The 72,089-nt window shown below is 34.8% G+C and overlaps 1 protein-coding gene across 1 annotated transcript; it reads left to right on the top strand.

Moving 5' to 3' along the window:
* Nucleotides 1-22,691: 22,691 nt before the first annotated feature.
* Nucleotides 22,692-47,013, top strand: LOC149547026 (pyruvate kinase, cytosolic isozyme). The gene is made up of 3 exons (XM_089791476.1): nucleotides 22,692-23,249; nucleotides 43,514-43,975; nucleotides 45,941-47,013. The coding sequence occupies exons 1-3, from the start codon at nucleotides 22,995-22,997 to the stop codon at nucleotides 46,751-46,753; spliced, it is 1,530 nt and encodes a 509-aa protein (XP_089647602.1). The 5' UTR covers nucleotides 22,692-22,994; the 3' UTR covers nucleotides 46,754-47,013.
* Nucleotides 47,014-72,089: the final 25,076 nt, after the last annotated feature.

The following is a 72,089-nucleotide window of genomic DNA, read 5'->3' as shown; positions in this document are numbered from 1 at the left end:
AGATCATATCCTTGTGATGTGACAAGTTGCATTGTTACCAACTCTAACAATTCCTCCATCATTATTTCCAAACTTAACAAACTTGTTCATGTCACCAATCATGTGATGTGAACATCCATTGTCTATAACCCAATGAAATTTCTTTTCAACTTGTGAAACTAAGGACTTTTCTTCTCTAAATTCTTTTTTAGGAATTTTTCCTTTTATAGCCTCAAATCCTAATTCATCATCACTTTCACTCTAAACTCTTTCCTCATATTCATTATCTTCATTTTCATACAAACAATCTCTAGGTCTTCTAGGCTTGAAATTTCTCTTATACTTTTTCTCTCTTTTAGGATACTTAGAAGCATAATGACCAAATTCATTGTAAGTCCAACATTTAAAAAAATTATTACCATTTGGTTCTCTTCTAACAAGCAGGGCTATTCCTTCTTCAATTTTCCTATCTTCTTCAGATATGGATCTATCACTGCTAGCATAGACTTTGTTGGTGCTTGCACTTTTTTTAAAACAAAAATGAACACTCAATGTACTAAAAGTTGTTTCCACTCTGGTCGATTCTCTAGATTACCTCAAACTTGATTCTGCTACTTCCAATCTTCCAAGAAAAGTTTTCCTAGTAAACTTCTAAGTGCAGGTTATCAGAAGTTCAATCATCTATGCTACTTGTTTGAATGGTGGTGTTAAGGTTTTCAAAATCTTTCATACAATCTCATCTTCCTCTTTAGATCCTTTACAAGACTTAATTCCTACAACAATCTTAGATATTCTACCAACATAGCTTCTCAAAGATTCATCTTCCATCATTTTAGCATCTTGAAACAAACATATCCAATTCTCTAATCTTATTCTTTTTGCATGTTTATCTCCTTCAAAATTAGATTCTAAAGCTTTCCAAATCTTATGAGATATCTCTAGTAATTTTACCTAATTGTATTCATTTTCAAGAAGAGTTGACAATAATGCTTCTTTGTCTCGTATATTGCAAATAAATAGATCTCTTTCAACTTCATTGCATTCCTCAAGCTTGTATTCTTCCACAATATCTTTTTCATTATTTGTCAAAAGCCAATATTCTAGATCCATACATGGAAAATGAGTCTTCATCTTCTCCTTCAAGCTGTCATAATTAGCTCCATCAAATTTAGGATTTTCTTTTCTGAAATGACTCACCATTGATCTCCCAAAGTTGTTAGGCTTTTTCTTCAAGGATTCGAGGCTCTAATATCAATTGTTAGAAAGCAAAGTCCACCAATATAACTTGGGGGGGAGAGGGTGGGGGGGTGCAGGGGGTGAATTAGTTACCCAACTATTGAAATGCTCATCAACCTTATTAACCTTTAAGCATGTGAACAATATAATTAGCAACCATAACAAGATACTTATACACAATAGCACCATATATGTTAACTGGGAAAACCCTTGATCAGAGCAAAAACCTTGGTGGGGATGGTGCCCACAAAATGATGTACTAATATAAATGTTTCTTGTTAGAGGATGGACCCTATTAGGATTCAATAAATACATTCAGTACATATCAGTCCTTGTTAGGAGACTTTGAATCGCTATTAGGAGATTATGATCCTATTAGGAGTTGTGGAAGGTAGATGGACCCACTGTCCAACAACTTCAGGGGTAAGATCGTTGAACTCATTATCCAACTAATCTCCATATTATTCCTTTTAGAATAGTACAATGAATTGTACTTGTACTTCCTTTATCCTGATAACTAGACTTCCTCTTCTAATGTTGATACCTAATCACCAACTTTGCATCCAATAATCCCTTGGATTGCTTACTCGCATTTACCAAATACTCTACTCTTGTTCACACAATTTACACTACATACCCTCTTCTAAACAAGGAGACTATCATTCCTTTATACCATGTCCTCAAAATAATTCCTTGGGTTAGCCTTGAGGCTTTCCCAATTAATTATAATAGGACCACATTAAGATATTACAAAATGTTACATTTATTCACAATTACAAATCAATGTTAGCTCACAGTCTTTACAACTTCTCACACGTGTAACTTCATACCTTGCACACTCTCTAATGTCATCATCATGTTGTCCAACATTACTATCTAATTGTACATATCACAATTCTATCTTTGTTAGGAGATACAATCCAAACATCAAAAACTACTTCTTAGGTACTCTGTCTATATATTGTTCTTTGTAAATCAAACATATCTTATGCATGTCTTTGACTCTTTGTATGTGCACTTAGTCAATTCATCAGGACACAGTATAGAATATGTCCTTAACCACACTTGACCTGATGAACAATAATCTATCTGTACGATCTTGTTCTCTTTATGCTACGCTACAAGTCTTCACAAAAACACTGCTATGTTGACATCAATGACAAATATAGTCATGAATGCAACATGTCAATCATACTAGTAATCTCCCATGACCTCTAGCAATGATTAGGATACTCCCCCAAAGGAATACCATCAACATTCATGCTCACAGGATTTATAAGAGCTATTGATTATGTTGAGTGGATATCAAATATTGTACTAGCTCCAAAACATGACAAGTCCACTCATGTCTATACTAATTTTTGAGCTCTCAATAAGGCATGCCCTAGTGATGACTTTCCACTTCCTAATATAGACATGATAGTAGATATGGCAATGAGTTATGAAATGTAATCTCTCATGGATGGATTCTCGGGATATAACCAAATTAAGATAGCTCTCAAAGATTAAGAGAAAATTGCTTTTACTTGTGTGTGGGGAATCTTATGCTAGAACATCGTGCCATTTCGATTAAAGAATTCTGGAACCACCTGCCAGAGAGTTATGACTACCATATTCCATGACATGATGCATAAAAAAATGGAATATTATGTGGATGACATCTTTGTAAAATCTAAAAAGAAAAATACACATCTAGTAGACTTGGCTCTGATCTTAGATTACATGGAACAATTTCAACCTAGGTTGAACCCTAATGAATTTTCTTTTCATGTCACCTTTGGAAAGTTAATTGGGTATATTATTTCAGCTAAAGGAATTGAGATTGACCCTAAGAAAGTATAAGCCATAATGGATATGCCACCTCCCAAAACATAAGTCAAATGAGGAGTCTTCAAGGATGTCTTCAATCTATTAGGAGATTCATATCTCAACTTGTTGATAGAGCACAACCTTTTAATAAGAATCTACATAAAGGAGATACTTGTGTTTGGAATGAGGAATGTGAAAAGATTTTCAATGAAAAAAAAGCATACTTGGCTAAACCTCCAATTCTAATGTTATAATCTTTGCATGTCAAAAATTAAGACACTACATGCTTGTGCACACTATATGTCTCGTAGCAAAAATTGACCCATTAAAATATCTATTTGAGTAAGGCTACCCTTACTGGATGCCTTGCAAAATGGATGATGAGTCTCTCTGAATTTGACATTGAGTATGTCAAACGTAAGGCCATTAAAGGAAAAGTTATTGTAGATCAACTAGTTGATTTTCCTCTTCAAGATAATGTTCCTATGCAAATTGATTTCCCTAACTCTTCTATCATGTACATGACTTCACACACCCAAAAAATGTTCTTTGATGGTTCTCATACACGAAATGGTGCTAGTGTTGGAGTTATTTTTTGTTACTCCCCAAGGATGTACTATACCCAAATCATACAAATTATTGTTTCCACGTACCAATAATATAGCTGAGTATGAAGCTTTTACTAATGGGATAAAACTGGCAATCGAATGGAGGATAACTAAGTTACATGTGTTTGGGGATTTTTTTCCTCATTATCAATCAAACAAATGATTATTATCAAACAAAAGACAACAAATTGGTCTCTTACAAGAAGATGATTGATGATTTCAAGAATTACTTTACTTTTGTCATATTCAAGCAGATCCCTAGAACTAAAAATAAAGTGGTTGATGCTATGGCTACCTTAGCTTCCATCTTACATCTAGAGGAACATGAATTGAGGTATGAATTATGGGTGGAAGAACTACATTACCCTACCTATGAATCACCTATGAATCATGTCATTTTTACTATCATTGGTCATGATTCCTCCTACTATTCCAACATTTACTCTTATATACAAGATCAAATTATCCTTGATGGCCTAAATCATAATGAGAAAATGCATTTTATCTACAATTCTTCTCGATATACCCTCATCTCTAGTGACTTGTATAGGAGGGGTCTAGATGGAACACTTATTAGATGCTTGTAAAGAGAGGAATCTGAATGTGCATTGGTTGAAGTCCATGAGGTTGTGTGTGGGTCTCACTCAAATAGTCCTGCACTAGCTTGAAAACTACTTAGGGTTGGTTACTACTAGCCTACCATGAAAATGTATGCTACTCAATATGATAGATCTTGTAAAAAGTGTTAGATACATGGGGATTGGATTCATGTCTTTGGAAGAGATCTTGTACCTTCTATTTCACACTGGCCCTTTCAGCAATGGGATTTTTATTTGATAGCTCAGATAGATCCTAACTCTTTAGGAGGCCATATGTTCATTACAATTGCCACATAATAATTAACTAAGTAGGTTGAGGTTGTACCTCTTTTAGCTACTACATAGAAACAAGTACCATTGTTTATCCTCAACTAAATTATATATATGTATGATGTGCTTTCCTCCATAGTTACTAATAATGGAGGACAATTCAAGAATAAGAATCTCAAGCAATTGTGCAAGAAATTATAGATTAAATAGAATTGGTCCTCTATCTATTATCCTCAAGGGAATGGTCAAGTAGAAGCCTTTAACAAAACCATTCTTAAAATCTTGCATAGGACTGTTAGTAAATCTGGATGAGATTGGTGTTTACAGATTGATCTAGCTTTATGGGCTTATAAAACTACCATAGGTACACCTATAAGAGCCATTCCTTTGTCTCTTATCTATATGGTCAATTTTATTTACCTATTAAGGTTGAGATTCCATCACTCTATGTCAACCTTGTAGGTCTTATCACTAATGAAGATTATAGTATATCTCACATGCAATAATTAGAAATACTAGCTAACCGAGAAAAAATAGCTCTTGATCACATGAGGGTTTATCAAAAGAGGATGTCTAAGAGTAATAATAAGAAAGCCCACCATAAATATTTTGAATTTAGTGGCTTGGTCCTAATAGAAAATCCCAAAAATCAACAAAATAGAACACAAAAAGAAAATTTTGAGTTGAATTGGTTGGGTCCTTACATTGTCATTGTTGCTTTTGGACATGGTGCATGTTAGCTATCTACTCTAGAGGGGGAACAAATCCCCGAACCTATCAATATACTCCATCTAAAGAAGTTCTATGCTTGATGCTTTCGATATCAAGTCTCTTGTACATATATTAATGTCCTAAAAAACCCAAAAAAATTGATATATGATCCTAAAAAAATCAAAAAAATCAAAAAAATCCTAAAAAATGACAATCTTAGTGAAAACCTAACAATAGGCACTTTGATGTATCACCATAAAAAATTTAATATAAAAAATAAAATAAAAATCATAAAACATCTTGAAAAAAGAAAAATCCTGCCAAGTGCTGAAAAACTAGAAACAAATGCTACTTGAGACCTTTGCACTACTATTTATCAACCTACTTCTTTGAATTCTAAACCTCTGTTGACCTTCATCTTACACTTACATCTGCCAAGGTCTAGAAATGGTCTTTGTCTAGGTCTAGGGGGCACACACTATGTCGTCTTTGGGTCTCTAGGATGCACTAGTGTTTATGGCATCATCCAAACATTATTTCTCAACGCTTTCCTTAACACATAGTGTCTCAAGTTCACACATTGTTAGAAGTTTACGATTCTATGATATTTCTCACTTACAAGCATTAGTCTCAGAGAGTTAGCACTTTCTTTTCTTTTTAACATCACACTTAAACTAAAACAATATAGATATGCTTGGATTTTTCTTTGTATGTTGTTTGCGTTGATTTTTCATTGAGTTTTCCCTCCTTAGTCTCTTTGGGATGTCACTTGACTAGAGGATTGGGAGCATGGGGCATGGTTTCTTTGATTTCTTCATGTGGGTGTAGTTTTAATGCTCCCAAGTGTCTCTTGCTTTGATCCCTTGGACACTTAGGTATTTGACACTACGTCCTTGTCTACTAAATTGAGTCTGCTCATGTGAGACCACACTCATGGTAATCCTAGTGATTATGCCTTGGTACAGGTGTAATCTTGCAATATTAAACTTAGGGAATTTACTAGTGAGTCATCTTGACCTCTATATCTTTGATGCTTATATCAGGTTCCCACATTTTAAGGCTTGATGATAAAAATAAGGACCTGTGTGGTTTACCCTATTAGAAAAAATAGAATAACATATTTAAAACAGAGAAAGAAGGAACTTCTAACTTAATTTTATTGAACAATAGATGCAATTTTATACAATAGCTTAACTCAACAACATTCCTAAATGACTTCTAATTATATTGACAAAAAACTACTTCATGATTGACAACACACACACAAACTTGATAGCTAATTGGAACTTATTGACACCTAACTCAAACACATCTACAACTAGTTACTATTTCAAACTAAAACTCTATGGCTCACAACTGAACTAAACTTATGTTTCTAGCAACTCAAAAAAGGTTTGCCACATGTGCAACAATTGTTTATTTACTATTGTTGGAACATTAACTCCAACACCCCCACTTAATGTCACTTAATGTGAAAACTAAAATAAAACATTATGTAGAAATTATACTTTGAAAATAGTTCATAGACCAATAAGACTTCATCAAGTTGCTCCCAAATGTTGGTACAATCATAAAGCTATCATCTAGCTTTAAAACACCATTGGACACCATTTTCACATGAAATGCCTCATAACACTCGTAAAGGTATGATGCCAAGCTTCCATATTTTTAGATTTTCCTAAACTATTGGACACCAATCCATACATGTGTGTCTCATGACCCTAATGAGGTATAGTTTCTCTGATCCATTTACATCTCAAACTATTGAGCATCCATCTAGCTTCTACTATATTATTTCCTATCTTCAAAGTATTGACCACTTCAAAATAAAACAAGTTCTTCATTTTCAATGATGCCATCATCACTAACAACATCAGGTCATTCAACATGAGAAACTATATTTAATGATTATTAAATTTTACCTTTGAGAAGGTCATTTGCATGAATTTTACAATTGATTGCAGTATGCCCTACCTTTCTATAATAGAAACATTTAGTTTCATTCTTACCATAGATTCTCTTTCCCATATTGTTCTTTGTGTATAATGCATGAATGAGTCGAGTATTTTCTCTTGAATCCCTTGTAACTATACCCTTTTCTTCAACTAAGAGTACTAAAATCACATCTTCTAACATCTATGAAGATATTTTACTGAGAGTAAAAACTACATTGCTATATTTCGAAGGCAAACTATTTAGTAAGATAAATTTAGCATCATCTGTATCAATTACAACACCAACTTTAGCTAGTTGTTTGATTAGACATCTCAAATTACTAATGTGGTAAGACATAGTAATTTCATCTGAGATTTTAAAACTAAATAACTAAAACTTTAAAGAGAACTTTATATTTGTTTCTTTTTTCCCCAAACAACTTAGTTAGTCCATCCCAAATTTATTTAGATGATTTCTCTAAATCAACATGATGTAGTTCTAATGTAAAAGAGCAAGACCAATAATAGACTTAGCTTTCTCATCTATTCTTTCCCAATCAATCTTTTTTTTAGCATCTATAGGTACTATTTTTGTGCCATTAACTAGGTCCAATAGACTTTTATTCACCAGTTACATTTTCATTTTCACTTTCCATGTATGGAAATTTTGGCCATTATATTTTTCTAGAGGGGTATCTATTTTTAGAATTTCTAAAATATAAATATGAAGATACCTTTCAATGTTGTACAACAACAAAATATGTAGTAGCACCAGACTTACATTCTTACAACAACAACTTCTTTTGAGATAGAGATGGGTGTGATACCATATTAAAAACAAAGCTGCAAACCAATATAAAAAATAGAGCTACAAACCATATTGGAAATAGATAAAGAGAAGAAGAACTTGAAGCTTAATTTTATTGAATAATAGTGCAATTTTATACAATATCTTGACTCACCAACATTCCTAAATGACTGTTAATTAGATTGACAAAAAACTACTTCATGATTGACAACACACACATAAACTTTATAGCTAATTGGAACTTATTGACACCTAACTAAAACACATCTACAACTAGTTATTATTTTAAACTAAAACTCTATGACACACCCGAGCTGAACTTATGTTGCCAACAACTTAAATAATGTTTGCTACATGTACAACAATCATTTATTTACTACCATTGGAATATTAACTCCAGAATACCCTTGCAAATTGTAGTTTGCATCTTCATGTTAGTTTGCACTTTAGGGGTTCATTTTAGTTTGCATTCCAAGTTAGGAGAGAGTCTCCTTTGCAATTTTGGATGGATTTTCAATTGCACTCGATCATCTCTATCTTCTTTCTGATTTCTTGATCATATTTTTTCTCTCTCAAATATTTTGATCCTCGTCATTCTTCTTCCTGTCATCACAAAAGGTTAATCATATCATCACATTCGATGTTTTCAAAAGTGTTCATTCTCAAATCATGAAGGCTATTATATAAACATTAGACCATATCATTATGAGCATAACATCTATGAGAGCATCACATAACATGGTAGTGGAAAGATAAAGGAAGCATATATATCAACATCATCACATGAGAAAGTACAATACTAACAGTAAAGATACATAAATGACATGAGCATAAAGTAAAAGAGAAAATTGCACAAAATGACATAAGTTGATCATGATCAATTAATACAAGTACAATATGAGAACAAAATTTAGAAGTGACTAAAAAACTCGAGTATCAAAATGAGGCCCTAAGTACAATCTTGACAAAATATGATCTCATGACTAACTCTTGCCCTCTTGTGTAGGAGGAGGAGGGGAGGAACCTATGTCCTATCAAATGGTTGTACTGCACCCTCTAACCATTATTATCTCTACGAGTAGTCAGGAATCCTTTTGTCCTTGTGGCAATGCTACTATGTAGGTTGCATAGTAGTATGTTGCTCGTGCCTTGTGCCTTTATGCATCCTAGTGTACTCTATCGCACTCCTAGATTAATACATTCTCTATAGACCTCACCTCTTCTCTCGCATCCTATAGCTACTAGTCTCTCACGACTACGGTGATCCTCAACTACTGCACCTCTCTCTTGAGCTCCTTTACCTGTACTACAGCTAAAGAGCTACTCTCCCCTCACTCCTCCTATTGTGAAGGAGCCTTTTTGATGTCTATCTAGGTGGAATCTAAACATTAATCTCTCTTCCTCCTCCATGGCCACCACTATCCCTCTCACCCTATACCTCATGGTTGGGTGATTGTTGGTAGGGGCATTGTCCCTAGTCCAACCTTGTCTACCTCCTCCTCTGCCTCCCCCATCTCCACCATCCCCTCCACCTTTGTCTCCAACATGAGGAACTCTACCCATAACATTTGTTAACCTAGGGTAAGGGTAGTCTCTTAGAAATCTCTTATAATAAGGAGACTGTCCTACATCTGTAATATCTAAGAACAAGTCCTAGTCAACTTGTTGTATCTACCAAACTTCCTCTACACATGGTTCATATTTGAGCATAGGCCCACATCCTAAGGCCTCCTCTGTGGGGTTCCTAACATATGTGGTCACCTCAATGCTATCTCCATACACGACTAGTAACATAAACTTCACCAGTCCTAGATGTCTACCTAGAAGTGGCCTACTAGAAAACATGAAGGTCGTCTCATCCTATGCACCTTCCCACTGCTTGACCTCTCTACAAGGTTGTCATGTCATCGAGGTAATGTCATCTAGTCTCCTCCTCTAGTAAGGGACATCTCCAACATGTGTTTTCTAGATGTACCATAAATACCTAAAGATATAAGGTAGGGGCATTGTCCCTGGTCCAACCTTGTCTGCCTCCTCCTCTGCCTCCCCCATCTCCACCATCCCCTCCACCTTTGTCTCCAACATGAGGAACTCTACCCATAACATTTGTTAACCTAGGTTAAGGGTAGTCTCTTAGAAATCTCTTATAATAAGGAGACTGTCCTACATCTGTAATATCTAAGAGCAAGTCCTAGTCAACATGTTGTATCTACCAAACTTCCTCTACGCATGGTTCATATTTGAGCATAGGCCCACATCCTAAGGCCTCCTCTATATGGTTCCTGACATATGTGGTCACCTCAATGCTATCTCTATACACGACTAATAACAAACCACTTCACCAGTCCTAGAAGTGGCCTACTGTAAAACATGAAGGTCAACTCATCTTGTGCACCCTCCCACCACTCAACCTCTCTACCCATGGGATGATGTGATCCCATGCCCATACCTATACAACCACTAACCCTATAAACCAACTCTTCCCCTCTCTATATACTATTTCATGTAGCTCTCTATATATATTACACGACAAAGAAAGACCTTATGCCATGTGTTGAGGATGAGATAACAAATCTATCACAAGGTGACCCCATCCATACTGAAAGCCCCTCTAGCTCCAATCTACACCAAGTACAAAACAATTAGGGAGCACAAAATGACTACCACTAGGAAGTCATCTCTATAATCTATCATCATCTACTCTAAGAGGATGAAACGATCAAGAATGGTATCATCATGAAACACCCATTGCATGGCTATTATACACTCAACTAGGGTCTGATTAAAATATGCCTACATTACATGCCATTACATCTATCAATATCCATCATAAGTATCTCAACATAAGGACACAAATATAGAGCACAACAACAAAATATAGATACTCACAGGATCTCTACATGGGATGCAAAGAATTTGATTTACATCCTTGAGAGTGATGGTCATCTCTCCCGTCGATAAGTGAAAAGTGTTATGCTCCAAGTGAAATATCTCGAGTAGAGTAATCAAGAGGCCATGGTTTGCACAAATATGGGACAAGTGTAGCAATGTTCCCAAACCCATGATCATAAGCATATGAGTATCATCTGTTGATAAGTCCATTACTAAGTGCAACACTACAAGATAAGGACATTTGATATGCGCATTTGGAAATACTCATTGCAACCACAAAACCAAGGAATACATGTTAGAATACATTAATGAAATCTCAATATGTACCTAAGAACATCAAGGAATCACTCAAGACAGTCAACAAGACTCATTGATCAATCTAAGAAGTAATTATTCAAGTAATTTGAAATGTATGGCATTTCACATACTGATAGGGAATCGTACAATGTTTTACCTAAATCCATACAAAAATTTATGTTCTTGTGATACTTCATACCCTATTATATGATTTAAGGGTACCTCTTAGATGACACTTGACCAAACTGTCATATGACACTTTCAAGGATTGGAAACTTTCTACGATGTTTTACATAACAAACATACACCACTCTAAAAGTTTGTACAAAATCTCAAGGGAAAAACACAAAAGAGAAGATGAAACAAGCTTATCTTTGGATCACTTATCGACACGAGATAACCTCGTGGTCAGTTATGCAACCAACTACAGTTGAAATAGTGTTGATCGATAGGAACCTACATGGCTACTCTCTGAAGGCTCTGAACTCACAAAAGACATGCACAATTGATTTGAAAATGACCTATTGACCCCTCATATAATATTTTAACCTATTTCAAAGTCTTAGATTTATGCAAAAAAATCGTAACCTAATATCAATGTCTTGGATCCATTTTTAAGATCGAAATCAAAATTCAAATTCATCTTGCTAGTCAAAATCACATTTTAATTTTTTCTCTCTCTCTTCAACATAGTTGACTGACCCTTTTGAGGCTAATCTTTTGGAAATTTTGAGACAATCATTATTTCTTCTTCTCCATCATTTCCATGATTTATTTCTCATTATCATTTTATTGTCTTTCTTTTTGCTTTGACCTAATTCTCATGTTTCATCATTTTAGTCAAACTGGGGTACACTCTCAATGTTTTGTGGTCAAACTTGGTTCTGTGATCTTTGCATCACTTATCAATCACCATGAACCTTTGTTTGCTCAATTTGATCAAAACTATATTATTTCTACATCTCCTCTACAACATTTTGATCTTGACTCTGAGGGGGCATGAATATCATATCTTTCAACGTTGTAAATTGATTTTATTATCTACCTTATTTTTACTTCACTTGGGGTAGACTCTTGATCTATTATGATCAAAGAGACATAAAAAATAATTACATGCAAATATAACCAATATCAAAAAATAATAAAGCACAAAGAAGAGAATATAAGATACAAAGAATTTAATGTAGTTCACCCAATCCTTGGGCTATGTCCACCAATAGTGAATCCAATATTCTTATTATCCAATGATTGCAACTTGATTACAATATGTAATCCCTTGAAACTCAATAATGTTGCAAGAAGCTACTATCTCATCAAACATGATAAAATCCCTAACCTTGAGCCATTTTATACAAGCTTTTTGTTGCTTACAAAATTAGGGCTAAAATATGTCATATGATAGAAAAATAGCTCTTGATGCCTTTTACAATAATAAATTCATTTGAGCTATCAGAGGCTACCAGAGGACCTTGCAGGGGTCACTCCCCTTTGATCCCATCTTGGGTGTGCTACCCCCAAACCCCCATATAAAATGTCGGGAGCAAACAACACCGAATGAAGTGGGGAAACATTAACCTCTAATTGTGATTGGGATCCATATAAAAAAATAATATTATATATTCTCTCTTGGACATATCAGTTCTTATTGCATTATATTAGTTATAATATTGTCATATCTATCTATCTATCTCTATTTCAGTGTTCAATTTTCACTTCAAATTGTGCGTTGGAATTATCTTGTTACCTTGCTAACTTGTTTTAACTGCTAGTTTAGTGTTAGTTATCTCACTACACTTTTTTCACTACTAGTTCAAATTTAGATCTCTCAATCATATTGACATCATCATTCTTTGGCTTAATGTGTTCCTAGATTGCTCAAACATTAGTTAAAGAAGGGAAAATATAATCACTCAAAAATGGTCTGGTAAACTATACACCCCATTTTCAATGATTTAAATCTCTATGCTATAGAATATCTTTTTTATTACTATTAGTGAACAACCAAAGACTTGAGTATTTATTATTTAATATTATTTATAGATTCAAGCTTGAGTAGATTTGCACTGAAGACCTTCTAGATGAGAGGCTCACAATTTATTGTCGTGTTGTGGGCTCTTACCTTATGCTAGATTATACCTTATGCTTAATCAATTTTGCATATTTATTCAATCATTATCTTTGATCAAATCATCATTTAACCATTCATTTTCTTATATCCTATGGTTTGACCACCTTATCCTAAGTCTTTATTTAATTAGAAGAACATGGTCCCTTTTAATTAAATGAAATCTCCTTTATTCTATGCGTGCACATGAAAAATGAACTTCCTAATTTAAAAATAAAAGAAAAGACTTTTTGTCTACATATTGAATGCATACTTTCCAAAGTAAGTGAAATCTCTTTTACCTCTTAATCTTCTCCACACATATTTTTTCTCTTAAACATATCCTTTGATTGTGCCTCTTGAGAATGTCGTGCACCAAAGTCAAAATGAGAACTATTCTCCACCATAGATTTTGCCTTTTAATCTCTGACCATCTATTGCTTTTTAAAAGAAGGCTCTCTCCTCACTCTCTTAGATATCATGTTATGATATTTTTATGCTAACATTTCCTTTATTCATAGGCCCTTACTATTCTATGGCCCCGCAAGGACCGGTGCAGTTGGGTTGGGTTATAGTTATCCCTCCCAAGTACATCATAGCTTAGATCACATGGTCTAAATAGGGGATAGTAATCTTGATCTTGTTAGATTATCTTTCACTTTTCTTGTTTTTACATCTCATCATAGCTTAGTATTTTCATTATTATCTTAGTTGACTCTCTCATTTGTATTTGCATTTTCATTTGAAGCTTTTTGGATACTAGCATTCTTGTTTTTACTCCATTGAATCTTCCATCTTGTAGTGCACCTTACAAGGGTCACTTCCTTGGTTTGTTTGAGAGGCACAAGCTTAATATTTCACTAATTCCCTTCCACGTTACGAGAAGGAAATTATAAGTTGTAATTTGGGGCTCCTGAACAATGAGATCCCTTGGATAGAATGGTTTATACAAATGTGTTGAATTTTTATTATATAGACAACATTTTTACAACTTTATTATTTCTTATTGCCTACAACTTCTTAAAACTTCAAATGAGTGCATTTTCACACAAAACAACTTAAGACACTTAAAAAATCCATAAAATCATCAAGTTTTGAAACCTTTGACATAGTTTAATCCAAGGTTTATAAGGGCACCTTATGCCAATTGACCTTATAGTTTTGTTCCTTATTACATCCAATGGATCAAGTGACCCTCAACGTATTTTAGGCGAACAAAAAACCTATTACATTACATTATGTGAGGAGTGCTCATGTACCATACTCCCTTTATTTTTTAAACTCAAGTCCCCACTTGAGGGTAGCTCTTGCAAAGTGGTCCCATGCTTGGCACTGGTTTTCTCATCCATCCAAGTTTCTCCAGTGTCTGATAGGCCTATCCATTCAACTAAACACTCTTTGTATGTATTTTTTCTAGTTTATTCTATGACTTTGGAATCCAAAATCTTTTCTAGTTGCATGGGTTGGCTAGGGGGAAGATCCTAAAGCTATTCTACCTGTTCATCTTCTTCATCCTACAAAGAAATATTATTACCTGCATCACCTTTGAAAAAAGTGAGTTTAGAGTCATTAAAAATAGGAGAAATGACAACTATAGGAGGTAGTGATATTTCATAAGAATTTTCTCTATATTTGTGGAGGATCGTGCGAGGCCTTATTTTCCTCAACTGCAACTTCGTGTGTTTTCCTTTGGGTAGTCTACATTTGTTGAGATATGTCCATACTTTATCTCCCACTTTGAATGTGACTTGTCTTATTTTCCAGATCTTCTTTCTCCTTACAATTCTTTATGGTAGACTACAATGCAACCTTGACCTATTCATGCACCTATTTTATGAGTTTTGCAAGTTTTGCACCTTGAGCATTGACCTTAAATTGGTTGGGTAGACCCCTTAACTCCATGAATCCTCTAGGATGCAACCCATAGTTGGCATGAAAAAGTATTTCTCCAATGCTTCTATTTGTGGTGTCATTATAAGCATACTTTGGTTGGGTATGAAGGCAATACTGATTGTTCATGCCATTGGTGGAGTCTGAACAACCCTTCTTGTAGTAATTGCTTTGTAATTCAAATCTAATTAGGCCTATTAGGTCTCTGGTCATAGTATCAGTTTGGGGGTATCCTTTGGGAGTTAGGAACTAAGCTTTACAATTCTAATATACCTTCTAAATGGGTGTCATAATATGCTAAATATTCATAGGGTTGTTGGGGATAAATTTGAAGTAAGCCCTAAAAATTGTCTTGATAGACTTGATAGCAATTAGGCATGCTCACTAGGACAAGTTGAACAAATTATGGACTATAAATTTGAGGTTTACAATCTTGATTGATCTCGAGTCCTTAGGCCTAAATAAACTTACCCAATCCACTTTCCTAACGCTTGATCAAGTATGGATTTATTTTTCTATGAAGCTTATGTTTAGGGAAATGATCCCTAAAACAAAAATTGTCATCGACTTAAATTGTTGCCCAATCAAATATTTGTCACCCTAATGGTTTCCTAAGACCTTAGGGATGTTCTATTGTCCCTCTACAAATGATTTTAGTACATTTTCTAGTTCTCAAGGTAATCAATTGGAGATAGAAAGGGTTTTGGGTCTTTGGCCCTTTTCTTGTCCTCTCTCTCTCTCTCTCTCTCACACACACACACACACACACACACACACACACACACACACAGAGAGAGAGAGAGAGAGAGAGAGATTTACCTTCATCTACCTTTTATGAACATAACATAAAAGTAAGTACTTTTCAATCACAATAATTATTAGGCATGTAGCGCCTCTCCCATTTGATTTCTGTGAGTCATCCTGATGGATGCAACCTTGTTGATCTCTCCTTGAGATGGGATCATGATTGTGACCATGAGTGGTCTACACCATTGAGGTGATTTGATTTATGTTTCTATATCAGTTGCTTTGATTATTGCTTTTGGCTGATTTATGAGATTATGTTGTGATTTATGGTTCACCGAGGTTTGTGCTAGTGGTTACTAGGATCGATGTGGTATCATGAGGTTGTTCCATGATTACCTTGAGATGTGTGCAGAGATTGCACTGTGTATTATTACCATGTTACACTAGACTAGGCTCCTATAGCAGTGGTTAGTCATGTTTATGATTGAGTTCACTTATGTGTTTTAAGTGCCTTTTTAATGTTGATTAAACAATCATTATTAAATGCTTAAATAATTAGAATGGATTGTCCTTGTTGGGTTCATTGGTTATGTGCTTCAGATATTTACCTTGTTATATTTTGATCCGAGAGATTATTATTACTTATGTTATGTTTTACTTTTGAGATGACCTGAGGGTCAGATGTTATACCTTGATTTTAGTATCATAGATGTTAGACTACTATATTGTTCAGTTAATCATATTGCATGATGATGCCATTTTGAGAGGACAATGTGTTTTATGATGATATTTGGTTATCTGGTATTTGGACATACCTCTGATTATGTTATGTGATGGATTTAATGCTATGGTTATTTACTTCATTCCTGTGTTGTTATGCTTTATGCAAACGTGAGTGATGTAAATAGATTATTTTAATATAATTAAATAAATGGTTAAATTAGGTGATTTAATGCATTTATTACTTCGGCTATGTTATTATATGCAATTGAACTTGATCGTGTTGTTTAGTGTGCATGACTTATATCCCTGGTAGTGGCACATGGAGTTAGTGATTCAACTATTCATATTTTACCAATGGCATCCCTGTATGGTTGACGTATCCTTATTTTAAATGTTTAAGTTAAACCTTTCAGTGATTATTGAATCCAAACTCATTTGCATTATGTGATTAGATCAGTGAGTGTGTCTGTGCATTTAGAGTTTGCATTGTCGCGAAAGTTGTTAAAGAAATTTATGTGTTTTTGGGCTTTTTAATTGATTTATTCTAATTTCTGGCAGCTTTGCCATAGATAAATTCCTATTTATAAGAATAGCCTGTTTTCATTTGGGTCGATTCGGGGTTTAACTAGGTTGGCTAGTTATTTGCCCTAATTGATTATTCACTCGAAAAGTGAATAAATATCCAAAAAAAGAATTTAATTTCTCACTTCTCACTTTTGAATTAGAAAGTTGGAGAGTAAAACCCAAAATCCTCTTAATGAGGATTTACTGTTTTGTTCATTGTGGGAGCTACGGGTGTGGGATTGTTGAGAGGTTGAGCTCGAGGAAACCTTGGATTGCCACGATTTTCAGCTACTTCTGTAGGCTATTTATTTTATGGTTCAGATTCCTGTTTTGCCCTTTTGGCTATGAGGTAGGGCTTTCCTGTTTTATTGTTTCTACTCCATTTATACTTCTGTTTTTGGTAGTCGTTTGATTGGAGGTTGAGAACTAGTGTTCCCTTCCATTTTTGTTTGTTGCTTCTACCCAGTTGGTCGGGTATGAACATTTCCCTATTTTTCGAGATGAGGGTTTGGGGTTTTGCACTATTATGCTGGCCATTTTTGCATACGATGTCCAAACTTGTTTATTTTTTGGATTTTTGAGCTTTTTGTACCCAAAGGCCAAATGGGTTTTAATTTTGAAGTTTTTCTAAAATTTGGAGTTTTTACCTCGTTTTGCGTGCTACCATGTTTTCTCAAGTTTTCTTGGCACAATGTGAGTTGTGGACTTGGATGATCCGTTTGGATATTAGTCATACCACTATTGCACTTTTATGTTGCATTGGGATGCGTGTCACATCCGTACTCCTAATGTCACATTCGGTTGAGTGATTTTATACCTATTATTTTGGTTTCTCTTGGACCTTTGTTATTGTTTCGTGGACACTAAGATTCGTGTAGAATCCATACTCTCGGATCGAGGCGGGTTGAGTGAGTTTATGATGTTTGGTCTTGTTGCATCATTGGGATTCATGTAGAATCCATACTCTCAAATTGAGGTCGATTGAGTGATTTTATGATGTATGGTTTTATTGGCTTTGGGATTCGTGTAGAATCTGTCCTCCCAAATTACTTTCAATTGGGTGTTTTGTTTTGCATTGTGTTCTCATCTAGTCCTTGTTTTTTGATCTTCGTGATGGTGGTGCGCCACACACGAGTACGTGTGCATACATTTGTCGGGTGACTTGTGAGGCCCGATTTTCAGTGGTACTTTCGAAAGTTATGATCATTGGGGTTGAGATGGGAGTATGCATGCCCATGGGCACTTGTCATAGGATAAGCATGGGTAGGGTAGGGTAGCATATGGAAGGGGCTTCTATCCCACAGCCTGGTGATCATTGTGCCCAGAGGGTTGGCAGAGAAAATTTTAATTAAGTGATAACTAAATGAAATGTGTGATTGGTAATAAAATCTTAAGATAATAAAAATGTGGGGTGCTAGAGCCTTTCCGTTGAGGGATGTTGAATCTACACAAGTTCGAGCTTGGGTTTTTTTATGCCAAGTGACTCTCCATGATGTCGACCCCTACTTAGTAGCCTTATGAGTGTCTAACCAGGACCTGTACTACTTGCACTGTCTTAGGTTCTTGGTTACAACCATCATACTATCTGGCGTGAGTGTTAGCCATGGATGTTGTTTTTGTGTGTTTGTGGTTGGATCTTTATCTCCATCAGCATGGTGGGTGTGGACTTATGGGGGCCACGTGGTTGGGAGGCATAGCTACCTTCACCGCTGCTAGGGATCGATGTATAGAGACGATCTTTTGTCCTAGTGCGACCATTGCTAAATGTTTCCACTTGGTACTTCGAGTTTCAGAGTATGCTTTCTTGTGATTTATGGTTTCATTGGAATGCTTGGATATCATGTTTAGATGATGTTAGTTTATTTGATGTTTAATTGTTGTATTGGATTATCTATTGCTTATTGGTTTAGCATGTTAGATTTCCTTATGCTTATATTGTAGCATGTTTATTAGTGACACCCCTATTACAATAGTATTGATGATTTGATCGGTGACTTGGGATGTTATGCACGGGAGATGGCTAGGATCCATGATGGTCTTATGATGCTATTGACGGTTGGGAGGAACCGCGTACTTAGTTCGGTTGTTCAGTCATTATGATGTTACTTCTGTTCACTACGATGTTGCTTTTAGTATGTTCTTTATTGTTATGGTTTAGATCTTAGTTGCCGGATTCGTCCCTTGCTGCCTGGATTCGGGTTCGGGTCCATACGGGTCCGGGTTCGTCCCTGGGTTCGGTTCGGGTCCGGGCAGGGTCCTTAGTTTTGACTGTGGATTCGTCTGGGTCCTTGCTGAAGCGAACCCAGATGAACCCACAGCGAACCCAAGGCTAAAACAACATAAAAGAGTGTGTTTTTTTAATTGTTTTCTTATGCAACTCTCAAAGGAATTTAACAAAAAACATTTCACTCATCTAATCCCTTATGTCAAGGAGGAGGACGATGATATAGCAGCATATGGGACTAGCGGAACCAGTTTGGGTTCCAATGATGAAGATCTAGATATAGTTGCAGTTGGGGATGAAGCCATTGATCCCTCATTTTGTGATGATCCATTTGAACCTTGAAGGGCATTTGATACTATGATTATTGATAAACTACTAAAAACTTGTCATCTATCATCATGTTTCAATCTTTATTACTTGATGAACTAGTCTTTCTTTTGCAATTTAGTAATTCAATGTATTATTTGATGAACTAGTCTATGTTTTGCAATTTAGTAATTCAATGTATAATTTTCTTTACAATCATGAAGATAGATTAATGAGCGAGTATTTAATGCTTTTAGATTCAAGTAAAAACAGGTTTTGAAGGGACTTGAAACCCTTTGGCATTTGGCATTGATCAATGATCAAGCAACAATTGTTCATATTGTGAAATGACTTTTTTTTGCAACTATGCATGTTTCTCTTGTGTGTGTGTGTTTATATATATATATATATATATATATATATATATATATATATATATATACACTCACGAACCCACCCACGAACCCAAATGGGGAAATAAAAAATTGCCCGAATCCACGAACCGAACCCCGAACCCGAACCCGTCCCCGAACCCGAATCGGCAACTTAGGTTTAGATGAATAGATGTTCTTCTTTCTTGATGTTTAAGCACTTGAGTGTTCATTCCTTGATTTACGTAGATCTGGTACTCCCTGATACGGAGGTTTTCATGTTTTTATGCTTTTTATTCTTGTTTTGTTGTCACGCTGATGTGTTTTCTCATGTGGAAAGGCAGTTCCTCGCGTGAGAATGTACTTCTTCGCGCAAGAATGTATTTCCTTGCGTAGGGATACAAATCCTCACGTGGTGTGCAGCGTATCCTTGCGTGAAGCCATGCACTTTCTCGCGCGCAGTGATGCAAGATCTCATGCAAAACTCGAGACTAATGCACTTTCTCGCACTAGAAATAGGGGGCAGTTAGGCTTGGCCGAGAAAGGTTTGAAAGTTGGTTTTGGACACCTTATTGGATTTGACACCTTTCTAATTCAAAATAGTCTTTTTAAGGGGTTTAAAATATATCGTTTAAGTATAAGTTGACATCAACTTATACTTAAGATATATTTTAATATATGCGATGAATCTTTTGAGATAGGTTTCAGACCTCTCCGAGATAAGATAAAGATTCTAGGAAATTTCAAGGCTTTAGAAATTCAGACTTAGCCAAATTTCAGGGCTTCAAGATTTCAGACTTAGCCAAATTTCAGGGTTCTGCATTTATACCCCAGCTTGGTGTTTTGTTGATGAGTGGTCGTTTATTCGAGTCCTTATCATGTGTGTGGTTGTTGTTGGCTTTTGTTTGTGTGTGTCAGTTTGGTAGTGGCATTCAGAGATTTGTTGGTTGTCGAAATTGTGGTGAAGTCTTCCGTTGCAATCTTTGTGATCCCTGTATGATGTTGTCATGTGCATTCATACTTGTAAAAAAAAATTTAAAAAATCTTGGCTTGTATTGAATCCTTGTTCCAAGGATCTTCGGGCGAGGCATTACAAGGCAAACAATTTAAGTGCTTGATAATTTATATCACTAGACACTGTTCATGTCTAAGCTTTACATGTTAAAAGGTTATGTTACTAAAGATTTAAAATGATACTTCAATATTTCTCTCTAATAGAAATGTATGTTCCTTACATTTCATTTCAAAATTCATATTTAGATTGGGTCCCATGGAAGGGAGCTTCCTATAAAATAAAGTGGAACCCGCTTGCTCTATTTTAGGAAATATTTTATCATTAGCAGTCGTACCAATTATGTAGTCTTAGTGTAGTTCAAACTAAAATTTTTAACTCTATAGTTTAAGCAAGCAGGTTGTCTCATGCTAAACTTTATACATAAAATAAAAAAATTAAAATATATTCTAAAACTATTTTTCAACTCTGAAATTAAAATATTTGACAAGTGACTAAAAACATTCCTAAGCTTGTGGGGCAATTTGGTAGTGTCTACCCAACCGATGGAAATGATATAGATATATTTTAAATATTACATAAAAATGGAATGCTTGATTGTTTTATAGTTTTCAAATAATCAATAAATTATAATTAACAACCATTCAGTCGGCTGCATAGTCATTACCTTGCTCCTTTTTCACTTGCTTGCTCAAAAAAAGACTTCTATTTTTGAAAAAAAAAAAATCTAAATAGTCCCATAACCAAATAAATTTTTGTTCATACTCTCTTCTACAAAAATAGAGCTTAAGTCCCTCTCATAGGACTTGCCTTGCCCTCCCCTTTCCACTGCCTTACTTATTGCATACAAAGATTACAAATTAAATACATAAACAACATATATTCTTAATAAAATACATTGCACCTGTCCTCTTAAGACATTGGCTAATCTCCAAACAAAATGCACCAAAGATGAAAAAAAAGTCAAAAATGATCTTTTTTCAGATTCAATAAAACAAAGCAATTTTTTCTCAAATAATTTATTGTTTTCGATCCAAAATATAGGAATCATGAAGATCAAATGTTGAAAATTTCAAAACATTTAATTGTGTTTTAGTTTTTGTGAAATTTAATCAATAATGCAATTTGTAGAGAGTAAGAAAGATAGCGCATTGGTCTGTTATAGCCATTCTCAACCACCCGTAAGCATAAAAGAAAGAGAGGCTGGGTCCCACATCACAGCTTTTAAGATTTTTAGGTGATGATGGCATGCAAATTAAAACAACGGGTTATTCCACAAAAAACTTTGTCCAACAAATTTAGTCACGTGTGGACAGAATATTCACGGAATAAACGGCATAATAAATCGATTTTCCGCGCCCCCGTTTTCAATTCAGAACTTTCCAATTTACCAACAGATGCTCGAAGAAAAACGAAAATATCAAATAATAGTAATTGAAAAATTGTATCTTTAGTCAATTGCACTCCATTATCTTCCGTGCAGATTGCCCTGAAAACGGCGCTACTAAAGAAGTTGTTAAAACAAGCTGCAAGTTTTTTAAGCCCTTTGTTTCAGTCCACTGTTTTACAAGGGTTTATATAAGAGCCCACTGGAAGGGTAGGAAGGTAGGTAGGCGTGTTAGATCGCATTTTTGTCACAAAATCGTGTCTGAGTTAGCTGCAGATCACATCTGTGAAACGAAGGGTAGACCGGCAGCTACAGATCGGTTGTTTCTAGGGCCATAACTGTGAAGAATTCGAGCCCAAAAGCTCTCAAATAGTTTACTGCAAACCAGACCCGCTTCTATTTTTCGCTTCTTCTTATTCCTGTTTCAAATCTGGAAGTCGTATTATTTGAGTCGTAGCCTCAATTTGAAGCTCTTAATTGTAATCTTCTGCCTTTTGGCCGCTATTTTGAGCCCTTTCCTGTAATGGCAAATATTGATATAGAGGGAATTTTGGAGGAGCTTCCCAATGGAAGGATTCCTAAGACGAAGATCGTCTGTACTTTGGGTCCTGCGTCGCGTAGCGTTTCGATGATTGAGAAGTTGTTGAAGGCGGGTATGAATGTGGCTAGATTTAATTTTTCTCATGGGACTCATGATTATCACCAGGAGACGCTCGATCATCTCAGGGAGGCCATGCAGAACACTCAGATCATGTGCGCCGTTATGCTTGATACTAAGGTATGTACCAAAACCTAGGTTGAATTCTGTTTGTTTTTTAGATGCTTGCGTGGTTCAGGTCTACAAGAAAATTTCCTTATTCAATTTTCGTTTGTTTACGCCGGCTTTTGTTTGAACGCCTACAGCAGGGTAATTATATACTTATCAATTTTCCGTCGCAAAAAAAATTAAGGCATCATTTTTCTATACAGATAGTCCGATTTTTCGAAAAGAAAGTTGTTGTAATTTTTTGTTTGAGTTGGCAAATCACTAAAAGGCTGTATTTTGGTTTCTTTAAATAGTTTAGTTTGTTTTAGTTGATTGGGTGGTTTAAGTTTTCAAGCATTCATCTACCTGTGAAATTTTCCCTTTATTAATTTTTGGTTTTTACGCTGTCTGTTGTTTGAACACCTACAGCAGGGAAATTATATAGTCATCCATTTTCCGTCGCAAAAATTTCAAGGCATAATTTTTCTATATAGATAGTCTAATTTTACAAAAAAATGTTTTTGTAATTATTTGTTGGAGAAACAGGTTATATTTCGGTTTCTTAAAATAGATAAGATTTACAAACATTTCCATTTCCGTAGCAGCTTGTTTTTCTCGCTTATTTGAATGTTGTAAAAGCAGTTTAGTGTGATATCTTTTTTAACATTTTTCAAGTACTTGGAAATAGGTTTATAGCTCTCAATTTTCTGTGAAATTTTATCTTTTTACAGTATTTGCCTCATTTCCGGGTTATATTTTGTCTAAGCGGCTGAGGCGTTGGAATTGATGTTTTTTCATTTTGCGTGCCAACAAATTAATACATCAATTTCTTAAGTTAGTTTGTTGTTAGATTTGTTTCTGCAATCATTTGTTTTTAGTTTGTTGTTAGATTTGTTTCTGCAATCATTTGTTCCGGAAGAACATTATATTTTGATTTCCTTAGCATGATTTAGGTTTACAAACATTTGACGTTTTAATGCAAATTAAGTATATATTTTTCTTTAGAATCCCTTGTATGAGCTGCCAAGGAAGTAGACTATAATATTTTGTAATTATTGCATGGTTGGAGTTCTCTGGCACTCAGTTTTCTCTGTATACTTAGTTTTGCAATTGGACTGGAGCGGTCAATGCAGAGAATTTTGCATAATTTTTTTTGTAGATTTGAGTTTCTCAATAATTCAGTATTCTCTGTAGATAATTTTAGAGGAGCGGTTTATTTCAGTGGTTGAAACAGTGGAATTTAGTATATTGTTAGTTTTGCGGGTTAAAAATTTTAAACTGGTAATTTGTTTTGGTAGGTTTTCTCTTTAGTTCTATTTTGTTTAGATGTTTTTTATTTATTTCTAAAGCAATAGTCTGTTTAGAGCCAGGAAAGAGGAGTTTGAATATTGTAATTTTGCATGGTATAACTTTTTAGTCATGTTATTTTCTCTTGCAGATTTGTTCATTTGTTTTGTAGTCTGTTCAAAGTTTTCATAGCTACAACATAGAACCTAACTTCTTGCTTTGTTATGTTATGTTAGAGTTTTCAACTCTTTTTTAAAGAATTTGCAACCTCAAGTTCTCAATTTGCTCTGTAGTTTTGCTTTTTGCTGTTCATTTCTTTTGTAGTGGCTTTTGAAGCTGGGGAATGCTCTGTTTTGTTTTGCATGATTTAAGTTTTTAAACATTTATTTTTCTTTGCCGACTCTCCTTTTGTTTTTTTTTTTTTTTTGGGGGGGGCGGGTTCCTACAGTCTTTAAGCATTCAATTTTTTGTGGGGATTTGCCTTATTTTCATTCATTTCCACAGCAGTTCATTTGGAAGGCATTGGGAAATAGCCATTAAGAATTCAATTTATTGTGGAAATCACCATTTTTATAGCAGCTTGTTTACAAGTCATAGTACAGGGGAAATCACCATTTTCCATTTGTCTGTGTGGATTTGCTTTATTGTTTTCATTTGTTGTTGGAATGGTTTGTTTCAGCACCGAACTACATCGAATGTGCCATGTTGAGATATTGCTATCAGGATTCAACTTTGTAGCTTTCGAGTCAATCTCAATGACACATGTTTCATGAGTAGTGGCTCACAAGAACCCATCTCTCTAGAGAATGAGTTGAACACTTAGCACTCATTGCATCTAGGTAATGCTCATAGGGTTGAAGCCATTGGTTCTTGTGAGAGGTCACCTGTTCTAGTACAATAGCTTAAGTGTGCTTAACCATGGAGTTTCCTTCGAGGTTAAGTCCACTTAGCTTGTATGATTTTGTCATTTTTATGTATGATTAAACCCTTCATTCAGTGAACTATTAAGAATTTTCGATGCTACCTGATTTGCTACTGGACTTGGGAATTTGTTGCTTGATTTGCTCAAAAGTCTGGTCCTTGCCAGATTTGGCCAAAAGTCTGCTGCAGAGATCATAATGCGCAGTAGATTTTCGTAGAGAAACCCTGGCAGAATTTGAAGAATTTTGGGTGAGTTTGGTTTCTGATGGATGAATTCAGATGGAATTTTGTTAAATTTTGAGCAAATTAGGTCCAAATTGCCTTTTTTTTGACTTTTTTGGAAGTTAGGTCTATTTGACCCTTCAATCCTAGAAGTGACCACTAAAAATATGAAAATGGTTGTTTTATATGTATTTTGGCATTTTCTTAGGACTAAAATGCTAATATATACGGTGGAGTATTTCACTATGTTGCTTTAATATTAACATAGTGGTATACGAACTTATTTGCTGCTGCATATATATATTTAAAAATAACATGTGTTCTTGTATGGATGAACCCCTCAAAAAGTTTTGAACGGATTTTGATCCTGAATCTTGAAACTGAATCCAAACTGGCAACTTGAGATTTTCATATTTAATATGTTCAGTTTGTTTTTTAATCATTTTCTTAACAGAGCATGCACAAAAAATTTCTCATGAGTTTCTTTTTGAGTGGGCTTTTCTTTTAATTTTATCCTTGGTTGTTTGTTTGAGTGGTTGATTTGCTTTAGTGTTGTTTTAATTTTTGCTTGGTTAAGCTTATCTTGAAATAAGTATTTTTGTTGAGCTATTAAGCTTATCATGCAATAAACATTTTTTTGAGCCGTTAAGCTTATCATGCAATAAACATTTTTGTTGAGCTGTTATTATCATTGTTTTGTTTGAGTGGCTAATGTAGAGGAGTTTTAACTTTTTTGTTTACTTCTTGGATAAACATCCCAAACATTTCTGTATGTATTGGTATTTGACTTTATTCAGCTTCATCTGGTTTTGTCTTTTGTAACGTTGGATCCTTGCACTTGGAAATAACTTATTCCTGGTAGGTTCTTTCTGAGGCAAGCATTCTTACCAGTTGTCCAGTAACCCCCTGAACTTAGTATTTTTCATTTTTGCATGTGGACACTTTTCATGCAATCAGTTTTGTTGAAGAAATCCAATTTTTGGTTTCTTTTATTTATTTTTCAATCATGCATGGTTGACCGTCTCAAGCAGCAGATGAAATTAGTTGTTTATTCATTGTTTGGGCAGCCAAAATTTTGTGAGTATTCTGGATTTGTGCAAACTTGTTCTTTATTTGGTTTTGTTTTCCTCTGGATAGCAATCGGAGGTGAAATTAGTGCATTTCAATTGTTTTTCTAGGTCTAATATCTTGTGGAGTCTTGTCTGTTTATGCTATTTAAGTGTTTTCATGTGGGAGTCCTGGTTTTTATCTATAGGTTTGAAATTTTAGAGGTTGGGGTTATTATACTTTTAAATTTAAATAATTTGGTTCAATCCTTCCCCTTGTTGTGATAGTTGAAGCAGTTGATACTAAATGGTTGTAAACTAGCAGTAATTGATATGTAAGGGTTGCACTATCTTTGTGGGTGCTACTTTTTAATGGATTTGGGTGCTACTTCTTAATGGATTTGTTATGAAGACATTATAATTGAAAAAATTGACTTTAGGGGCTATCAAGGGTTTCATTCAAATGCAGTTTATTGGAAGAATATTCCTAGTAAGTTGATTTGTGGTTTTTTGCCTTTTATGAAGCAGTCTAGAAAAATTAAACTTTCAAATTAGAATAGTGGACAAACTTGTAGACAATGGGAATAGACACATGGGAGCAAATATGGAATATGCAAGGACAAGCAGAGGGAGAAAAAGTGAATATTTTTGTTTGGAATGTATAAGTTTTGGTCTAGCATTGAAGAGATATTGGAAATGAAGATATTATTTTTAAAGGATAATCTTGTGCTCCTTTAAGGAGTGTTACCTGCCTCTTATGCTGGCCCTAGTTGGCTTCCTTTCCAGTTCAATGAGTTGTTCTTGCATCTCTTCTGTTGAAGCCAATGTTTGAATATATTTATCCATCCAGTTGAGAAAATTTAAAATTAGTTGATTTTGACCACGAACTATAAGAGTGATGTTGTGGAGATAATGGATCTATTAAAATTCCAGTATTATAATGACTTGTCAAACCCACTTCTAGGAAAAGGGAAAATAATAGAAAGAGAAGAGAGATCAACCACCAAGAAAGAAGCAACATAAGATCTGTGTGGGGACAACTGTTTCAGGTTAAAAAATCCCACTCTCAAAATACCTTGATACCCTTGTATTATTCATCTTATAAATGTCTACCAGACAAGTACTTGTTCCAATATGAAGATCAAAGCACCTCTCTTATATTTTTCTTCTTTCTTGTAATGCAACATAGAATATTTTCTTACTTGGAAACATGCCAGATCTCACACAAAACATATGTTTATTACCATATTATATGCAACATTAATTCCAATATGAAGATCAAAGCACCTGTCTTATATTTATCTTCTTTCTTGTAATGAAACATAGAATACTTTCTTACTTGGAAACATGCCAGATCTCACACATTCAAACATATGTTTATATGTTACATTAAAGGAAAAACAATAACAAAGAGTGGATTGTCTCTCATTCATTGTGGGAGTTTAGTAGCATTTTGGCAGAGTAGCCTTGCTCCAACTTAACTTTATTTATCAAATAACTATATCAAAGCTTTAATATATAGTTGAATGCACTTAGGAAACAATACATTGTTTCTCAAAAGTGTTTTCCAAATCCACCAGCTAACTAACTAACATGGAAAGAGACCTCATAACATTGTCTAGGAGTCGCAAATATCTTTATAGAAGCTTCAAGTATTTTCTTAAGAACTTGGTCATCCAACTTTCACCAGAGGATAGACTAATGTTTCTCACGTCTAAAAATAACAATTAAAACAATGCCATAAAGTGTCATATATGTAATATCCCCTTCTTGAAATAGGATTTGATAATAAATAAATAATAATAAAATGTAAAATAATATTATTTTAATTTAATTAAGTTTAATGAAAGGTCAAGAGGTATGTAGTGAAGAGTTGTGACTCCCTCAACTTGAGATATAAAAAGGAGGAGAGTTCATTTGAAAGGAGGTATGAAGGGAGAAAGAGTGCCCAGGAATTAAAGAAGGATTAATGGAAGAAGAAAGGAATTAGAGGAAAAATAAGGAAGTGGCTTTGTAATGCCTTGCCCGAAATCCTTGGAACACAAGGATAAAACATGCACAAAATAATTTTTTTCGTTGGATAAGTTATGTAACAACAACGTAAAGTAACTAAGTGCAACACTAAAACATCTATTCAAGATGATAAAGAGGGGAACATGGCATAACTTGCATGTTCACCTACAAATGTGGAAATCTTACTAACACTTCCAAAGATGCCCAAGTACTAAATGATAACTTAGAATCAAAAAGTTCACATGAATCAGGAGAATACTCAAAGGAGATTTGGATAACAGCTATGGACCCCAAGAGGGGGATACTGAACTATCTATCCCTAATAAGCTATTCTTTTTAAGCCCAAAATAAAAGTTCGTAGCATGATAAAATAGGCATGTCCATTCCCCACTAACCATAATATAATCAAGAATAGTAAGCAATGACCTTGAAACAGTCTTGTATAGGACAAGGACTGAAGGTTACAATCACACATCCATTGGACACAATGTTAAAGTCCAAATGTAGAACCCTGAAATTTGGGTAAGTCTGAAATCTTGAAATCCTGAAATTAGGCTGTGTCTTGAAATCCTGTCAACCTCATAAATTTGGAATCTTTATCTTAACTTCTAGAGAGTTGAAACCCATCTCAAATGAATCCTTGTATATATAAAATATATCTTTGTATAAGTGGCACGTCACTTATACATGTCACTTATACTTATACTTAAATGATATATTTTATACGTAGTATTGGTGCTGACTTAGGTATGAAAGGCAACCTAAGCACCCAAGGAACCAACCCGAATAGTCAAACACATCATTGACCACTTAAACTTGCATCTTAAGCTCAAAATGGGGGGAGACGACAAAAGATGGGCAGAGATGACAATTTGTCTGTGCCGATGCCCAATAAATTGGTAAACTCCAAAATGACTCTATAGTGAGGTCGCAAACGCCAATTTGCAGATATGATAAAACACAGGTGCGGTTTTGCTGAAAGATGCCTAAAATCACGGACTTGAGATGGTGCAAACACCAGATTCCAAGTGGAGATGACAATTTAGCAACGTGAAGGGAAAATGCATAAGGAAAAAGGTCTAAACTATTATCAAGTCAATTTGCCACTAAAATATAACTACCTCCACACCGGGGAGTACATGATACACAAAAATCAAGGCAATAGTCACCTGAGTTTGTCAATACATAAAAGTAAAGCATAAAACACAAGGCTACATCCATATCAATATTTGTAACATCAATTATATAAGTATATCATCAAACAACTCTCTAATCAAAAGAGAGTGAGCATACGATCTCCAAATCCTATAGTTGGAGGAACCATCCCTATTCACCGGTCCCCAACAATATGGTTAGCAATGCCTCCCAACCATATGAATTCTGTAGGTGCAATTCAACATACTCGAGGAGATAGTAACCAAGCCACAAACAAAGGCATACACTCAAGCAGGGAGTGGCTATCACACACACTAAGCAAATACATAATCTTGTAGCACATTACAATGTCCACTACACAACCCAAGCTAGAATGCAATAACACATGGAGAACACTCAACATCAGATCCACTATCCAAATACAATCAACGATGCCAAGGATTACAGTACACCAAGCTTACTACTTAGTACTAACAAGCGCTTAGTATGGAGACATAGGAATGGAGGGTCATCACATAGCTTACAAAGCTTGTGTGGCATTGAACTACCCTTCTCATGTCAAGGACGTTTGGCAGAGCCATATCAACATTTGTAGATGGCAAGGCTATAGTGCACCATATCAATGTCCTTAAATGATAGCAAGGTACTATGCCATATCAATGTCCTCAAATGACAAGGTGAGACATATCATATCTATGTCCTCAAACGACAAGGTAGTTAGTCACATAAATCTCTTTAAACTCTTGTTAGCATTTTAAGATCCTATTCATTTATTTAGTTATCACATGGTAACTATGCCAAGGAATACCTTGAGACCCCTTTGCATCCCTGACTGCCTTGGAGAGCCACTCCACTCCACTACTCTGACATTAAACAAGATCATCTTGTTACAACAATGAGGCACCAAGCAAAAACATAAATAAGAATAAACCAATGTGACAAAAACCATAAAAGACTCATTATTGAAAATCATGAAACATGGTAAACTCAACTTGTCTCAAACACCAAGAGTTTGGGTCACTCGAACCTCAACAAAGGAGCATAGCTCAACTACATGTGTGGGTGCGGTTTCATATACAAAGCATCCACACATCACATGTGAGATCAAACTCTAGCATGGTAGGTGCTAGCACACGAGCAAAGAAACAAGAACAAGGAGGATACCTCAACTCCCAAAACACTCAAGACAAACAGCTGAATAAAAACCCAAGAAAGGGCACAACAACACATAGCTCATTCGGCAACTATGCTACGAGTATGGATTCCCATGGAATCCATAATTTATCTCATATAACACAAGGAAGGCACACAATGCTCAAAAGCAATCAAATATTCAATTTATGGCAAAATTTGGCAAAGGGCAAAAATCAACATTTTAACATTGAAGGAACACTTTTGGATTGAGGCATAAAATATTTGGAATGTCCTCTATTATGCCATTTTGACCCCACAATCCTAATCTTTCATTCATATTTTAATCAATCTAAAACATGACAATAGATAGATTCTAGGTGACATGCAAAACGGTGCGGCAATCAAAAAGCTTAAAAATCGAACTTCAAATAAATTGACAAAATTAAAACCCATTGGTAATCCACCCAACATCACACTTTTCAAATAAAATCTGGAGTTTAGATACTTCACAAAAATTTGCAGCATAACAATGTAGAAACCATCAAACCCCACATGGGTAAACAATAAAAACTCACACCCATCCACCTTAGTGGAGGAAAGTAATGAAATTGTGAGGGAAGACTAGTTCTCAGATCATGAACTAATAGCAATTTACTTCAATTGAAAAGACGAATCGAATCAAAAGATCTAAAGAGCCCTACGTCACATGATTGGTAAAAACCAAGAAAAGGGAGGAAGAAATAAAAGGTCCATCGAATCAGATGAAACCTTCGGGATACAAAGCAATTTCGGCATAAATACAATGTGCCGTTGTCGCTCTGCAAAAATCCAACACCCAAATTTTACCCAACAAGCAAAAGACTGATTTTCACCAAGAGGGTTTTGGCGCGAAATCACCAATAGTGGATCAATTTCGGCACAAATCCAACAAGCCTCTCCACGCACAAATCCACCACCCGGATTTTACCCAACAAGCAAAAGATCGATTCTCTCTAAGAGGTTTTCGGAGCAAAATCAACAAATTCTTATAACATAAAAATGAGAAGTGAGAATAAAACTCACTTTTTGACATTATGATCACTTTTTTGAAAGTGAACTTCAAAATAAATTATTTAAATAATAAAATAATCTATTGAGCTTTTCCCAAATCAAATAAATCAATTCCAAGTAATTGGAATCCAACTACAACAAATTAGTTGGTAATTAAAATAAAACCATTAAAATCCTCAAAATACGTTAAATCATCATTTAAAAAAAATCCTTCTATGACAACTACAAGAACTCTAATGCATAAACATTCACTGGTCTATCACAAATGCAATATGAATATGGATTTACCAATCATGCACCAGAGGTATAATATAGAATAATTAGATGCGTTGCCTCCATACAAGGATGACATTGGCTTAGTATGCACGGCCAAAGCTACTATCTCTTGGTGTCCATTGTTGGGGATATAGGTGCACCAACAATTTTGGCAATTTAGGATGAATGTATCTGGTACCTGTTTAGTAAACATGTAAACATCCAATGTAGATGCTCAATATATAAATAGGTGAAGCACAAGCATGCAAAAGTCACATGAAGGAGAACAAGACATTGTGTAGATCCTACAAGCAAATAACTACAGCTTTGTTCCCTCTTTGTACTATCACCCACGGGCAATCCACGCATAGCAAGGGTGTATTACAATATAACAACATATAATAATATGATAAAGCATTTTAATTGAATCATTTAATTAATCATTTTACCATTGTCTTAAGCATATATCATTAGAATAAATGACTAAAATAGTAAATACCCAACAACATATATTAAATCAACATATATTGAAATCCCATTAAAGCATTTTGATATAACATCCATCATTTTGAATGCAAAATGCGCTATATAACATTACAAATCATCATTATAAAGATATGATCAAAATACCACCGATCAAATGCAATAATCAAATGCATCATAAAGTGCAACCACTGATCACATCATAAGGGTACTCGTTGAATAACATCATGATATCATCCAAAAATTAGGTAATCACTAGTACATACTTTAGCGAAAGCAGAAGAGCACATCACAAATCTCATAAGCCAAAAACCAATCAAAACCACAATAGTCATCTCGGAAAGGACACACGAGTCAAATATAAAGGGTGCACCTCACAAGGTCACATACAGCATAGCATAGGGATAATCACCACATCTCAAATCAGCTCAACTGATCACACAATAAGCCCGAATCATCAAAATCACATCCATTAGGATGACATACAAAACGCACAAGGGAGAGGCACTACATACTCTTTCAAAGGGCAGAAATGATGAAGGGTTGTGACTCTTTGAAAGGGTCATAATCATGAAAACTTGTGACCCTTGGGGGGTAGAAATGTTGAAGTGTTGTTACTCTTTTGAAGGGTGGTATTATGAAAGGTCGTGACTCTTGAAAATTAACAATGAAGAAGGATTGTGACAACTTCCAAAAGTTGGTAATATTGAAAGGTTGTGACCATTACAAAGGGTTGTGACCTTGTCATGCCCTAAATTTTACATAACACAACCACAATTTTTTTATTTTTTTGAAAGGTGCACTAAAGAATAACATATATAGACCTACACTGTGTTTGGAATATTCCATCGAACCATGGAGTGTCCAGGTTATGCATTTCATGTGTTCTTGAGAATGTTAAAATGGTACAATTTCAATCATTGGGTTAGATATAATTAATTTTAGTTGACGTGGAGGAATTTGTTTTCAAACGATTTTTTGGACTTCAAATTTCAAGGAAAGGCAATAAGTCTCCCTAATACTCATTGAACAACTAAGGTATAGCATAAGAGTTAGACGATGTTACCCTTAGGGCCCGTTTGGTTGCTGGAATAGGAATAGAAAAGTTGGAATATGTTTTCCATTTTCTGTTTGGTTTGTCACTTGGAAGATGGAATAGGAATACGTATTCCCATTTTGCCTCTAAAATGAGCTTATACCCATTCCAAAAAATACTTGTTATTGGAATAGCCATTCCTATTCCCAATATTACATGCCTATTCTCCATTCCTATGCTCGTGACCAAATGGGCCCTTAATGATTTTACGTCCTGTCCTAGTAATGGGACATTGCGCATAAGGATGTGGAGTATGGTCTTAGTTCAAGAACCTAACAAATCAAGGGTGTGCAGACATACCGATTTGTGCTAATTATTCTTCTTATAATTCTTTACTCAATATATATATATACACACACACACACACACAAACACATTTTCCTTTGTGTCTTACGAAGTGATCTTAATTTATTCCATTTTATTTCGTCATTATACTAAGTATTAGTAATATTATTATTTTTGATATTATGCTTATATTTTTAATCTATTTATAAGTAGAGGTGTATAGTTTTAATGAATTCTTGCATAATACCTTCCGGTATGGCTCTAATTTATCAGGCTAACCATATACCATTATTTGACTATGGCGATGTATGAATATGTTTATTGATTATATTAATTTTAAGCTCCGCAAAGATCTTATAATTAGTTAGCAACCATTTAGTGATGGTTAACATCAAGATTGGATTATTTCCAATACAATGATAATTTCGTTAAGTTTATTTAATAACTACAGGTCATACCCTTATAAATTAATGAAACTAAGTAAATAAGGGGATTATATGGTCCAACCAAATTTTACAAATCTACTATCTCATATATTTAAGTTCTTATCTACCACTACACTATTCCACCACCTTACCTTACCTCTCTCAATGATTAGATAAAATAGCAAACGAAAACCACCATAAATAATTATGAGATAGCAACTTAAGTCATACTTTGTAGCTTATGTCTCCATGATAACTCGACCCTTCTTCCTAATACTTTACATAAACATGTTAATTAGTCATGTCGATTCCATAATAAATTTTCTCTAAATAACTAACCTTTATCTTAACATTCTATTTCTTTGTGTCTTGATTAATAAAATTCCATTTTAATTAGGTTCTTACATCCCCTCAATTATGCTTTAAATCTCATCGGTATCCTATAAATTTGATCGTTGAGTCTAATCAATATTTAAGGGGCATTTGACTTAGTTACTTGTTATTTATTAGTTTATTATTGTTAAACTTAAAACAGTTGTATTTGATAATTAAATATTTTCTAGTCTATACATAAACTATGTCATTCCTACGTATGATATACTAGGTGTTAAGTGAACTTAATATGCACACTTATAGATAAGAGACATACAACTATGTGTTAAAGAAAATTAACTACTAGACTTATTTATTAATTAATATTAATGACCCACACTGATCCATCAACTAATTTTATTAATGATACTCTATGCTAATCTCCCTCTCCACTAACCAACTTCCCACTCACATAATACAACACTTTACCCATGACAAATACTTACTACCAAATAACATCTCATATTCCTAGTTATGTTGAAATAACTTGCTAACATTTTTCCTAGCTTCCCTTTTTATAACACCCACCTTACCACCTATCCTGCTATCTTTTCTCCATACATTTAATGATAGGACAAATACTCTCTAATTATTGGGTTAACAACTCAAAACATAAATTATTATCTACATACCCACTTTACCTTTAACATGAAATTCTCACATGTTTATATCCAACCTAGGTCTACCCTTTCACTCCCTTTACTCCTAGGTGAATTCCCATGTTTGGGGTCACGTGCCCCCTTATCCCTCCTTCCAAGGTGACGTGACCTTGGTCCCATCACCTCCTATTGCGCCTGACTGCAAGGATTAAGGCAGCAAGTAAATGTAATAGTTGAGTTTTTTTTTCAAGGTGGGGGCAACTTCTACAAGGAGGGACTAACATATGTCAATGGAACATCATGTTCCAAGTGCCTTTTTAAAGCCTTAAGAAAGGATGTTGACGCCAAGGGGGTGGTGGGGACCTCCTGTCCTCCAAACCCATTTATACTTTCACTTTATGTTTTTTTTTGTGAAGATAGCCGCCTAGGTAAGTGGGGAAGAGGTAGGGTCTAGGGCATGATTAGCCCCTTTTTGTGTCCTCCTTGATTGGTTATAGTGTTCAATTTGATATCTTCATTTATTTTATTTTATTATTCTTATCATTATTATTTTTACTTTGATTTGGTGTGATGGTGACTTGAAGGTCACATGACTCATATGAGTCCCCATTTGCAACTTATAGAATAGGTGTTTGTGATTTTAAAGTATTTCTTCTTAGGATATATATTATTCTATTAATATTTATGTACTAGATTCTAGGGTATATTCTGTTTATTGTTTTATTGCTCTGTATTATGGGGGAGGATTTATCTTCTTCTCCCATACATTGTCCAGAGAGGAAACATATACCTACAATAAGTCTTCTCCTAGAATTGGACTATTTATTTTCTTTTCTCAAGCATATTTGCTTTTATCCTACCATGGAACTTTAATGATTATGTTGATGATGTGATGATGTTATTTGGTCTAAGGGTTTATTAGACTTGAAATCCAATGAACTAAGGGCTCGTTCGGTTGCAAGCATAGGAATAGAAAATTAGAATGCGTATATGGAATAGGAATGGAAAATTAGAATGGGAATGGAAAAGAGTAATCCCATTCTTGTTTGGTTCGTCTAGTATTTGACTGGGAATATGTTACTCTCTTGTTTGGTTGAGAGAAATTGGAATATGTTCATCAGAATCATCATCTGTGCAATTCTCAACAAAGCCGTAATCTTCCTCTTCTTGCTCTAAATAATCTTCTTCATTGTCTTCATCCATTGCAAAACCTTTGCTATCATACACTTCAGAGCCATCATTTGCATCATGCATATCGTCCTTAAAGTCCATCTCTTAACTCTAACAAGCAAATTTAATGAGGCTTATTTCCCCTTGTTCCTAATGAACAAATTTCGTAGAATGAAAACCCTAACAAACAAATTTGCTGTTTTTCTTCTCGCGTATTCTTCTCCGATCGTCACACAAAACTATACCAATGTGAAGCCAAAAATCCTCAGAAAGCAACTCGAAATTAGAAAGTTACAATATGTACATCGCCAATCTAACAAGCGTAAGAAAAAATGATTAGTCTTTATCAATTTGAGACTTATACAAGACGGCTGTGAGGATTTTGAGGCCGATCGGCAACAATTTTTTGTCTTTTTTAATCCTTCGACTAAGGTTTGAAGAGCAAAATGTTACAACCCGATAAAATCTTGCCAAAATGCCCTTATGTCCTTATGCGCTCGCCCACGGACCTGAAAATTTCATAAATTTGGCATAATAGGATTGAGAATAGGAATGGCCTATTCTAATAACAGGTTTTTTTTGGCATAGACTTATGCTCGTTTTAGGAGTCAAATTGGAATACGAAACTCTATTCTCTATTCCAATTTGGTCAACCAAACAGAGAAAACCAAACATATTCTGAAATGTCTATTCCTATTCCAGCAACCAAACGGGCCCAAATATTCTTGTATGTACCATGAACTAATCATTTTATTCTTTTATATGAAAAGCATAACCAATAATTTTACATTGCAATCATTCACATTAAATCAACTATATCAGAAGAAATATTGTCCACAACAACTATCCAATGTACCTATCAAATCATTTATAGATCAACAAAGAAAGAGGATTTTATTTCATAATTTTCTCCCTATTACTTCCAGTCACATAATGTGGAAAACTTACGATAAATAATTCCTTGAAAGTAACTATATACAACTTCTCAACCTTTCTATACACAATTTTCAACAGCATGCAATGATAAAAAAATCTCTTTTACATCACAATGAAATAACAATAGAGGCTTGATATCACAACACTTTTGAAATGACATGGAACATTGGTCTCTCTTTGCACATTTGATTTTCCAACTTGTCAAGGGTGAAACCCTAATATCTTCAAGGAATCCATCTTCACAAAACTTGCATACACACGCAAACTAGGAACCATGGAGGTTCACCTCCCATCATAGGCTTCTATGAAGCCACCCACTGAGCAGGGGAAACAAGATCCAAACGGGATACACACATACAACATATGATAATGCATGGGAAACTTACAAGACAACACATGATATTCCCTTCCAAGATTTACACATTGATTCACCATTGGAATCATAAGAACATTGGGTGAAGGTGGGCTCTTCAAGAGGAGATTTGCCATGCCAGTACAACTCACACACATTGAATTCCTCCATGCCTCTACAAGGCTTACATCACACATGCTTCTCTTCACAATCTCTACTTATCACCCCCAGATTCATATTTCCACTTATCACGCCCCAATCATAATATCAAGGCGATGGCTTCAATGGAGCCCATACTCTATGAAATTCCCCCCCCTTCTCTCCAAGAGAAGTGGCTCCCTACTACATTATTGAGCCCAACTAAGCCCTTCACCCTAGGCTACTCTTCCCTTACCAAAGGGTGAGTGAAGCCCTCACACCTATAACAACACTTGTCATTCAAATCAAAACAAAAGATCAAGTAAGAAAACCAAGATGATTACATGAACACCATACACATTCACAAACATCACAACACAATGCCCAAATCCACAATACAAGATTCACAATACATTGCTTTGAACCCATAACAAATTTCTCCATACTTGCAGATTCATTATGCAATACAAAAAAAGAAGGAAATGAACATGCTTTGAAACACCAACCTTGGTCCAAGCTAAAGGCAAAGATAGTTGTTGTAGAGCTCTCTTAATCTCCCTCCAAAACTTAATTGTCTCTAAACTTAGAGAGTGGGTGAATACCCCACTAGTTTGTCCAAGACTCTCTAACAAGGCCTTCTCACTAACTATTTTAGCAAAGACACTAAGCCACTCCCTCTTACAAACTTTGTCTCCTCTAAATTTGCTATATTTGATTTAGCGGGAACATGGGAGAAAACTCATGTGACAACTCTAAATTCGAATTGATGGAAGAATGCATGGGTAAAGGGCCCCCCTAGGCTGTCTAGGCACTCACATGGTCAAAATTAGGTCCCTAACATGATATACCATCATATGGGTAACTTTTTTTCACTTAAAAGACACTTTGGGACCACTTAATGACCCCTCAAACCCCTAGCCAAGTCTAAATTCGAATTTCCTTGATTGTGACCCATCCTACCCCTTGTCAAGTTGGTTTACTTACTCATTAACAAGGTGATTAGTTTTAGGGTAAATTGCCACCATGATCAAAACCCTAAATGACATGTCAATTACACACAAAGTTCGCAAATGTCAAGTGACACATAAAAAACACATTCCACATCACCATGACATGCCCCTAATGCATCTTTATTATTAACCGTTTCCATATACAAGAAAACTCACATTTACGAAGAAAAATAGTGTAAACGAGGCTATTGAATCTTCCAAAGATTTGCTTTGGTTAAACTGTGTTCACAAAGGTTTGGAACTTGTTCCACCAAGTATTTCCATGGTTCCACTTCTTGCACATTAAACTCGAGCATCAGTAGTCCAAGGAGGTCATATAAAATATGTCATAAATGCATAGAATTTCAAATTTTATGAAATCCCTATCAGCATAATTCAAATTAAATTTCCTTTCCTAATCAGTTCAAATAAATCATTCAAGATGTTAGAATATCAAATCCGCATATCATAAACCATCATAATCAATTTAACATTTATTTGCATATCATAAATCATCATAATCAATTAAACATTTGCCTGTATATCATAAATCATCTTAATCAAATTAACATTTTGCATCGCATTATAATCTAATACTATCCTATCATAAAGTTGCATCCATATGTGTTCAATCATTCCATTCACAATATGAGGTTCATAGTGCATATCATAAATGTAAAACACTACTGAAATATCAAAATCAATAGATAAAGCAATCCACTGTCCATCTAAGTCTTGAATAACTGTCAAAATATCAAAGTCTCCAATATCAAAATGTTAGTATCATGTCTATGCTATGACGGGTCGGGGTGAGGCTTCATAGACCCTTCCAAAAGTAGGTAATATTGAAAGGTTGTGATCATTACTAGGTGTATGAAAAGTGTAGTTTTTCACGCATTGGAATATTTAAAGGGGAGGACTTCATTTGGGGAAGGATATTCAAGGGAGATCAATTAAGCGAATAACTTATTTTCACACATTAAAATATATATAGGGGAGAGGGCTTCATTTGGGAGAGGATTTTCAAGAGAGATCAATTTGGCAAATAGCTTATTTTTCAGAAAGGCAACAATGAATAGTGGTGGCTAAATTCTTATGAAAGCCACCACCTTTAACTGATGAAATGTAAAGGAGATTTCATTTTAAGCATTTGAGGACCCCTCAATCATCATCCTTCATCCATCAATTATTGATCCCTGAAGAAATCATACAGATAATCACATAGCAAGATCAAGCAGACAATATTTAATCAGCACTTTATCTTGGGTTCAAGAATACATATAATTCAGCAATCAAGCATACCTATATCAAATCTACAATCCAACATTCAATAATCGTCATCTACCAATGTCAATCAGACATTCATTATATCATTATGTTTCAATCATCTAATCAACAATTACTTAACCCACCAATGCCTCGAATCATCAAATCTAAGGAATTCATTCATTCAAACAAGGATTCAACAACAATCAGCAGCATATATATATATCAAACAGCAGAAACACGTCAATAGCAAGCAGATACATTAGTGCATACAGCTGAAGGATTTATCAATAACCTCTAATTGTTCTGGTGTGAAAGGATAGATTCACATATGCAATTATAAATATTTATAGATGGAATGCATGATGTATATATTTGATTATATATAAATAATGAATACTTGAGTTTAATGTCTACATATTATTAACATGGAATCTTGCAGTAATTGGTCTTGTTGAGGGGAGAGAGTGCGAGGATGGAGAAATCAAAGGATTCCTACGAGGTATGGTGCCTCGTAAAGATGGTTAGGGACCATGAGGCGACCTCATGATGTTGATTGAGGACTATAGGGTAAGGTCCACATGAGGCCAAGGATGTTAAGGTCCTGCCTTGGGCCAAGTTTTGAGGGTCAAGGACACCCTATCGCAGCTTACTAGCCCCACATTGACCAATTGTTGAAGTCAGACAGTCATATGAAGCAAGCGGTTGACATGAGGGAGGAGAACTGTACGAAGAGCTCAACAGGTGTGGCACCTCATGATGATGTTAAGGACCATTGGCTAAGGATCACATAAGGCCACAAAAGGTAAGGTCCTGCTGTTGGGCCTAGGGTAGAGGATACTTGGGATTCTTCATCATGTCTTCCTATACAACATTTGTTATGGTTGAGCTCCCATGTAATCAGTAAAATTTGTTATGTAGATTCATATGTATATTTCTGAACCTTAGAACTGGATGTATCTCATGAAGTATATCTGCACAAGGTTTCCAAGACAGATCCATCTTATCTTATTTTTGAGAGGATTATATTTCGGAGTGTGTTTTGCAATTTGCTTCAGTTGGATTTGTGAATTTAGGGCGAAGTATAAGAGAAGGGGACATCCAATATTCCCTTTTAACTTCATGTCTAATATCCAATCATGTATTACAATACTTCTATTACTTTTTGCCACTAACAAACAATTCTTTAAGTGCCTGGAAGATCCCTTGGATTCCATATTGCCTCAATTTCTCTCATGGGCATTCCATTCCACCCTTTGCATGATGTTTGAAAATTGACATGAAATAATATTTGAAACAGTATAATCTTAAATTAGATTGCCACTTTGTTGAAATGAAACTCAAGCCTGCAAGCTGTCTATCATGCCTAGTGAACACTTCCAACAGGTTTCTCTGATTTATTTTTGGATTTTATCGATAGTATCATATCATGGTCCCTTTTGGGCTTTTCTTTTTTCCTTTATTCTCTGTCTCTTAGATTTGTTTTGTAGGTGCATCTATTGAAGGCCGACAAGTAGTAATATGTTCATTTCTTTTTCTTCTATCAAGGTATTTTAAAGATTTACTCAGCCCAATTTTCAAGTTATCTTGGTCTCTGATTGTCATTCTTTTGACTCTTTGAAAGCCAAAATTCTATTAGATGATAAACTGGATTCTTGTAAACCTCATGTTTCTGAGCCTTTTCCGGTTTTGTCAATAGCAAATGTCAAGGTCTATGTTATGTTTACTTTATTTGTGCAGTTTACAACTTAGTCTAACTAGGATTTGCAAGGTGATTAACACACCTGATCCTAACACTTGCCACAGGGTTCTTTCATAGTTTTGTATCATAGCAGTCACATTGGTCATCTGGCCATGAGTTGTCTCGGCTGACATCTGAAAGACATTTTGCTTTACTCATATTTATACACAATATAACTTACTATGAAGTAATGTTGTCATCATTCCTGGCTGTGACTTTTAGTTGCTACTCGTTTGTGAAATCCATTAACATATGAGCATTTCTATTCGCAAAATAGTAAAATATTGGACTATAATTTTGTGTTTGACATTTCCATTGCAAACAAACCACAATCTCTAAACAATTAAGCATGAATAAAATTACTTTTTCTTGTAGTCTCTTAAAATTCCTGCAATTTTGTTTCCTGGCAAATGCCTCCAAGAATGTTCTTATGATGTTTGACAACAAAGGGATTTTTTGTAGCTATTTGATCATTGTATAGATAGTAGATAGCTATAATAACTTAATTTCTCTTTCTATTCACATTCCGTTAAAGGAGTAACAGGTATCTTGTTGTTTGAGAACTACAGATCCTCTCTCTGTGTCCCTTGTAGATAGGTAATTTGTCAGTGACTCTTGTTTCCAAGAAGCTGTACAAATTCATGAATAGCCATCCAGAGCTGAATGCCATTTTCTCATCATGCGAGAACTTGTGAAGTGAGACAATGTCTTTGGTTTTAGTTGTAAGTTATGAGAACTAGACCTTTTGAAATGAACTCAATCTCAATTCAGCTGTTTGAAAGGGAGCAGTTAGATGCTGGTTTCAAAAACCCAAAACATCTGGAATGTAGGAACAAGAGAGAAAAATGGTGATGTTTTGAATTCTCTGGAATATTTTGGCATAGCTATCTTGATATGTAACAGCAGAATTGTTCAGTAGAATTCCAAAACTATTGTCTCTTTGAGAAGAACTATAGCTGAAATATTTTGCCTTTGAGTATATAAAGTTTATGGTTTTGCCTTTGAGTATATAAAGTTTATAGCTGAAACATTTAATTATCCATCTGGCGACTATCTTACTGCAGTGATTTTGGCTTGGTGAATAATTGAATGGTTATCTTCAATTTACAATTCTGTCTTTTAAATGTGCATTCATTTTGACATTTTTAAAATAGAAAAGGTCTGCAGGTAGTGATTAGAGGAATTAGTAACAATCAACCCTTTTAAGCGTAGTACAGTTGGTTTAGCAATTTGTCAATGTCATTGCTCTGAAAATTAATTTGAGTTTTTTAAAAAGATTCCTTGGGCAGTTTTGTATAGTTTTCTGGCATTAAAGGCTTTAAACTTTGAAAGTCATGATGAGAAGTTTATTCTTTCTTGCAGGGACCTGAGATTCGAACTGGTTTCTTGAAGGATGCAAAACCAATCAAACTGAAGGAGGGCCAGGAAATCACAATAACAACAGATTATACCATTAAGGGTGATACTAGCACGATTTCCATGAGTTACCAAAAACTTGCTGTAGATTTGAGGCCTGGCAATACAATTCTATGTGCTGATGGAACAATTACGCTAACTGTTTTAACAACTGATAAGGCATCTGGCACTGTGAAATGCCGCTGTGAGAATACTGCTGTCCTTGGTGAACGGAAGAATGTTAATTTGCCTGGAGTTGTTGTGGATCTTCCAACACTTACAGAAAAAGATGTTGAGGACATTCTGCAGTGGGGAATACCTAATAAAATTGACATGATTGCTCTTTCCTTTGTTCGTAAGGGTTCAGATCTTGTAAATGTCAGGAAGGTATTGGGAAAACATGCAAAGACTATCATGCTGATGTCGAAGGTATGATCCTGATTCTTTCTGCTTCTTGGTTCCAGTTTTTAACTTTGAAGATTCAAATGTTTTAAGCAATGTCTGTTTGTTAAATACAAATTTGCTGAGAGCAAGAGCATATGTTTGTGTTTGGGTTGGTAAATTGAGGACTGTAGGATTGTGGGGTTATGTGAATCAGAGTGAGGTGAATTACTTTACCTCTTGGATAAAAACCAAATTTGAAACATTTTTAGAAGTAATTTGATACCTGGCAAAGTGTTTAGGTTGCATCATACCCTTGTATAGGGTACCTAGTGGAGAGCATCATAGCTAAGGACCTTGATTAAGATTCCTGATTTTTGTTTCTGTTTTTTGTTTGCATATCCGCTTGTTTTTATCAAGCTTAATTCAGTACGTAATCAGTTTCAAACTTTGATACAGTACTAATTAACAGTAAACTATATCACCGTTCAAGTTAGAAGTTTATCATTTGCAACATGTCGTCGTTATATGATTTATGATCTTCTTGTTCATGTTTAAAGTCTGCCTTCTCTATTATGCATCTAAACATTTATAATATATTATCATTACAAACATTGGAAATCTGAATATGAAAACAATATGTTACATCTGTAAACTTTATCACTGCTCTTGTTTTGAAAAAACCATTGGCATGACTCATATTATCAGATTTTTTATAAATATTAAATTATATTTAAACAAAGTTTGACATACAAGTACCCCCGTCCCTTTTAAAAATAAATAGTTGTATTCGTACTATATCACCGTTCAAGTTAGAAGTTTATCGTTTGCAACATGTTATATGATTTATGATCTTGTTCATGTTTAAAGTCTGCCTTCTCTGTTATGCATCTAAACATTTATAATATATTATCATTACAAACATTGGAAATCTGAAAATGAAAACAATATGTTACATCTGCGAACTTTATCACTGCTCTTGTTTTGAAAAAACCATTGGCATGACTCATATTATCAGATTTTTAATAAATATTAAATTATATCTAAACAAAGCTTGACATACAAGTACCCCCGTCCCCTTCAAAAAAAAATAGTTGTATTTGTACTAGTACCAGTACCTGATGTACCCAATTACCGCTGTCCCTGTGCAACCTTGGTTTTGTTGTTTGAACTTTGTTCTTTTTATGTTTTCCTTATTTGCTCTTCTATTAACCTCTCTATTATTCATTTTCTGGCAAATATTTTTCTAATATTGTTGTGATTTTTAAATTTTTTTGGTGAATGCCTCTAGTTACACCATATTTCTTTTGACATTGTTGTTATTCCTATTTCATTTGTATTTTTTTCATTCTTTTAGTAGCCTTAAGCCCGTCATTTTTAAAACTATTTTCTTTTATTTGTATAGTGAAGGAAGCTGTTTTGTTTGTCTTGTTACAGTTTCTGCATGCACTGTGGCATATCTTGGTTATCTTTTTTTCATTTACTTTCTCACTGATTTGTCATCTGAATGCCCGATTATGTTTTGCTTACTCATTTTCTTTCCTTATTTTATTTTCCATTATTATTTAGGATAATAACATGTGGTCTAGATCTGTTCTGAGTGATTTAATTCTATTGGGTTCCTATTGTTTGAATCCATGTTTGGTCTGTACACGTGGCTTCATTGTGGTTAGAAATGGGCACGGTGTCAACTTACAGGGAGCTTTCTGAATGGGCATGTTTCTTTGCTTGTGATCTGTGGTAGGTTTTTGTAATTGTGACAAGCTGGTAGAAATTTAAATCTTTAATGCCTGCTAAACTAATCCCCTTACTATCTTTACAGCTAAGAGCCTTTCTGTATAAGTTTGATCCTCACCATGCAGTGGAATCAAAGATTTGATAATTTTTGACTAACCTGGCTAGTGAGTAATGTATTTGTGTATTTATTTTGATTGGAGAGGAGAATGGAAGAGCAGAGTAAATCTGTAATGTTTATCAGGGATTACATATTTGCTTCTTAATTGTTTATTGCAGGTTGAGAATCAGGAAGGTGTAGTCAATTTTGATGAGATTTTGAAGGAGTCAGATGCATTCATGGTTGCCCGTGGAGATCTTGGTATGGAGATCCCAGTGGAAAAAATATTTTTGGCACAGAAGATGATGATCTATAAATGCAACCTTGTTGGAAAGCCTGTAGTTACTGCCACCCAAATGTTGGAATCTATGATTAAGTCTCCTCGTCCAACTCGCGCTGAAGCTACAGATGTGGCCAATGCTGTTCTTGATGGTACCGACTGTGTTATGCTTAGTGGTGAGAGTGCAGCTGGGGCATATCCTGAGTTGGCAGTGAAGATCATGGCCCGCATATGTATAGAAGCTGAATCCTCATTGGACTATGGTTCTATTTTCAAAGAACTAATAAGATCCACTCCTCTACCAATGAGCCCTTTGGAAAGCCTTGCTTCATCTGCTGTGCGGACAGCAAACAAAGCTAGGGCAACCCTTATTGTGGTTCTAACTCGTGGGGGCACGACTGCTAAATTGGTAGCAAAGTACAGGCCACCTGTACCTATTCTGTCTGTTGTGGTTCCTGTCTTGACAACAGATTCTTTTGATTGGACATGCAGTGACGAAACTCCTGCCAGACACAGTCTTATTTACAGAGGATTAGTACCCCTTCTGGCAGAAGGGTCAGCAAAGGCCACTGATTCTGAATCTACTGAAGTGATTCTGGATGCTGCTCTTAAGACTGCAACTGATAAAGGCTTGTGTAAGAAGGGCGATGCAATTGTGGCCTTACATCGTATAGGATCTGCATCCGTCATCAAGATCTGCGAAGTGAAGTGAGTTAAATTCTATGGTGGACTGATGCCGATCAGAACTCTTTATTTGAAGTTAAGATGCTAAGTTGATAACATCCTACAATATATCTTGCTTTTGTTGAGTTGCAGAAAAATATATGTACTGATCAATACTACGCTGATTTTGTTATTGCCTTTTTATTACCAAAATTTTGAAGCTTATGCTAAATGTTGTCGAGAAATAAATGTGGCAGGAATTTTTGGAATCATATAATTTCAATTTCAAATTGTGGCTTATTTCCTTGACGACTAGGAGTCCAGGAAAATGTTTTTCTTCTTTTCTGATTTTTTTCGCTCATTCTAATAATAATTATTAGATAATCAGTAATTGATATGCAATATAGTCATATGGTATTCATATTGATTTCTGATTTGAAAAAGCATGCTTACCTCAGAATTGCTTCTCAACTTTGACAAATATGTTTGCAAAATCAAACTTAATTAGGTGATAGGCTATAATATGTGAGGTTTTCACCCAGAACCTGTCTTACACCCCAAATCCACCTTGTGCCTGGTATAATGGATCAGAAAACAAGCAAAAATGATAGTTTGGTTTGTGATAAACAATTTCTCGATACTGGAAGACATCATACGAAATATATCTTTATTATCCTCAGATATGATTTGATTTATTTGATGATATTTGATTTGATAGTGTTTGATCTTCCTTCTGATTTGATTTGCATTGAACATATTTGATTTGTCTTTAATTTGCTACATAACTTGCATCTTGATCCCTGCATAATATGTATCAAAGATTTTTTCAAAAGATCACAGCTGAACTGCAGAGTCATTTAAACCAACTCTTCATGGCACTCGTGTGCGGGCTGCTCTTGCTGGTCGTACTGCCCTTTCATTTTAACTATTGCATTCAGCCTCCCTTCGTTCTCCTCCCCGCACTGTCACTGCCACCGTGAAGGAGAGAAGGACAAACACGCCATCACCAACCAAAGAGCTCCTCAATTCTGTTAAAGAGGGTAATCAATGTGACTATTTATCTTGTGCTCTTCTCATTGCTTTTTTTGATCAAACTGTTGGAGGGCAAAGATAAAAGAAGAATTCCCAGTTAAAATTGGTCTTCTATTTTCTTTTGATCTTAAGATTTGCTTATATCTTTGCTTTTTTTGATCAAACCTTTGGAGGGCAAAGATAAAAGGAGAATTCCCAGTGAAGATTGTTTTTCTATTTTCTTTTGATCTTAAGATTTTTCAAGGGATCAGATTCCCCAGGTTTTTTGGCTTTTTTATTTGAATGTCATAAATTGCTTAAAGGAATTAGAATTTATTAGCTGATATTATTTTTTTGACTATCCTTTTATTTCCCATTTTATCTTAACATATGTTACATCTGTAAAAGTCATGGAATCTGAATATCGGAGTTAATTTATTATTAGTTCCTACCGTTGGCAGGATACTAATAAATTCCAACTACCTTTTCCATCCCACCAATGGCAGATTAATATTTTTTTGCCTATACAGAAATTTGTAATGTTGACCTATTTTCTATGATTTTAACATATGAAAAAAATCGAATTATCTTTATTGGGATTGGTGGGGAGTAAAAATAATAAGGGGGAAAATTAATTTTCATTACATATTAATATAGAATTTTCAACACTTTGGAAATACATTGGTTTATAAGAATTTTATGAATGCATTAATTACAACCTTATCTTTTCCTTATCTAGTGGATTAACTTTTTAAAAAACAATTATTTTTATCCTCCACCTCACAAATGAATGTCTAATCAATAATAATTATTACTATTTATTTTTATTACCAATTTTTTAATCAAATATGTCTAATCAATAACAATTATTACTATTTATTTTTATTACCAAGTTTTTTAATCAAATATAAAGTTTAGTATTTCAATTTGTAATTTTTTTAAAACTTTGATTTTTTAATAAAAGTACTTGAATTATTGCTATCATTTTACTTTTATAAATTAAAAAAAAATTAAACAACATTTTTTTAAAATTATATTTTATAATAGTGTTTGTAATATGTATAATTGATAAGTGTTACAATTTAAAAATTATATCATTTATTATTATTATTTTTTATTTAAACAATTTATCATTTAGCTTAAATATATTTAAAGCTTAAATATATATTTTAATATTAAATTAATACTTATATTTTACATCAAAAAACATAGTGAAGGAAATAACAAAAAAAAAAAAGATACTTAAATTCTAAAAGATGTATAAATTATTATTAAGTTTTCCTAAACTATGTGCTAAAATTAAATAGTTATATGTTATTTCTTATTTATTATATTATATTTATTCATTAACATTAATTTATATGTATTACATTTATATATTATTTACAAATGTACATATTAAATTATATACATATTATTTCATAATTAAAAATTACTTTATTCTATGAAAACATATGAGCCATCTATCAGATGACAAGTGCAATTCTAGGCAAAAATAAATGCATTCACAATCCTAATTTACAACTATTTAACCTTATTCTCACTCACACCCACCTCTACTACACCTCTACAACGGCAGGAACTACGACGCATTGCGTCTCTTGTTTCTTAAAATGAAAACTGGAAACTTGTGCAACAACCCCCAATTTTTATTTTTCAAATCCCATAACACTCCTTAATTCCATATCGATTTTTTATTTTTACGATCTTTGCATTATTCCTTTTAGATGTCAGGTGCATCCTTGGTGGACTCTTTGTGAGCCTTTAAACTTCACCAGTAGACCAAGGACCCTTTGACCACATAAAAAATTACAATTATAAAATACTCATGAAATTTGCATATTCCATTTAATTTTATTCCTAAAAAAAAATCTATACCAAGTTGTAAAAATTCCTCTAAAATCCAACTGCAGTGAGCAATGATATTTTGAAAGTAAACACTGTTAAAGTCATCTCAATTCCTCTGAAATCCAACTGCAGTGAGCAGTGATATTTTGAAAGTAAACAGTGCTGAAGTTCTTTGTAGTGTCAGAAATTTAATTTATCATTAAAAATATAGGAGGAGAAACCATAATAGGGTGCCTTGTTATCCAACTAGTTGGCCTCACCGTTCTCCCTTATTATCATTACCTCCCTCTAATCATCATTCCCAAGATGGTATGATGTACTTTGGGATATTCGCTCCATAGTAGGCCTTACCCAGTACTTGTAGGCTTTACCCAGTACCTCCGAATGGTGTCACCTAGCCCATTCCACCGCAGGCCTTATCTCATCTTTGGAGAATTATGATTTTATTAAATTTAAGTTTTATTCAGTTATTTATCTCAACATATTTCCTTAGTTTAAGAATAAATATTAATTGCTTTCATTGCTCTCATTCAAATTAATCATAGAAATTAATATTAATAAACTTTTTATTTCAATCTAAACTTAGAAATTAATATTGATCCCCTTTATGTTTCAATTCATTCCTTTAATTTAAAAGTGGATGTATACATTCTTAATGAAAATGTTAAACATACCACTCACCTTTATTTGCAAGCGCTGACGTACCATTGACTCCTTATCTCCTTCATGTGGGAGCTGATGAGGATTCCTTGGGTACGGTTTGGATGCTGATCTTCCACCTTTTTGTTTTTCAATCTCTGACACATGCCTTTTCTCGGTCCTTCCTTATCCCCTTAAATACTGCTAATTGGCTTGCGAAAGGACGCGGCTGAGTAGACATGCTTGGTACATAACTTAATTACTTAGTATAATTTGATTTATTAATATGTTAGTTTTATTGCCTTAGTTACATATATGTTTGATTATATATTGAATTTTGTATATATACTTGTTTTCTAATATAATTAAATGATTTATATATTCGGATCAATATTAAATAAAAAGGTATTGTAAATTATAAGAGTTAAACGATTACATAATTTGGACCAATATTAAATGAAAAGTATTTATAATACAACTATAAGAGTTAGATGATCAAATAAACTTTGTGTCAATATTAAATGATTTTAAACAATTTATAATTATATTTTGGGCCAGTTAAGGGGATATGACAGCTATCCCCTCTCAAGATTGCTTGTCCTCAAGCAATTCTTCTGGTTTGGATGATCCAAAATTTGAGATCCTTCCCATGTTGCATCTTCCATCTGCAATCCTTTCCATTTAATTATGTATTCTTCAATGGTTCTATTCCTTAGTCTTCTCTCCCGTATTTTGAGTATAGTCTTCGGTTCTAGGATTAATCTTCCTTCATCATTTAGCGGTGGTAGTTCCAAGCATGGAGTGATATGTTGCCCCAAAACCTTGTTCAGTCTTGACACATGGAATATGTTATGAATCTGACTATCTGAAGGAAGCTCTAATTCATCGGCTACTTCACCTATCTTTTTCATGATTTTATAGGGTTTGTAGAATCAGGGTTTGAGTTTCTCAGCTCCACTAGCTTTGATGGAAGTTTGTTTATATGGTTGTAGTCTTAAGAAGTCCATATCCCCTATTTCAAATGTTCGCTCTGTTCTCTTTTTATCAGTGTAAATCTTCTGTTTATTTTGTGCTTGATGTAGGTTGTTCTTTCATGATGTCTATATTTTCCTGTATGATGTCTCTGGCGCCATGTACTCGACTCTCTATTCGGATCAAATCTTCGAAAGATGTTGCTTCATATCCGTATAGTGCCCGAAAGGGGGTCATCCCTATTGACATATGATGGGTGGTATTATAACAATACTGCCCTAAATGCAACCATTTGATCCATCCATTTTGCTGCCCTTTAACATAGTTTCTTAGGTATCCTTCTATCCATTTGTTAACAATTTCTGTTTGACCATCAGTTTGTGGATGGTAACTGGTGCTAGGTGTAAGCTCTATCCCAGATAGTTTGAATATTTCTTTCCAAAATAAGTTGAGAAATTTTTGGATCTCAATTCTTGACAATGTTTCGAGGAAGTCCATGTAGTCTGAAGATTTCTTTGAAGAATACTTCTGCTAGTTGAGGGGCTTTGAAGTCTGTTGATATGGCCATGAAGTGTGCATACTTAGTTAGGTGATCCACCACTACATAAATGCTGTCTTTCCCTTGCATCTTTGGTAATCATGTAATAAAATCCATAGAAATACTTTCCCATTTTTGATTAGGTATCGACAATGGTTGGAGAAGTCCTATTGGATGTGTGTTCTTTATTTTTCTAACAAACAAGGCATTCATTAGTATATTTGAGAACTTCCTTTTGAGACCTTTCCATGTGAATCTTTCTCTTATTTTCTTATATGTTTTGAAATATCCTTGGTGTCCTGAAAGTGGGTTATCATGGTAAGTCTTCAAAATCTCTTTTTTAAAAAAAAAATTGGATCCTAGAGGAATAAACATTCTATTTTTGTATAGGATGATATCATCTTGAATTTGATACCTCTCGTCTTGTATTCTTCCTTCTAATATATGGCTAGAAAATTGATCCTTTGCATATTCAGAGATCAATAGTGTGTTCCATTCTATAGTTATTGCTATCATGGCACCCAAATGTGGTTGTCATGATAAGGCATTAGCTACAATATTATTCTTCCTTTTCATGTATTCGATGTCAAAATCATATGCTTGTAGTTTACTTACCCATTTCTGCTATCTATCATTTAAATCTTTTTGGCTCAAAAAGAATTTGAGGCTGTTGTAATCTGTTTTACAATGAATTTTCTGCAAATTAGATACTGTCTAAACTTTTCAAGGGCATGCATGATGGCTAGCATTTCCTTATCATACACTGAATATGTTCGTTCTATGTCTTTCAACTTTCTGCTTTCAAATGCTATGGGATGCTTATGTTGTGCTAATACTGCTCCAATTCCTTCTCCTGAGGCATCACAATATAGTTCAAATGGTGAAGAAAAATCAGGTATCGCAAGAACTCATAACTTCCTTAAGTTTTTCAAAGGTTCTCTATGCTTCTTCATTCCAAGAAAAAGCTCCGTTTTTGGTGAGATTAGTAAGGGAGGCAGTTAGTCTAGAGAACCCCTTCACAAATCTTCTATAGTAGCTACATAATCCCAAAAATCCTCTTAGTTGTGTTAATGTTTTTGGTTTTGGCCAACTTTGAATTGCTTCAATTTTTTCTTCATCCACCCTAACTCCTTGGGCACTAATTTTGTGACCTAAATATAGGATTTCCTCCATTTCGAATTCACATTTTGAGAGTTTAGCATATAATGAAATTTTCTTTAAGATACTTTATCAATATGTTGTAGATGATCTTCCCATGTTTTGCTATAAATCAATATATCATCAAAGAAAACTAATAAAAACTTCCTTAGCTATCCTCTGAAGATATGGTTCATAAATGACTGGAAAGTAGCAGGTGCATTAGTTAGCTCGAAGGGTAGAACAAGGAACTCAAAGTGTCCATAATGGCATCTGAATGTTGTTTTTGGAGTATCCTCTTTTCTCAGTCGAATTTGGATTTTTGAAAAGTAGCAGGATCCATGGAGTTCATCAATAAGCTCATCGATCCTCGAAATTGAATACCTATTCTTAATTGTTTTCTTATTTGGAGCTCGGTAGTCAATGCACATTCTCATTATGCCATCTTTCTTTTTTGAAAGAACAACTGATGAAGCAAATGGGCTAGAGCTTGGTTGAATATGACCCATCTAGTAATTCTTTTATGGTTTTCTCAGTTTCTTCCTTGTACTTGCGTGGATGGCGATAAGGAGTAGTTACAACGGGTTTTGTCCCTTCTTCTAACTCAATGGAATATTCAAATCCTCTTTTAAGAGGAAGACCTAGGGGAATATCACTAAAGACCTTTTTATGCCTTTTTAATATGGGTTGTATGTCTATATGAATTGATTTCTCTTTCAAAGTTGATTTATCCAAGATTAAACATTGGGTAACCCATTCTACTTGTTTGTGTCTAAGTGTTCTTTCCATCTTTTTTGCTGATATTACCCTAGGAGATCCATCTGGTATCCCATGCAAGGTGATTTTTTTTTCCTTTATGAAGGAAGCATATTTCTAGTTTTGGGAGATCAAAGATAAAGCATCCCAAGGAATGTATCTATGGTCTACCCAAGATGATGTCAATAGCTTTCATGTCTACAATATAGAATTTGTCTTTCATTGGATGTTTTCCTAGGGTGATATTTAGTTGAGATATTTTCTTCTTACTAGGAGTCACAAATCCATCAGCAAGTGTTACCTTGAACCCTTTGAAATCTTTTGTCTCTAGGTTCAGTTTGGAAACTAAACTTTGGTCAATGATATTATGGGAAGCCCCAGTATCCACCAATGTGGTTATCTTCTTCCCTTTAATTGCTCCCTTGATTCTGAAAGTTTGATGTTTCAATTCCTTTGAGATATAGGCTAAAGTACCACCGTCCTCCTTGTCTTCATCAAGCTTATTTTTTTTTCTAGGAGTTTCCTCATCTTCCAATTCATAGGGTATTTCTTCCATGAACTTGACTTGACTTCTTTTCTGACATCTATGCCCTGGTTCCCATGCTTCCTACAACCAAAACATAGTTTCTTCTTAATAAGATCCTTCTGATTACATTTGTGCCTGGGTGTCCAAGGGTGGACGGCTTAAACATCACACACTAAGCTTCATTCTAACACTAAAAGTGTTAAATAGTCAAAGTTGACTTATTTTTTCCAAGCTTAATTTTCTCCTTAGTGTGTGATGTTTAAGAGTGGCCATCCAAGGGTCCTTACATTTATAACATTTAGTTTGATCTTGATCCTTTCCTTTATTGCAAATATGTCCATGTTTTCATTTTTCCTTACATTTGAAACATAACTTTTTTTGCCTTAATTTTCTCTTTCCCATTCAGGAATAAAGGTTCTTTTCTTCCCACTTTTATCATCCTTAAAGGAACGCTTAGGATAGATCTTTGATGTATCATTGGTCGGGGGGTCAAATTCTAGGGCTTTTTGTATTGCTTCTTCCAAATTGGTTGGTTCATGAGCACCTATTGCACTTTTGATTGGCTCTTTTAGTCCATCTAGAAATAAATAAGCAAGCCATTTTTGTGATAATTCTGGTACCATAGCTGATAATTTTTCAAATTCTCTAGCGAATTCCAACATTGATCCCTCTTGTCTAATTTGGGTCAGCTTTTTAAAGTACCATTCAGGATCTACTCAATCAAATCGTTTTATGAGTTTTTGGGTGAATTCATCATAACTCTTAATTTGTTTATGCCCTTGGTTGTTAAGGCCATGTTGCCACCCATCTTGTGCTATTCCTCTTAAATGAAGGACAACAAATTTGATAGCCCCCTTTTCTATCATAGGATTTAGGGAGAGAAGTATCCAATATTTGTACCCATGAGTGTGCAGTGGTTCTTTCTGATCTGTCAAATTTTGGGAGACTCACCTTATTTATTTCTTCTTTTAGATTTTTTTCTTGATGTGGATGTCTTCTTCTTTTATTGAATGACTTCATCTGAGCATTACAATAGTCTTTTAAAGGTATTTCCCTTCTAAGTTCACAATCAATTTTTGAGTACTCATTTATAATATCATTTATATTATTTACTTTGTTTAATTCATCCTCATCTTCTTGTTCTTCTCCTGGTAGGAAGGGGGGTCTAGTGGGTCTATGCTCTGATTCTGGTGTATGCAATTGATTATTATTATCATTTTCAGATTGGTGAGAATTTGTATCTCTCCCCTTTTTGTTTATATTACGAAGGGCTTCTCAGAGGAGTCAGTTTGTTTCACTTTGCTCGGTTATAGCTCGAGCATTTCTTTCAGTTTGTTCTATGAGTGCTTGAGTAGTTCAGTTCATTTGTTCCATGAAGGCTTTTAATTCATTACTTATTTGACTGTTCATTTTGGTGGAATGTTTCCTTCCTTCCCTTTCTAATGCCCTCTAATCCCTTTGGTGTTTTTGCATTAACTACTTTCCACAAGTTGGCAAGAAAGATGCTCTGATACCACTTGTAATGTCCCCTTTTTGAAACTTCTTATAACAAACCCCGACAAAGTATTTATAATTTTAATTATAAAGAATACAAGAGATTTAATCTTAAGATGATTCTATCAAACTAAAAGCACAGTTCTTTGTAGTGTCAAAAATTTAATTTATCATTAAAAATATAGGAGGAGAAACCATAATAGAGTGCCCTGTTACCCAACCAGTGGGCCTCACCGTTCTCCCTTGTTATTGTTACCTCTCTCCAATCATCATTCCCAAGATGGTGTCCTTTTATGATGTACCCTGGGTTATTCGCTCCACCGTAGGCCTTACCCAGTACCCGTAGGCTTTACCCAGTACCTTAGAGTGGTGTCACCCAACCCATTCCACTGCAGGACTTATCTCATCTTTGGAGAATTATGATCTTATTAAATTTAAGTTTTATTCAATTATTTATCTCAACATATTTTTTTAGTTTAAGAAGTTTAAATATTAATTGCTTTCATTGCTCTCATTCAAATTAATCTTAGAAATTAATATTAATTAACTTTTTAATTCAATCTAAACTTAGAATTAATATTGATTCCCTTTATGTTTCAATTCATTCCTTTAATTTAAAAGTGGATGTATACATTCTTAATGGAAATGTTAAACATACCACTCACCTTTATTTGCAAGCGCTAACGTACCGCTGACTCCCTATCTCCTTCACGCGGGAGTTGATGACGATTCCTTGGGTATGGTTTGAATGCCGATCTTTCACCTTTTTGTTTTTCAATCTCCTACACATGCCTTTTCTCGGTCCTTCCTTATCCCCTTAAATACCGCTAATTGGCTTGCGAAAGGGCGCGACTGAGTAGACATGCTTGGTACATAACTTAATTACTTAGTATAATTTGATTTATTAATATGTTAGTTTTATTGCCTTTGTTACATATATGTTTGATTATATATTGAATTTTGTATGTATATTTGTTTTGTAATATAATTAAATGATTTATATATTTGGATCAATATTAAATAAAAAGGTATTGTAAATTATAAGAGTTAAACGATTACATAATTTGGACCAATATTAAATGAAAAGTATTTATAATACAACTATAAGAGTTAGATGATCAAATAAACTTTGTATCAATATTAAATGATTTTAATAATTATATTTTGGGCCAATTAAGGGGATATGAAACTTCTTATAACAAACCCTGACAAAGTATTTATACTCTTAATTATAGAGAATACAAGAGATTTAATCTTAAGATGATTCTATCAAACTAAAAACACAGTTCTTTGTAGTGTTAGAAATTTAATTTATCATTAAAAATATAGGAGAAGAAATCGTAATAATACAAAAATTATGACTAGCTATAAAATACATTAGCTTGAGGATTCTGATTGTTTTTTGAATATAGGTAGTTTCCCAAGAAAGAGCCCACATATAGTGACTGATTCTAGGAGTAAATAAATAAATAATAAATAATAAATAAATTAAGTTATGTGAAAAGTAAAATAATTTTTAAAAATAGCCACAAACTAAACTTGAGAAGATTATTAAAGATGACAATTATATTATTTTAATAATAGGTGTCCTAATGGTAGAAAATAAGAGGACGACAATTGGAACTTGATAAATAGGCAAATAAAATACATGTAAAAAGAGTAGAAAGGCAATCTTAATTCTTGCTTCATGACAATAGAAATCAAGAAGATGAACATCAACAATGAAATAGCTTGGAAACTCCATAATTTAATGGTTGTATGACTGATAATTGTATGAGGACAAGTGCGATGGTATGAGCATGGGGTGTTGGTGATCTATTTAAAAAATGATCAATTTATTTTGGTGATAATTCACCTAGATTCACTTGTCAATTTCTAAAGTATTACGTTTTCCTCAAATTTATTAAAGGAATCTAACAAGATGATTATATTTAAGAATAAACTGCCTTGGCTCCACTAAACCTTTTTATACATGTTGGTGGAGAGTAGGACAGGTCATTTAACTTTTGCTCCATTTCTTTTAGTCAAAGATAAGGAAAAACTTCTAAAGTAGTTCAAAAATCACGAATAATGGTATGGATTGGGATTGGGTTTTCCTCTAGCAATTGATTGGGTTTGCCTCTAGCAATAGATTTAATGGATTTTTGTAGAGAAGGATACACAGATGATGTATGGGAGGAGCCCCTCTTGTCTATGGCAGGTAATATGAATTTTATAAGACATCCATTTGGATGTAGAGCTTTATCATGATGCATCCCAAACACAACCTCTTTCAATTCACATAGATAAATTAGATGTATAAAAAACTTGTTTATCATATTGTTGTGTAAATTTCAGCCACATGCTTCATAAACAATATACAATATTGCATCCCAAACATAACCTCTTTCAATTCACATAGATAAATTAGACACATAAGAGACTTGTTTATCTTATTGTTGTGTAAATTTCAGTCACATGCTTCACAAACAATAGATAATATAGCAATGATTCTAATTCTTAAGTGTGTAAGAAAAATTATAAAAAGATATCTATGATTCACTTGCATAGTGCTTTTTGTATTTTTAGTGTTTTTATTTATTTGTTTTACTTACAAATATTTTCATTTGACTTCTTGTGTTCATTTTGAGTAAGTTACAAAAGATTTAGATTTCAATTATAACAACATTTTAAAATTGTTTATAGTATTTTGTAAATGGTTTTCTATTGTATGCCCTTGTTTCAAGAATCTACAAATGAGTTGTAATTTGCAATTACAATACTCTTTATATATGTCCCTTCACACTTCAATAATTTTCCTATTTAGCTTACTAGGAAGCATTAATAAACCCTACCTTTGTAGGCTAGCCTCCTTTCCAAGGTTTCCTCTTGCAATTGCCTCGCTCTCCTCTGAGTCCAAATGTTCATATAAAACCCATCCATATTCATGGAATTGAAAGTCTTCCTTGTCTCAACCATAGTATTTTAAAACTCTTCCAAGGCTAATGAACAGATAAAAGTATACCTTGCTAGAGAATACTACTTGTCTTTCTTCCTTTTGAAAGGAGAGAATTAAGAGTGCCTCTTTAGACCTCAAGAGAATCCATCAAATATAAATACTCCAAACCATATAAACAAAAAATCTGGGACTCCCCGAGACAAAAGATAACCGCACTTAAAAGATCTTCCCCTTGATGTACAAGTTAGAGCTCATAACCATTTGACTTAAATCCCCTTACAAAAAAACACCACTCCTTCAAGCCCTTGAGGCTGTCTCTATAATGTTCGATTCATAGAAACATCAATGTCAACAAAAGCTTATAGGCACCTCCCCTCAAAACCTAACAAAAACACATTTAAAAGCTTCTCAAATTACGCTCTTTAATGACCATTGAAAAGCCTAAATTTGTTTTGTAATGACTAATTTGGAAACAAACTACTACTCCAATTAAAATGTCTACCACTCAAACCCAATACAAACTTGAATTTGTTTGTATCCCTCTGAAATATGAAAAGATTATACATAAGGAAAAATTTAAAAAGATATCATACATGAACCAAAAAAATCTTTTCATAAACCTTTGAATCTATAAGAACTAAATTTTAGAAGATAAGGAAAAAGAGAAGCTCCCATTGATAGCACAAATAGAGATTATGCAATTGCTTGGTGGGCATCTTCGTTTAAAGCTTTAGAAGAAATGTAGCATCACATACTATGATGAATGTGGGAGCACACATTCAAGTTGTAGAAATTGAATTCTAATAAGTCAAATCACATTTGTTTCAAAGTTTTGTGAGCTTTTTGTATTTCAATATATCTTTTGTTTTAGGTGCATAACTTAAAAAATACACGCCTTTCTTGGAAAAGCCATTCTTGCATTTTGCCAATCATGGCCATTCCCTCATAGTGCATCTCTTGTTTCAAGTGAATACGTTAAAAAAAATGCACGCTCTTCTTAACAAAGCCATTTTGTGCATCTTGCCAATCATTACATTATGTTGGGTGCATTCCTTTCAAACATTTTCTAAACAACTCATATGAATTGTCTATACATTTAAATTTTGCATAGATCATTTTCTACATACGCTACAATCATTGCAACTATCAAAGTCTTTTGATGACAAGTAGGGGATATTTTCCACAACAAGATAAATTGTGATATTACTATCATGATTTAGCTTTATAGTTTTTGAGATAAAATCATTGACATGTGTTCATGAGCATTGGTTCATAGGAACCAATCTCTCGTGGGAATGAATGGAGCACTCAACACTCATTCCATCTAGGCAATGCTCACAAAGATAATGCACTGGGACTTCCCATGTGGTCCCCCATCCTATTACTACTCTCACTCAAGTGTGCTAAGTACAATGTTTCTTCCAAGGTTAAGCCCACTTTGCTTGCAACCCCATTTGCAAAACCTTTAGCAAGTGTTGTGCCACAAGAACCATTCATTGTAAAATCTCTTAAGCTCATCAATATTCTCCATTGAATTAAAACACAAAGGTTTATATCCTAGGGAAAAACATTTGCAATTGAGCTAGATGAATAAAAGGCTTTGAATAATGAGCGACTTTAAAAAAGGGTCCAAATAAATGGTGTTTGAGAGAGTCTTGTTCTACTATATCAATTTTAAATGCTTATTATTTAATATTATTTTCACAACATATTGGTAGAAAGCTTTTGGTAAATAATTGCATATATATTTTTATAAATTTGATTGAAATATGTCATTAAAGCATCAAATGGAAATATATGTACGTGCATGCCACAAAAAGATTACATGCTTTCAACTCTATGTCAATAATTTGAAGGTACATAATCCAAAATATTTGCCAATTACACATTTTATCATCAAACCAAAGCACAAGAACCCATAGCTACAAATAAATTCAAATTTCCTTGGAATAATACTAAACATAGAGAAGTATTAGTGTAAATAATTAATTATTATTACACTTTACTTAAGTTTACTTAGGAATATGCATAGACATATGAGTTGTCTTGTTGACAACACAAGAGTTAGCAACTTATTTGAGCACATGGTGTCTACAACATCTCTTTATGAGATACAACTATGTAAACTTATCTTCTCATCATCGCACAAACTCATATGCTTAATGGAGGATAATCCACTCTTGGTGGACATGTGCTTAGTTGTGATGTTTATCTCTTTGTTGACTCTTAGTCATTCTAGTTGCCTTTTGTTAGTGTAGTTTTTTATTTTTCCTATTTTGCTAGGTTTTTCCTACACTTTTAATAATCTCGCTTAGGTTAATAAAGCATGTCTTATTAGGTGAATGGTTGTGAGGTGTCACCTTCCTACATGTGAGCATCCATTAGCTATCTTGGGAAGATACTTTGCTATCTTTAGTCCGATAGATGGTTATTCCTCATTGGTTGGTGTTGCCACCTCCTCCCTCTTCCTAGCCTATATAAGCATGCTACCTGGCTTGTATTTGTATCTCTTGTTTTTGCATCCTCTTAATGCTATTTTGCTTCTAGCATTTGCATTACTCTCTTGGAGACTAACTCTATGATGCTATTTTGATTTTGTATCATTTGCATTCATAGTTTAGATATTTACTTTTTGCACTAGTTTTCTGGGTTATTAATCTTATCAGATTCTAACATGGTATCAGAGCTTTTCTATGTGCAAGAGTAGATTTTAGTTTCTTTATTTGAGAGATTTGAGGGGGGCTAATAAACTTTATTGTAGTTTTTTGAAAAATGAAGTATGCTCTTCTCTTGCATCTTTGGATGATCCTGAGAATCAGAAAAGTTTTGACAAAAACAGTTTTTCTCTGGGGTTTCAATCTCAAATCTGACAACCAACTTGCATATTTGGAGTTTTCAATCAGTTTTGTAGGTTCTAGCATGCCATTGATGGACTTAGGAAGCTGATCCAGCATTTGCATGTCATATTCTGGTTGCTGGGGTCATTTTTTGATTTTTGAAGTCATTTTTTACTGTTAAAGGTGTTTGATTTACACTACAGAAACATCTTCTGTACATCAGCAAGAAAAACGCTTTCTGGGTTTTGTTTTCAACCCTGAAAAACCATCTGGGTATCTTTTAGATTTTGCATGCAAGCTATATATTTTGCAGAATCGAGCATGCAAAGCTACGGCTATACCCCTCTCCATTGGCAGTCGCAGATTTGAACGCAGTTTTCAAATGTCTCGTTCTTGCTCATACGGACTCCGATTTTGATGATTCTTGTTATGAACTTGGCTATTTTTTTGTGCTCTATCCACTAGTGGAGTTGTTTTTTTAATTTTCATGCATGAATTCTTCAAAAATTGCAGATTCTCAGCCGTGACTGTGCACAGTTCTCTTTTTGGAAACTTCGGAGGATCATAAATTTCTCATACGACTTCGTATCGAAGTGATTCATTTTTTGAAAGTGCATAATTTTTTGAGTAGATCGCAGTGGTGCTATTTGTTTCCGTGATTATTGTGCCCAAGTTTCACTTTTAGCATATGCTCTTCATGAGGGTTTGTAATGCATTGAAATCAAGACCACTAAGTAGTGGTAGTTGTAAACACACTAAAATAAAGTGCCAAATCATATTTCTTTGGGGGGGTTCTTTGATTGAGTAAAAATGGGGGGCATTGTCGTGGCTGGGTTCTCTTCTTTTTAGCATTTCTTCTCTGCATTTTTTTATCATTGATCAAACAAATATGCCCATCCTAACTCCATACAATTACTTTGAGTAGAAATCACGCATGACAATTCACTTAAGGAAAGCTGGATTGAATAGGATAACTATGGGACTTGAAACTGAACCTGCTAAAGATGAAGATAAGCCTAAGTGGTTTAACAAATGTGATGAGGCATATGGAACATTGTGTTTGTCTGTTTCTCTTGACTTGCTATTTCACATTGAGTCTTTGGATACACCAAATGAAGTATGGACAAAGCTAGAAACACTATTTGGCACACAAAATTCAATGAGGGGTCATATGTTAGAAAATGAATTAATTAGTTTGAGTCCAGGCAATTTCAACACAATCCAAGATTTCTTCACCAAATTGAAATCACTAAGGCTGCAGTTAAAACAATGTGGAATTGAAAAGAAAGATGAACAACTGATTCTTAGTATTCTCTCTAAGCTAAGTTGAGAATATTCTGTGTTTGTCTCTACCTTCTATGCTACTAAAGGTGCACTTGGTACTCAATTCACCATGCCATCTTTAGATGATTTTGTTGTCAATCTCACTTGAGAACAGGACAAGGTAATCCAGATGGGCACTCTTAAGTCCTCTAAGTCACATACCTTGGCTGCCAACCAAGGCACAAAAGAACAACAAGGACAAAGTAGTAACAACAATAGTAAGGAGAAGAAACAAAAGAATAGCGAGGAGAAGAAGGATCAGATATCGATTTCTTCAAAAGCAACTATTGATACACCATCTTCCAAGGGCAATAAGCCTAAGAAAGAAAAGGTCAAATGTGCCTATTGTGAAAGACCTGGTCATGATGAACATAAATGTTTGCAGAAACAACTTGATCACTTGACATACATTCTTGAGAAGAATAATATCAGTGTTCTTGAGTCTATCAAACAAAGTTCTAATGAAGGGTCTAACAAAGAGAAAGAAAATAGCAAGGGGAAAGGAAAGGGCAAGGCTATTTTTGTAGTTGCTTCCTCACCATCCACTTGGGTTCTTGATTTGGGTACTTCACACCACATGGCTTCATCTAGGGAAGAAATTGCATCCTTGGAGCCATGTACTATGCCTTCTATGTTGATGGGTGATAACACTCCTATTGAGGTGTGTGGGAGAGGGTCTGTTGATGTGGGGGATGGCACATTCCATGATGTTCCTTGTGTACCCTCATTGCCAACTAATCTCCTATCGGTACACCAGATCACTCACACAGGTTTAGGCAAGCGAGTTGAGTTCACTCTTGATTCAGTGGAGATACGTGAGTTGCACAATGATTCTACAGTTGTAGTTGGGAGAGCAGATCATCAGTCACGACTCTATATGTTTTCTCACTTTGTTCCTGATCCTTCTTTGACTGTTTCACTCACTCACTCTAATGATGTGAGCAGATTATGGCATGAGCGGTTTGGCCATCTTAACTTCCACTACTTGCATCAACTTAACCAACAGAGCATGCTCACAGGGTTGCCTTCTACTTTGACATTGGAGTCATTTGGAATACATGATAGATCTTCTAATGGGTCAGATTCACTTGAGCAGTCTTCTAACTCCACTTCTGATGTAGAGAGTGATTCAGAGGACTCACCTCCTTCCTCTCCTAGCCATCATTTACAGGTTGATGATTCTCCTCTAGATTCTCCATCTTCTGGTCCACTTTGGGCTAGACAGACCTTGCAGTTTGTAGGTGATTGGGTTGGGGATCCATCAGACACCAAGCAGACTTGTTCACAATTTCAAAATGCTCTACATATCTTCATTGCTACTATCTCAAATCCACAGTCCTTTCATGAGGCTTATGGTATTTCTGAGTGGGATACAACTATGCAGGAAGAGTATAGTTCCTTGACAAGGAACCACACTTGGGATCTTGTCCCTTTTTCTAAGGGAAGAAAACTTGTTCGATGTAAGTGGATCTACCGGACAAAATTTGCAAGGTTTGCTGGAGGCGCGGGATGCTTCATCTTTTGGGGGGGCCTCTTCCTCTCACTTGGAGTCCTAATTTTCTTTGGGGAGTCTCTTTTCTCTCTCTTTTGAGGGAATTTTATGTACATGGGTACCTCATCAGGCTTGACTTGCCGAGACCCATTTCTACATCCACCTAAGCTTTGCTTATGGGGGGGTGTTAGTGTAGTTTTTTATTTTTCCTATTTTGCTAGATTTTTCCTACACTTTTAATAATCTCGCTTAGGTTAATAAAGCATGTCTTATCAGGTGAATGGTTGTGAGGTGTCACCTTCCTACATGTGAGCATCCATTAGCTATCTTGAGAAGATACTTTGCTATCTTTAGTCCGATAGATGGTTGCTCCTCATTGGTTGGTGTTGCCACCTCCTCCCTCTTCTTAGCCTACATAAACATGCTACCTGGCTTGTATTTGTATCTCTTGTTTTTGCATCCTCTTAATGCTATTTTGCTTCCAGCATTTGCATTACTCTCTTGGAGACTAACTCTATGATGCTATTTTGATTTTGTATCATTTGTATTCATAGTTTAGATATTTACTCTTTGCACTAGTTTTCTGGGTTATTAATCTTATCAGATTCTAACACCTTTATATACAAACACTTCTAGTGTGTATTCATCTGATATCCATTATCATTTTGATCATTATTGAGATTCTCATTTGATCATCATTAGTCTCTCTTGTGCTATCTATTGAGCTTCTTGATCTTGGTGTTGAATTATTGCCTTAGGAAAATTCTTACATGGTATCAGAGCGACGAGAGCTTCATTTTGCTTCATTTTTGAGGGCCATGATTTAGATCCGAATATTCACAGTTATTGGGAGCATTTTGAGCAAGATCTGACCTCTCCATTGCATCTAGGTGGCCATTTCCATAAATTTTGACTATAAATTTGTCCATCTTAGGCAAAAGTCAAAATTGAGGCAAATTTTTTTGTAAATCAAACTTGGAGGCCTGATTTGCTAATTTGGAGGATTGCAATTGTAGCTTGCTGTGGTATGATAACCTAATTTGTAAAATTGGGTAAATCTATTTTCACAAATTAATTTTTCAGATCTTCATTTGGGAATATTTTTTATTTTTTTGAAATTTGTTTGCTAAATTGGCCTTTGTTAAAGTGACACTCTATCAGGAATCACACATTGCGCTGCAACTCACCCAAGCTTGGCATTCCCCTGCAAAACCATTTATAGATTCTTGTATATTTACACAACTCCATTGGGTGCTATCACCAACCAGAGGACAATGCCAATTGGAGTCCCAGATCGCGGTCACTTTTAGATTCATCAGAGCGCATTCAATCAAATTGACATCGACCTGACATTTGCAATGATCAAGCATTGGTGATTGATAATTCTCTTTCAATGTGTAGATTGAGTTCTGACTTGTATCAGACATGGAGGATTTTTCAATCAGATATCGATCAGATCCATCACCAAGCAATGACGAGCCCCCAATGTGCTTCTAATAGTTGGATTTCTAACTCCCTCTGATTTGATTTGAGCACCGCGACACATACTGTGATCTCACTAGCAGTGCATTAGATTTGGACATTACAACATGAGTCGATTTCTCCTGCCATCGACTAGTCTGCACAACAAGTGGGAGCTTTATTGATTCACATGACCCTAAGATCTTCTTAGAGAGATCACTGATCCAACCCCAAATTCCTCTTGTCGGGTCTCTGATTTCCATCAGTGGTCTTTATCTATGAGTGACATTGGCATTGGATAGCCCCTTGATCCTCAATTTCTAACAGTCACCGCAACAGAAAGAAATTATTTGGTGAATATTATCAACAATTGTAAGACTCTCAATCATCTTGCATTGTACGTTAATGGCATGAGCCATTGCTCGTAAGAACCATGGTCATTTTTTTAGCTTAAACATTGGGACTCTGACGCAGTTCCTTCTCCATGAACCTGCCGTTAGGGTTAGGGTTTGGCCATCTCCATCGATAAATACAAACCTTGCATTGCAAGATTCTTGTCACAACTAAAATTGGTATGTTTCATTAATTTATGCATTTTAATGAATATTTCACAGTCAAAGGAGGGCTTTCATTTTTTCTGCCTTGACAGGACCCAAAATGTCAAATTTAGGATCACGTTTTTCTGATGTTAGAAAGCATTTGCATTTTGGACCCCTCTTTATATGCGTGTTTGATTTGATAATCCATCTTCAAAAGGGCATAAGTCACTCATCCAGACTCCAAATCAGGCACATTGTTTTTTGATTTTGGGCTACATTTCTTAAATATTTCAGTGGTGTAGCTTTTTTCTATTTTTGGTGGACAAATTTTACAGAATTGAGAGATTTTGGTGACTGTACTTGTCTAATCTTGCATTTTGCAACTTCAAATACTTTGTATGGGCTCATCTGGACACATATTCAGGTTCTATTTTTTTTGAAAGGGCATAATTTTTGTCTACTTTCCAGATCTACAATTAGATTATAGACTTGTGTGGACAAAAATATTACTTTCAGAAATAGGTCCTTTTTTGCATTATATTGCTTTTGTCAAACTTCAAAATTGTTGTATATCTGAGAAACATTGCTAAGTACCAGATTTGAACTCCAAGAGGAGGTTGTAAACAACAAAATTAGAAGTCCACTTACACCCTAAATTGGCAAGAGGCTATTGTAATCGCACTAAGTATAAAGTGCTTAAAGCATTCATTTGGGGGGGTATTCTTTGATTGAGTGAAAAGTGGGGTGTCTCTTGGTGTTGTGTTCCTTTCTTCTTGCTGTTATCTTTCTTTCCTTGCATTATGAGAAACATTAAGATTCCAAAATCAACACCACATAATTATGCCACATGGTCAGTTAAAAATGGTGTGAATTAATGAATGAAGAAGTTTCTCAATATGTAGATGGATCTCTTCCTAAACCCACAGGTGATAAAGTAACTCAAAGTGATATCCATGCTTGGGAATTGATAGATAGAAAAGCCCTAGGAATCCTTAGGTTAGGGGCTAATGATAAGATCCTTTATCTAATCATAAAATATGATACATCTAAGGAAACTTGGGATGCCCTTAAAAAGCAATATGGGAAAGTGACTTAGGAGGATGTCTACAAGATTGAAGATGAACTTATGTCCCTAGATCCTGAGAACTTTGATTCCATCTAGGATTTTATCATTAAGGTAAATAAGTTGAGAAAAAAACTTAATGATTGTCATAGTCCCATTAAGGATGACATGTTGATTTATCTAATTCAGAATAAGCTTCCATCAAACTACTCCACATGTGTCTCTACTTTCAACACCTCAAAGGAAACCTTAGGGGCTCCTTATTAGAAACTCACTTTTGATGAATATGCCTAGTTGTTAGTAAATGAAAAAGCTAAGTTGATAACAATGGGGATTCTCAAGTCTTCAAAGTCTAAGGCATTGGTGGCTAATCATGTGAGTTCTAAAAATTGACCTGGTGGAAGTTCAAACAAAGGCAAGGGCAAAAAGAAGAAGAGGAAAGATAACAAACAAGTGGACATAGAAAAGTCACCACCTAAATCAAATCAACACCAAGGAAAGTCTTCTCCTAATACCAACAAAAAGGGGGACAATAATCAAGAAAAGGAAAAGTGTGTCTATTGTAAAAGAATTGGTCATGATGAACATGAGTGCTATCACAAGCAGATTGATGAATTGAAAAACATCATTAAGAAGCACAATGTTCCATGGCCTAATGCTTATAAGGAGAAAGGGTCTTCATCTTCAGATTCTAAGAGCAAAGGGCAAGCTTTACTCACACACATTGTTAGTCAGGGGAACGGATTATTAACTTAGGTGCCACACATCACATGGGGGCTTTAAAGAGAGATTTTTCTTCAATGACACCTTCAGAGGTACCTCACATCTTTGTAGGGGATGATTCTAAAGTAGAAGTGCCAGGAAAAGGTGAAGTTGAGATGGAAAGTGGAGTGTTCAAGAATGTTCTCTATGTTCCTAATCTTACCTCCAACCTTCTTTTAGTCTACCAAATCACTCACTATGGAGGTGGAAAAAAGGTTGAATTTCTTCTAGATTTAGTTGTTGTGAAAGGCATCAAAGATGATTCTATGGTTGCAATAGGTGAAGCTAAACATGATTCAAGGCTTTACACTTTCTCTTCCTTTGTGCCTAAATCTAATGCATAAGCCTTGTTAATTCATTCAAATACAGAAAGCAAATTGTGGCATGAGAGGTTTGGACATCTCAACTATAGGTATCTTTAACAACTTAGCAACAAGAACATGGTTGATGGTCTATCTCAAGTCCAGTTCTCAGATGGTGTTTGTTCAAGTTGCACACTTGGGAAGCATTTAGAAAACATGTTTGACAAGGGGCAGTCTTGGAGAGCACAAAGTGTTCTTGACCTAGTTCATAATGATGTGGAAAGCCCATTTCCAGTGCCATCATTTGGAAAATCATGCTATGCACTCACCTTCATTGATGCATATTCTTGCTATACTTGGGTATTCTTCATGACTCATAAGAGTGAAGTGTTTGAATGATTTCTCACCTTCAAGGCTCAAGTAGAAAAGTAGCCAGAGAAAGCCATCAAGGTTCTTCGAATAGAAAATGGAAGGGAGTATGTGAACTCAAGACTTATAGATTTTTGTACTCAAGAGGGAATTGACCTTCAGCATTTAGTACCATACACTCCACAAAAAAATGGTATTGTAGAAAGGAAGAATAGAACCCTCAAGGAGATGACCACTTGCATGCTACTACATAAGTCTCTTGATCAAGTTTTTTGGGCTGAAGTAATGAATTGTGCAAACTACATCTAGAATAGGAGTCCTCATAAAGCTTTGGATGGTTTAGCTCCTTTTGAAGCTTGGAATGGAAGGAAACCTACTATAAAGCATTTTAGAGTCTTTGGTTGTCTAGCATGGGCACAAATACCTCCACAGAAATGCAAGGCATTGGAACCTCAAAGTAAACCTTTCACTTTTTTTGGTTATGCAGACTCTCATAAAGCCTACAAATTGATGAATCCAGAGACACATGAAATTTTCTATGAGAGGAGTGTACACTTTGAAGAAAGTTGCCCAAGCTTTACTTTTTCAACTCCTCCTTCCTCCTTCATTGAAGAGAGTGACAGTGATGACAGTGACTTGGAAGATGTCCATCCACAACTGAAATAGAGGTAGTAGACAAATGAGGGTGAGGAAATCCCTTCTACTTATACATCTTCTTCCACTCAACCTAAATGGGCTTAGCAAACATTGGATGCAACACGACCATTGGTAGGGAATCTTTTAGATACTAGGTAGACAAGATCACAACACAACTCACTCCCTCATGTCTATATTGCAATTTCTTCTGATCCTCAATCATTTAAAGAAGCTTTAGGAATTCTAGAATGGGATAAAACAATGGAGGAAGAATATAATTCCAACACATGGGACTTAGTCTCTCTTCCTAAGGGAAGAAAATTGGTTTGGTGTAAGTGGATCTATCAAACCAAATTTGCAGTAGATGGAAGTTTTGATAAGTATAAGGCTAAACTTGTTAGAAAAGGTTTCTCACAGGTGCCTGGTATTGGCTACACTGAGACCTTTGTCGCAGTTGCAAAAATGAACTCCATTCATTTCACACTAGCTATAGCTACAGCTCAGAGATGGGTTGTTCATCAGATGGATGTGAATAGTGCATTCTTGAATGGTGATCTTTATGAGGGGATTTATATGGAGTAGCCATGGGGTTTCATTCAAGATTCTACTTTGGTTTGCAAGTTGAAAAAGTCTATCTATGGACTAAAACAAGCTCCAAGAGCTTGGTACACCAAGATGGATTCTTTCCTTCTCTTAGTAGGGTTCACCAGATGTCATTTAGATTCAAATGTCTATATTCTTCATCGGGATGATTCTCACTTGCTACTTATTTTTTATGTTGATGACTTAAACATTATAGGGAGTACAACATCCATTGTTGATAGTGTCAAGTTTGCTTTGCAGGACAAGCTTTCCATGACAGACTTGGGTCTACTTCATTATTTCCTTATTATTGAGATACAACAATCTTGATCAAGGATCACATTATCTCAACCCAAGTATGCTCTTAATCTACTTGCTTGATTTCTCATGAGTGACTACAAGGCTACACCTACTCCATTTCTTTTAGGTGTTAAGTTAGAAGCAAAGTGTTCCACTCCACTTGTTGGTGCTACTTTGTATAGATGGTTGGAAGTATCATCTACTTGACACATACATGCTTTGACATATCCTTTGCAGTTGGCATGGTTTCTCGCTTCATGCAAGAGCCACATGAACTTCATTGGAAGGTAGCCAAACACATCTTACACTATATCTAGGGTACACATGCATATGGGATATGCTATGTAACTAGTACTGGACTATAGTTAGTGGGTTATACAGACTCAGACGATGTAGGGGATCTTGATTCTCGTGAAAGCACTTCAAGATACATGTTTCATTTTGGTTCTAACCCCATTTTTTGGCAGAGTAAAAAATAAAAAACTATTGCTCTTTCATCTACTAAGGCTGAGTATCGAGGAGCTATCATTGCGGGTACATAAGCTATTTGGTTACAACATATTTTGAAAGAGTTTGGTTTTGACATACCTAGACCCACAGTCATACATTGTAATAATTAGTGTACCATTGAAATCTCAAAACATCTAGTGCAATATCAATGCACAAAACACATTGAGGTTCATATGCACTGCATCAAAGAGCTGATTCATGAGGAGGTAATTGCATTGTAGTATTGTCCTACAAAACACTAGATTGCAGGTGTCTTCACCAAGCCCTTCATTAAGGTCAAGTATCTTCATTTGTGAGATCTCTTGGGGGTGCAAAATTTTTCACTAGGGGGGTCACATGACTCTTCTCTTCTTTATTGTACTTATCTCTCGTTTTGGAGGAGGTTTTTCCCATGAGGTTTTCCCTCTTTCTTTGTTTTTAAAGAGATTGCATTGCATTGCCTTGCATAATATATATATATATATATATATATAGCATTGCATTTGTACATGGGTACCTAACATGGCCTAGTAGCTGGGACCCACATTGCATCTTGCATTTAGTTTTTTGAGCTTAAGTGCATTCCCCTATGTTGCACTTAAGGGGGGGTGTTAGTGTAAATAATTAATTATTATTACACTTTACTTAAGTTTACGTAGGAATATGCATAGACATATGAGTTGTGTTGTTGACAACACAAGAGTTAGCAACTTATTTGAGCACATGGTGTCTACAACATCTCTTTATGAGATACACCTATGTAAACTTATCCTTTCATCATCACACAAACTCCTATGCTCAATGGAGGATAATCCACTCTTGGTGGACATGTGCTTAGTTGTGATGTTTATCTCTTTGCTGACTCCTAGTCATTCTAGTTGCCTTTATATACAATAACTTCTAGTGTGTATTCATTTGATATCCATCATCATTTTGATCATTATTGAGATTCTCATTTGATCATCATTAGTCTCTCTTGTGCTACCTATTGAGCTTCTTGATCTTGGTGTTGAATTATTGCCTTAGGCAAATTCTTACAAGAAGTAATATCAACATTGAATATGACCCATATTTATTGAGAAGGGGATCCATCTATCTATCCTTGTATTGGTGTTTCAAAACTACTAGACAACAAAAGACCTAATACCAAGGTTCAAAGGATACAAAATAGTTTAAGGGTAAGCTACTTCCTATATTCAACTAAAAATTCATCAGATCTAGACCAACATTGACAGAATCACATGGATTATCTACACTTTAAGGCTTTGTAGGGCCTAAGCGGGTGCACCTTGGGGATTGAAATGACTAGATATTTGATGCTTCCTTCACAATTCACTTATTGATATTCTATTCTTGAAATTTATCCCCTAT

The sequence above is a fragment of the Cupressus sempervirens genome, chromosome 7 (genome assembly GCF_028749045.1).
Source record: "Cupressus sempervirens isolate cs-2001-9-10 chromosome 7, ASM2874904v1, whole genome shotgun sequence".
NCBI lineage: Eukaryota > Viridiplantae > Streptophyta > Pinopsida > Cupressales > Cupressaceae > Cupressus > Cupressus sempervirens.
The sequence above is the reverse complement of the archived record's forward strand: the minus strand, read 5'-3'. Positions and strand labels throughout refer to the sequence as shown.

What these genes read in the sequence shown, in the direction of transcription:
- LOC149547026 (XM_089791476.1), top strand. Translation starts at nt 22,995, where the DNA reads ATGGCAAATATTGATATAGAGGGAATTTTGGAGGAGCTTCCCAATGGA. An exon ending in CCGTTATGCTTGATACTAAG is followed by an intron (nt 23,250 to 43,513) that starts GTATGTACCAAA and finishes TCTTTCTTGCAG; the next exon opens with GGACCTGAGATTCGAACTGG. An exon ending in CTATCATGCTGATGTCGAAG is followed by an intron (nt 43,976 to 45,940) that starts GTATGATCCTGA and finishes TGTTTATTGCAG; the next exon opens with GTTGAGAATCAGGAAGGTGT.